The sequence below is a fragment of the Gossypium raimondii genome, chromosome 9, assembly GCF_025698545.1.
Source record: "Gossypium raimondii isolate GPD5lz chromosome 9, ASM2569854v1, whole genome shotgun sequence".
In the NCBI taxonomy this organism is placed as follows: Eukaryota; Viridiplantae; Streptophyta; class Magnoliopsida; order Malvales; family Malvaceae; genus Gossypium; species Gossypium raimondii.
Genome location: NC_068573.1, coordinates 35,644,644 through 35,704,725, shown reverse-complemented (window position 1 = coordinate 35,704,725; position 60,082 = coordinate 35,644,644). Strand labels below are relative to the sequence as shown.

General features: G+C 32.2%; 7 protein-coding genes and 1 long non-coding RNA gene across 20 annotated transcripts; 3 read left to right on the top strand and 5 right to left on the bottom strand.

The window, feature by feature from the left end:
* Nucleotides 1-1,258: 1,258 nt before the first annotated feature.
* On the bottom strand, nucleotides 1,259-9,876 carry LOC105799293 (ERAD-associated E3 ubiquitin-protein ligase HRD1B). 7 transcript variants are annotated; one of them, XM_052621017.1, is made up of 9 exons: nucleotides 9,708-9,876; nucleotides 8,515-9,057; nucleotides 7,774-7,950; nucleotides 6,309-6,458; nucleotides 5,980-6,188; nucleotides 5,165-5,315; nucleotides 4,271-4,550; nucleotides 3,757-3,890; nucleotides 1,259-1,479 (listed from the first exon to the last, which is right to left on the bottom strand). In XM_052621017.1, exons 2-8 carry the CDS (start codon nucleotides 9,045-9,047, stop codon nucleotides 3,762-3,764), a joined length of 1,629 nt encoding a protein of 542 aa, XP_052476977.1. In that variant the 5' UTR covers nucleotides 9,048-9,057; nucleotides 9,708-9,876; the 3' UTR covers nucleotides 1,259-1,479; nucleotides 3,757-3,761. The 7 variants fall into 7 exon arrangements, with proteins under 7 accessions (XP_052476977.1, XP_052476979.1, XP_052476980.1 ...); XM_052621019.1 differs by having other exon boundaries at nucleotides 1,259-1,476; XM_052621020.1 differs by lacking the exon at nucleotides 1,259-1,479 and adding an exon at nucleotides 2,308-2,643.
* Nucleotides 9,877-17,885: 8,009 nt separating this feature from the next.
* LOC105799289 (protein FAR1-RELATED SEQUENCE 11) lies at nucleotides 17,886-23,031 on the top strand. 7 transcript variants are annotated; one of them, XM_052620892.1, is made up of 5 exons: nucleotides 17,886-18,165; nucleotides 18,509-18,547; nucleotides 18,852-19,837; nucleotides 20,506-20,949; nucleotides 21,969-23,031. In XM_052620892.1, exons 3-5 carry the CDS (start codon nucleotides 18,857-18,859, stop codon nucleotides 22,605-22,607), a joined length of 2,064 nt encoding a protein of 687 aa, XP_052476852.1. In that variant the 5' UTR covers nucleotides 17,886-18,165; nucleotides 18,509-18,547; nucleotides 18,852-18,856; the 3' UTR covers nucleotides 22,608-23,031. The 7 variants fall into 7 exon arrangements, with proteins under 7 accessions (XP_052476852.1, XP_052476853.1, XP_012485207.1 ...); XM_052620893.1 differs by having other exon boundaries at nucleotides 18,848-19,837; XM_012629753.2 differs by having other exon boundaries at nucleotides 18,769-19,837.
* Nucleotides 23,032-25,728: 2,697 nt separating this feature from the next.
* Nucleotides 25,729-28,998, top strand: LOC105799291 (probable NADH dehydrogenase [ubiquinone] 1 alpha subcomplex subunit 12). The gene is made up of 5 exons (XM_012629757.2): nucleotides 25,729-25,875; nucleotides 26,003-26,029; nucleotides 28,017-28,108; nucleotides 28,427-28,536; nucleotides 28,621-28,998. Exons 1-5 carry the CDS (start codon nucleotides 25,784-25,786, stop codon nucleotides 28,777-28,779), a joined length of 480 nt encoding a protein of 159 aa, XP_012485211.1. The 5' UTR covers nucleotides 25,729-25,783; the 3' UTR covers nucleotides 28,780-28,998.
* Nucleotides 28,999-30,133: 1,135 nt separating this feature from the next.
* LOC105799292 (uncharacterized) lies at nucleotides 30,134-31,509 on the top strand. The gene is made up of 4 exons (XM_012629758.2): nucleotides 30,134-30,366; nucleotides 30,546-30,612; nucleotides 30,954-31,055; nucleotides 31,235-31,509. The coding sequence occupies exons 1-4, from the start codon at nucleotides 30,202-30,204 to the stop codon at nucleotides 31,300-31,302; spliced, it is 402 nt and encodes a 133-aa protein (XP_012485212.1). The 5' UTR covers nucleotides 30,134-30,201; the 3' UTR covers nucleotides 31,303-31,509.
* Nucleotides 31,510-32,760: 1,251 nt separating this feature from the next.
* On the bottom strand, nucleotides 32,761-37,489 carry LOC105799290 (tryptophan--tRNA ligase, cytoplasmic). Its single transcript, XM_012629756.2, has 11 exons — nucleotides 36,999-37,489; nucleotides 36,451-36,636; nucleotides 36,290-36,341; nucleotides 36,138-36,203; nucleotides 35,797-35,883; nucleotides 35,253-35,345; nucleotides 34,414-34,494; nucleotides 33,965-34,036; nucleotides 33,406-33,474; nucleotides 33,188-33,298; nucleotides 32,761-33,093 (listed from the first exon to the last, which is right to left on the bottom strand). The coding sequence occupies exons 1-11, from the start codon at nucleotides 37,334-37,336 to the stop codon at nucleotides 33,043-33,045; spliced, it is 1,206 nt and encodes a 401-aa protein (XP_012485210.1). The 5' UTR covers nucleotides 37,337-37,489; the 3' UTR covers nucleotides 32,761-33,042.
* Nucleotides 37,490-41,826: 4,337 nt separating this feature from the next.
* LOC128032433 (uncharacterized) lies at nucleotides 41,827-42,422 on the bottom strand. Its single transcript, XR_008188574.1, has 3 exons — nucleotides 42,330-42,422; nucleotides 41,975-42,066; nucleotides 41,827-41,891 (listed from the first exon to the last, which is right to left on the bottom strand). It is a non-coding gene; the product is annotated as an uncharacterized LOC128032433 (long non-coding RNA).
* A 1,536-nt stretch (nucleotides 42,423-43,958) lies between these two features.
* Nucleotides 43,959-44,714, bottom strand: LOC105797919 (integrin-linked protein kinase 1). Its single transcript, XM_052621242.1, has 3 exons — nucleotides 44,299-44,714; nucleotides 44,073-44,201; nucleotides 43,959-43,988 (listed from the first exon to the last, which is right to left on the bottom strand). Exons 1-3 carry the CDS (start codon nucleotides 44,557-44,559, stop codon nucleotides 43,959-43,961), a joined length of 420 nt encoding a protein of 139 aa, XP_052477202.1. The 5' UTR covers nucleotides 44,560-44,714.
* An 8,762-nt stretch (nucleotides 44,715-53,476) lies between these two features.
* LOC105799288 (calmodulin-7) lies at nucleotides 53,477-55,519 on the bottom strand. The gene is made up of 2 exons (XM_012629751.2): nucleotides 55,329-55,519; nucleotides 53,477-54,177 (listed from the first exon to the last, which is right to left on the bottom strand). Exons 1-2 carry the CDS (start codon nucleotides 55,402-55,404, stop codon nucleotides 53,804-53,806), a joined length of 450 nt encoding a protein of 149 aa, XP_012485205.1. The 5' UTR covers nucleotides 55,405-55,519; the 3' UTR covers nucleotides 53,477-53,803.
* Between the last annotated feature and the right edge of the window lie 4,563 nt (nucleotides 55,520-60,082).

The window sequence follows — 60,082 nt, the reverse complement described above, 5'->3', positions numbered from 1 at the left end:
CTCCCTTAAACTAATTTGTCAACTTGCAATTATCATCTAGTAAGACAACTGATATCCAATACTCACATGCCTCGTATTTCCATCACATCAAGTCACATCACTAACTTAAATGATGAAGAAATATTGTCAACTTGACACCCTCAAAGGGTATACCATGACGAGAGCCCTCCCCCAACACAAGCACGTATTGAAGCTTGAGAACACTAGAAACCAACATTACATATAACTATCATACCCTTCTTCAAGGGAAGCAAGAGTCTCTTAAATACTAATACTTTCTCTTCACTGTGTAAACTACCATCCTCTCCACTTTCTTCTAATTTACCTTAACACATAATAATAATTTATTCACAAATAATAGTAAATGATGAATGGAAACTAATAAAATTATAGTAAATATAATATAATGGTACATAATTGATAACATGAGAATAAACTAGTCATTACCTAATAAAATTTTAAGGTTTCGAAATTTAATTACACTTTAAGCTTTGTAATATAATATTTAATACATCAAGCTACATTTTAGTTTAAAAATTTATTAATATGTTAACTTATAATTAATTTTAGTGATTTTATATGTTGAAAATTTTATGAAATAAAATTAATAATGAAAAAGTTAGGTATGTAGTAAATGATTGATAACGTATTACTAAATATAATAATTTTAAAGAAAAATAATTAAAATGAATAGTATATGATATATAATATAGTAGTAATAAAAACATTTTCTAAACAATTAATAACATATAGGTAAACACAATAATAAATATTTTATAATAAACACGTAAAAATGTTATGGATAAAAGAATAATAAATAATATATAACATAAAAATACATAATTGAAAATAGAAGATAAAAATCAATTTTATAATTATAATTGTAAATATATATTAAAATTATAATTAAAAATTAACTGAAAAATAAATTACCAATTACATGTTTTAAATTTATTTCATAAAATTAATTAATAAAATTTTTATTATAAAATATTATGATATTCATATTTTAAATAATACACGTGTAAATACATGTAGAAAATTTGAAAAGAGAAAGATTGTATATTTATTTTCTATTGATTTTATGCTTCAATTTTTTTAGATTTAAAATTTATATTAATGTAATATAATGAAGCTTATTTTAATTATATTTTTATAATGTTGATTAGATTAGGTTTGAATATTAGATCAGACACACAAATCATATACTAAAAGAGATAGGCGGCAGTAGGATCCAACCTAGATCTTACAAATGAGATGTTCAAAACTAGTACTTAATTGATATATCATAATTATGGGATCACATAAACTACAAAGTTGTGAAGAGAAATGGAAAGACGTAGCAAAGTTAGAAATGGAATAGCCAATAAGGATATGAATGTCTGGCCTGCAAATTAAACTCACTTTGCTAACCTCACGGTTACTTTGATGCATGTAAAAAGAAGAGGCTGTCAACAAAGCCAAGAAGACTGCCTGCTGCTGCATGCAAACCACGGTTAATTTAAGTGTTAATCTTATATAACATTGAATTAATGTATCATGTCATTTAATTATGAAATGAAGGACAATCAACGGGCTAGTAATCAAACCGTTATGAATCAATAACATTTGTGATAATTTTATAATTTTTTCATAACTATTTAAATAAAATAAAATTTTACCGGTGACTAGAGAAAAATGACTTGATACCTATTTTTGTCACTATACTTAGGGGTGAGCGTGTGATCAAATCAAGTCAAATCGATATATATATATACATACAGGTTTACCCCAACATACATTTATCCATGCTGATTATGAAATTATTCTTTTAATAGTTTTGTACATTTCTTTTATAATTTCCAAAAACATAGCAATTTCGAAATTTAAAGACCTGACCATGCATGTGCTCAAGTTCATTCTAAATTCCATTTTTAATAAATTTATACATTCTTTTCATTTCTAAAATAATATTTTAAAAATCTCAATTTTTTGGATTTTTGAATTTTAAATACTTTTATAAAATAAAATTCTCACATTTTTAAAGCATTTGATCGGCCGGGACGTTTTTTAAGAGAAATAATAGATGGAATCATAAGATAGACGGAATGGTAGTACAAAGACTAATTTTTTAAGTACCAAACTGAGAATTCGTATATAATACAACGGTCAAAATAAGCATTAAGCCATAAGATAAAAAAAAAAAAAAAAGATATTTTAAGTTTGATGCTGTCTATTGCTACTATTAAGTTGTCCATTTCTATAAATTTACACTTTGTTTGCCAAGTTGTCTACTAATAACGATTCTTATGAACTCAGACCCTTGAATTTATTGGCAATGGAAGAATATGTTCCGACTTCATTTTTGTTTTTTTAAGGAAATTTGTTTGAAAACTTGTTCCATTTGACATGGCTAAGCACATCAGGTTTGTCAAAGACAGCGTTGATGCATACTCTTTAAGCATGTCTTCCAACAACTTCACGTCCTAAGAAGAGGGGTATTGGTCGATATCCATAAAAGAAAATAATTCCTTGTTAAAAGACTGATGGAATATTATTCGACATAATAAATTCCGTCGAAAAGGGCGTATGTTTTTCTTCTTCCCCTATTCTCTCTCTCTCCCTGCATTCGACGTTGAACCCTAATATTCCCTTTTCAAAAGCCTGTGAGTAGAGTCGATCATTTTAATTTGGTCTTTCTGCTTTCATAAAAAGTTTTCCATTCCATCAAGAGGAAGTTTTTGTCCAAATAAAAATATTATATTCAAGAAATGGGAGGAAAAAGAAGCAGTTGTCGAATTGATATGGAAGTGGGTCTCAGTATTCTTTTCATGTGTCATAATAGTTTGAGAATATATGGTGTCTTTATGTTATTGTAAACACTATAAAATACATACATACACATCGGTGTTTAAAAACAGCATATCATATTAAGTATCCTTACTCATAAAAGCCTTTCACATGAAGAAAGTAGCCTTGGTTTGATAGCCAAGGATGACTTGCCTACGGATTTGATTTCAAGAGATCATTATTGATGCTGTAAGTACGAATTAAGTACCGTCATTTCAGCGCTTTTTCTTCCATACCGGCACATATTCAAACATAGATATCGTAGAAATATTATCTTCTTCACCACACCCATATACAACATATTCATATCTAACACTCACTACAAGTTCTAGTAACAGCTACTGACTACGGTAAAACTCTCTGATCTGGAGCTAACAAGCTCCTTTCTCTAATGTTATATGCAATTACTACCTCAAATTATGCAATTCAATACCTGATCTGCTATTATATGCTAGAGTTAGTTACTGTTCATAGGAGGTAACTAAAAGTAAAGCGCTGCTGAAATTATGATAAATTTTTGTCACTAGTTTCCCTCTAAAACCTACTTACACAGACAAGCACACTTCGAAAACAAATTCCTTATATTTTGACAGGAACCTATGCCTGTACCAGCCACCAACAGATTATGGAGTCACTTTTTTTTCCGGGACTCCAATAAATTAAAAATTATTTTTCTTTTAAAATCTAACAGTTTTTTCCTTTACAATATTTGGTAAGTGATAATGACTGTCATAAAATGATTTTGTGATGTCAAAGAAAAGGTCAAGACGATGTGGTAAGCTCAAAAGATTTTCTTTTTTAAAGGAAATAGGTAACATGGCACTAAAAGTTATGAATAAAATTCTGAAGTATGTAATAATCTCTGTGTGTTAGGTTAAGAGCACTACATGAATTCAAATAAGCTAGAGTTGAGCAAGGACTATGTACCCTCTTTACTCTTCAGAAGAAGAAGATGCAACGCCCTTTCCTTTACTATCTGATGAGGTTGTGAGACCAATGTCCGAGCTTTCCTCAGTTTTTGGCTCGTGCATCTGCAAGAGTTGAAGTTGACGTTGCAGTACCTATGGAGTAAAATAGGTGATGAAAAACCGAAGTGATAAAGTGGAACAGTTTGAGTTCACTTGTAATTTTAGTGTTAAATGTTAAAATATTTTGATCAGAAAAGATGAAGCTCTATATGGGGGAAGAGACAAACAAATGGAAACTCTCAATTCTAGTGCAACTAGAAGGTGGCTGTCCCATGTAAGCCATTGCACTCCAAGTCTCTCACCTTGATCCAAAATTTATGGACGTATACATAGTCTACTAATGTCCCGAGCTAAGCCAAAGTGAGTAGACCCTTTGGTAGGACGCAAGAAATAAGAGAATGTTCTCCAAAATTTTTAACACACAATTACATAGAGAAAGCAAAAATAGTACTAGTACACTACAAAAATGATACCTCAATCTGCTGTTCAATAATCTTCTTCTGAGCCTCCAACTGGGAATCTGAAATATTCTGATTACTCCCTGATCCTCCTCCTCCTGAGTTTCCATTGGCACCAGGTAACTGGAAAGGAACAAAAACACAGTTTGGGAATTGTGGAAAGGGCAAGTTTGACTGTCCACCAGGAATGGCAAACTGTTGATGTCCAATGGATGGGCTTTCCCCACTATGTTCCACCTTCATGGTGTCGGCCAATGGCGCATAAGACCCTGGAAGTACAGGGTTTCCTGGAGACCTGCTTATACCATGCACAAAATTGTAACATGTAAATGGTAGTACCAGTTAGGATTAGCAAATCAATGCTATTGCACTCAGAACTAGATCTGATCATGTAAAAAAAATGCCTCATTATAAGAATTAGAAAGCAGCACATATGTGGGCATACAAGATCTAGGGAGGCCTCTAAACCAATGAAGTACTTATTAGCTTTTGAAAACTAGCACTCAAATTCAATATGCTCTGTAACCTGGATGTGTTTGAAGTATTCCCCCCCTTCTCTTGGTAGTAGACATTTCAGTTCCCAGTTTATGTAATAGGCCTCAATTCAAATGATTACATTTATGGTTTCATAATTAAGTTTGAATGTAACTAGAGAAGAGTGTTGCCACTTCAATAATGGTCAGACACATAGAAAACTTCTGTACAAACAAAAGCCAAGAAAATTAGGTCTCAATGGCACATTCCTAATTCATTTCTCTGGTCCTCGTATTTACAGTTCTTTTAAATTGCAATAATAGCATGTGATTAAAAATCAAAAGGAAAAAAGGGATGAGATCATAAAGGTGGCAAAATGGGGAAGCTGCCAATGTCATTGATAGGTGTGCAAAATTACAAGCATAAACTACCTACCAAACTAATGTGTTTGCAGAAGGATAGACGTAGGATTTCTCATATATTGATGCTGCAGCAGCAGCAGCCTGCAGCCTCGCCTGATGAGGGGTCAAATTATCAGTGGCCATCTCAACACCAGGACCTTGTGTAGCTGAACTCGTGCTGGACCCTGTTCCCACTATAAGCAATTAGCCCCTTTTTCAGACTATGAAGTCAGATTGATTAGCTGTAAATTTGTAAGAGAAGCAATACCACAGCCGAACAAAGTAATACTTACTGTCAACATTCCAAATTCTTTGCAAGCAAATCAGCTTACAAGCTTTTATATGGGATAAATCATGTGTATGAGTTTAATAACTGGGATGGGGAACGGGTTATCCCCAAAAATTTGAGACCAAAAAAACTAGGAAAGAACATTCAAGACAGGTTTGGGGATGAAAAGCCTTCAAGTAATACACCACACTAAGGTGCATGCCTTGAAGTATAGGTAACACCTATGGACATTTCACACATTATTTCAGGAGGATGATACCTTAGCTTGCTTAGCCACAGTACAACAAAGCATAAATAATGGCAACTAAAAAAACTGAATTTTGAACTAGTGATAATCGATTGAAAATTTTAAAGACCCAAAAGTTAGCTTTACCTGATACCTAGAAAAAAGCAACTAACTTTCAGAAAGTCGGGCAATTTATTCATGCATGATCCATATTATCTCAAAACCAAATAACAGAACAAACAGTTGGCATACACCAGTTTAGATTTGTGAAGAAAATAAAAATGCTCAAAAAAAAGAATTCATTTTATCATAGATGATGTTACAATAAGATTACCTTGTCGAGGAGCATCTGACCAAGTTCCATGTTGCCCTCCAGATGAACTTGCTCCGTTTTCAGGTGGTACAACAAGTGCTCTGCAGGTTGGACAGGTATGCTGCCTCTCCAGCCATGATCGAAGGCAGTGCACGTGAAAAAGATGTCCACAAATTAACTTCTTTGCTAAGGTCATCTCTTCACGACATATAATACATGTTGCATCACTTCTGTTCCTCCAATCATTAAGCAGTTAAGAAATAAAAATCAAGAATAAAAAAACAAAATGCAATTGAAAGATTCTATAAACAAAAAAAATGAAGTTCGTAAACAAATACTATCTGACTCACGCAGAGAGTTCTTCAGGGGTTGCATCCGGGAATCTATCATTCATATTTGAGGTGATCTTTCTATACCGCAAGTAATCAGCAACACGAATTTTAAAATTCCTAAATGTCTCATAAAGCTCCCGTATTAAGTGCAGAGGTACACCATAATTCCTGCACACACCAATTAAAATCAAAAACCATGCCATGAATTAATCTATAAGATATAACTAAGAGATTGGAGACATCGGTGAAGACAACAGGATCCCTCTTTTCCTTAAAGACCTTGCAGTGCCCTACAAAGCTTTCCATTAAACAATTGACAACTGCTAGGCATCTCAATACCTAAAGCTCAGTCTTGATTCTCACCACAACCACATTAGAAGTTTTAGGATCAGAAACCGATTTCTTTGTTATGACAGCCAAGTGCAATTAAAGCCAAACCAAGTTTTAGCACTACCCCATTCATATATCAAAAAGTTCATGATGGAAAAGCAGAAAAAAGAACTGGATATATTTGTACCAATTGGAGATTACCCAATTGCTTAAATTTAGGGATTGCAAAGCCCGAACCATCCAATAGATTTCAAATTGATCCGCTCTAATTGGAGAGGTTTTTTTTTCCTTTTATTAAGTGGAGGCTGGGTGGGGAGAGGCAGTTTTTTAAAGCGGGTAAGAAGCAGTTGCGGTATTTGCTTGCCCAGCCCAGCCTTGATATTTTAAAATTACTATTTTACCCTTACGCATTTAACTTTTAAAAGGATAAAAATGTAATGATGCATCATACAATGATCACTGAAGTATTTGAGATAGTCATAGATTATTCCTCCATGTTTATATGTCACAAACATATTGAATGTCTACAGTGGAACGGTGGTGGATTTGACAATATCCGCCCCCACCCAGCCCCACTGACATCCCTACAAGTTATATTCTACCTGACTCTCATCTCAAAGCAGCTATAGAACTTGGCCTGTAGTATGATGAATGTCTCATCTAAAGCAATTCTAGACACCATACAAAATCTAATGGGATAGAGATTGCTTTGTTTCTACAACCAACAGGGCAAGTTTAGAACCAGTAAATACAATCTCAAAAAATGTAATTCACTATCAGAATTTGAGCCTAGTTTGATGTCAAATCAGCCCAATGCATTTTTATATGTAGAGAAAACCACATGCCTAATGCCACCTTTCAAGTTCAAAACCTAATTATAAGATATCCACATAACTGAAGGGGATCTAAAGCACGAAAAAAACTCCTAAAACGAAGCGTAGATTCTATCTAAAAAAAACTGACTAGAAAATTTTAGAGCACTGCTTAAAATTGCTTCAACATGCACTAAGCCTTCCCTTCAAGTAAGCCAAAAAGTTTTAGAGAACCTCAAGCCTAGAACACTATCCAACTGTCAAAAAATTATATTTGCACAAGAATAATATAACCATCTATTTGATCAAGGCAGAAAGTAAAAAATAAATGGCTTACTTACATGAAAATCACAAGAAAGAAGCACAAGTACATAGACAAGTGAAGCAAGTCTCGGATGAGCTCCAAGTAGAAGGTATATACAGCTTTTTTCTCCCATTGCCCTTCCATAAGCATGTCACTCACATAGAAAACATATTTTACAAAAGTTGACACTGTTGTTGTTGCCAGTATCATGTACCTACAACCCAAAAAAGAAAATATGAGTCCAAGCAAAAACAGATAAACTAGAAAATATGACACACATACAGCACTTGAAAGAAATAAAGGGGAGGGTCAAACTAGTCTACTTTATGTAAATTGCAGTACAACAAAGAATAGCTGGATTTTTAACAAGCCTGCCTTTATTTATTCAAGGAACTTTAATAATTTGATCGGTGGTTGGACTTTTACACTGTCAACTTCATTTATCGTTTAATTTCTCACATAAATGACATATTTAAGGAGGCCCTTTCTTATCTCTTTATAGTCTGGCAAGTCCTTGCTAACATACAAGATTTTTTAATCCTTAATTGTGATCCTAAAAATCAAAGATCCCAAACCATAATTAAAATCACAAAAGAAAAACTACCACTTCAAGAACTAAGATCATCGTTGCCAATTCATTTTAATAATCTAAAATACTCAGGACAAGTTAAATACATTATCGTTTTGAGTGATGAACCATAAAACATGACAAGCGCAAATGAATTTAGCAAACTTCAACTGATAATCACAAAAACAAGAAAGGTGTTAAATAACTTACTCAAATGCAAAGAAGATGGAAACTGAAGCTTGTCGTGTTTGGATCAGAAACTTGATAGAACTGTATAAAAACAGAGAATCAAGCAGAAGAAGAAAACCCAGAAATGAAATGATCCGAACATGCGCTAACTTCGGAACGGAAGGGGTTGTTTCAATGTACTCAACCCTCTTCTGCGCCAACCAATGCAAAGCCTTGATTAACAATAGAGCAGTAACCATTGCAAGAAATGGAACAGAGAATTCCTGCCGAAAGATAGTGATTGCAAAGAGGATCTCCATGACCTCTCTCCATGATTGCTCATTCAACCGCTCAACCTCAGCTTCTCGAAGAGACCCAAGGAATAACCGTTTGGTTAATTGCCATAAGATACACATAACTACAAGGCCCATGTTGAGAAGCAACACTAAGCTGATCTTAGAGGTTGATAAATAAACCATAGCAGGATAAAACTGGCCTCTGCTGTTGAATGCATGATATATAACTGCTAGTGTCGTGACTAAACTGAGACCAGCATATGTTCGCAGCCTCATCATTTTGCTCTACCTGATTACCACACCACAATATCTTCTTAATCGAGTATCCTTACTCCTTTAGAGCATTGAATTGGTAATAAAACAGCAACTTAAGGCATAAGAACCAAGAACAAATTTACCATAAAAATTACATACTCTACCAAAAAAATGGAACTTTACTAGTTCAAACATAGTATCATGCTCAAAGATAATCCGTTTTTCAATAAAAACAAAACGAAGGGAAAAAAGTCAACTATTTCCCATGAAAATTCCTTCCTTCTGCGACCGAAGAACCGAATCCAGGAACTTCCGAAATCAATAATTTCTATCTAATAAGAGGTAAAGATAAAGCAAAGCATCTAATTTGTAATAAAACAAAAAATATAAGGCATAAGCAGTGAGATCAAGTGGGGCTATAAAAAGAAAATAAAATTTAAGTAAAATTGTCATAAAATTTATATACTCTGTATCCAAAAGAATAAAACTTTATTCATTCAAACATAGTGTCATGCTTTAAAAAATCCCTATTTTGAATCAAAACAAAAGAAAAAGAAATTCAAATGATTTTCCCTGAAATTCCTTTTTCCTCCCCAACCAAACAATCAAACCAGGAACTTCCAAAATCGATAATTACTATCTAATAAGAGGTGATATAAAAACAAAGGGAGTAAAAATCAGTACCGAGTTGAGATAAACTTCGCCAGGGATTTCGAAGGAACCGACAATGAGAAAAGAAGAGAAACCTTCTGGGTCTTCTTTTCTGGACGAGGAGAGATTAAACTATAAATTAATAATAAATTTTATCAGGACTTCAACAAAAATTGAGACTGCTTGTTTGTATGTTTATTTCATTTATTTATATCACTTGCAAATTGCTTCTTCTTCTTTTTCCCATCTTTTCCGTATTAGATTACATTTGCTTTGACGCAATGGTTGTCAGCTTTACCAATCACTCTACTCCACGTAGACTGTGGCCCCTCTTTTTTCCATTTTGATTGTGTTGGTAATATTATTATCTTAGAGTTCTTTTTAGAGTTTAATCTACATACGGATGTTTTACCTTTTTTGGGGATAATGATTTATTTTTAGGTCTCTAATTTTATTTTAAAAAAACTTTATTTTAATTTTTTATTAATTTTTATCTTTTTATTCTTAAATTTGTGCTTTGGAAAATCACCTAAAATATAAATGAAAGAATTAATGTTTTTTAATTTTGTTGATATTATATACACGTGAATGACATGTATGTATTTAATTAATTTTAAAAATTAAAAATTTATAATATATTTTAAAAAATTAAAATTTATTAAATTTATTAAAATTTACTTTTAAAATTTAAAATTTTATTAAATGCAAACGTGTCATTTATGTGGTAATCCATGTGGATGCCACATCAAGAAAGTTAACAAATGTTAATTTTTCTATAAATTTTAGGGTGATTTGAAAAAATGTAAATTCAATGGTCAAAAGAGAAGAAAATTGAATGAAGGGAATGATTTTTTTTGTAATATTGAGGGCCAAAAATGTTATTATGCCATTTTATGCATGAATAATTGTTTGTTAATAAAAATATGTTTTTTTAAATTTTATTGTGATTATTTAAGCAGTACAAAATTGTAAATATTAGAGGAGCAAGTAGTAGTTTCATTATGAAATCCAAATATTTCAATTATTTTAAAAAGTAATTGGGAGGAGTTATGGGTAATTCTAAGTGTTCTATTAAAAATAGATATGATAACAATATTTAATAAGATTAATGTTAAAAAAATTATACCAAATACATGAGAAAAGATAAAGGAAATAAGCAAAATAGAAAACGGTTTCATAACTAAAGGAAAATACTAATCAAAACTTGTATTCAATTTCATCAATTTTATTCTTTATATTATAATTCTGTTTCATTTGCATGTCTCATTTAATGTTTGCATCAACAAGCTTATTGCTATATTTGTTCATGTAGGTATTGTTTCTTTCTAAGTGTTATGTATACGTCAATTTCTTAATGTAACAAATCAATTGTTGCTTCACGATTGATTTTTATCTTTTTGAAAATATAGATATAATTTATTAGTTTTAAAGGAAATTTTTAAAATTTCGTTATATTTCGTTGTTTTTAAACTTTTTTTAACAGATTCACCTCATTGAGCTGAGCTCCATAGACGTAGGGAAATTGAACTGTATAATCAATTTGTTGTCTCCTGTGCGGCCTTAGGCGGTTTCTTCACTTTAAATGTGCTTAAGTTAATCTAACTCTCGCAAAGTGAGAATTCTCGCAAAATTTCTCTAAGGCACTAAAAATATAGCGGAAACAACTCAAAGACAAAAAAAAGCTCGAAAGAACAAAATAGCCACAAAAAAATGCAACGCCCATAAGGTGTTTGAGTAAATGCTTTCAATTAGTATTCACTACTAAAGAAAGGAATACAATGAATGATTACAAATGAGGGGGAGGCCCTCTATTTATAATTGAGCTCCCCCAAATCCAACAGTACAGCTAGCTGTACATCAACGAACGAGATCGAAGCATATCTACAATTAAGGGATTTACATAATCCCTATGATTACAAATTCAAAATCTTATCATATTACAAATAAGATTACTTTCCCTATTTACCAAGGTAGCCCTAATTTTTCGTAAGTACTTTGCTGGGCCGCCAAGGCTTCAAGTAGATAAGTTTCGTCACTTTGTTCTTCGAATTGGGCTAGTTCAAGCAGGTCAAATGAGCCTCATTTAATAGATTGACCTCCATAAGACGTTATTTGTACAATGGTCACGGGCTTTAAACCGCGACCCGTGACATTCTCCCCTACTTATTCTCGCAACACTCTCATTGCATCCTCATAATGGCACTTGTGTCACTCCCTGTTCCCTTTAAGTCTGAAAATTTTAAACAATTGGGGTTAAATTGAAAGAAATCAAAAGTTGGCAGCCTCTACAGAAAATTTAAAAATTTTAAGGGATGATTTGGACATGGTTGAGATCCAATTATGGTTCGGTTGGGTAAAAACCAACTAGTTCCTTAGTGAGAGACAAAATGATTATCAATGGATGGTTTTTATGCTATTGAAGATTGCGCGTGAATGGCTATAAATAGTTGAGAAGTGAAATACCAGGGTGAATTCCTCTCAATTTAGTTTCATTCTCTCCTCTTCTTTATCTTCTTCCTTGGTTGCTCTGAAGAAAAGATGGATATGGAAGATCTGTATGGGGCGATAATTAGGAGGTTTAAGTCAAAAAAGTAGATAATTCAGTGAATTGGTAAGGCTTTAAGTCCTCCAGTGCTCGTAAATATAATAAACAAGTTAAGACTTTTCAAGAACTTTTGAGTGTTTCTGCATGCTTCTAGAAACTGAGTTTTAAAGTTGAAATTTCTAAGTTTAACTTATTACCTTGGTTATCAATCTTAGCTGCCAGGAGAATGGAAGCTTTGGTGTTCGAAAAAGCTAAGTTAAGAGGACAAAGAGCATCAGGTGAGTTTCTGTACTCCATTCTTGAAATGATGTGTGGCTGGCATGATTCTGTGATAATGTATGAATTCTGCTAATTGTGAGTGCTAAGCATACATAAGATTGTTTTGATATATGGGTATCTGCCAATGTAGTTTAATATGCATGAAATAGTTAGGATTCCATGTTTAAAAGATAGTCTACTTCATACTAGTATATAAGTGAAATGCATGTATTGCGTGATTATAATGGTGGGGAAGTTATTAACAAGTTAGATAAAGCTAGGAATTGGGAAATGGAATTTTAGTATACCATCATACAGTTTTGTTGGGTGCAAACCGTGATGTGCGAAGCTCTAGGCCTTGTGGATGGGACACTACGGTGTTCGAGCATCAAGGTAGTTAAGGCGAACTGGAGGTATGAGTGGATGAATAAGGAAACAGAATTTCGTTAAGCTGACCATAGTTGTTAGTATTGTATTGTGTCTTCCTACATTAAGAGATAAGAAAAGTGAAAGAATGAGATAAAAGGTGGTGAGCTTGGAAGGGACACTTAGGGGCAAGAAAGGGAATAATCTCATGTGACTAACTATTTCTAGTGTTTGAACCGTTTTGAGTCATATATTCCTTTGAACTCGTATTGTCCTAAGCCTCAACACGTTACAAACCTAGAAGACCAATATGACTTATGCGTTCTCTGTGCATAACTTTCCGGAATTGCTAACAATTATACTTAATGAAAAAAGTTTATTCACATGATTGTGTCTGCTACATATATGCTTGATTTATGTTAATGGTGATATTGTTAAACATCTAGTCATGAGAATTACTTCTAAATTGTTTGGAATATAACTTTGTAAACCAATCCTAATTTATTTTAAAAAGTTTTTAAGGCATTGAACTATCAAATATTAAGTTACATGTGCGATAAAAAGCATTATACCTTTCATATTTGATAATCATGTTTGTAGTAGTAATAAAATCCAAGGGACGTCTTCTTTTTGCATGCTATATGTCTCGACATGGTTTGCTTGAGGACAAGTAAAAAGTTAAGTGTGGGAGAGTTCAAGTGTGAAGTGCGATCTTTCATGATTGAGGTTCTTCCATCTTCACTAACTCTAGGTTGTTTAAAGAAAGAAATCAAGTCATTTTTTTTCCCATATATGTGTTTTGGTTGCTTGAGGGCAAGCAACAAGTTAAGTGTGAGAGAGTGATCTGCCACGAATTATACTATTATTTACATCCCTCTTACACATAACTTTAGCTTGTTTAATACTTAAATCAAAGGTAGCTTAGTCACTTTAATAGTCTGAGTTTAGCCTATATAAAGGCCATTGTAATAAGATTAAACATACAATTTTAGGGAGACAAAAATTATTTTTAGGTTTTTATTTCGTTCTTAGTTTTTATTTAGTTTACGTTATACTTGTAATCGGAATATCTTATTCCAAAGTGAAACTTTCGCGAGTGGAGATTGTTTCGGAACCACACTTTCATCGATAAATTCATGAGTATCTATTCCCCTTGTTATATTATTTATATCTCTTTTATTAACTTGGATAATTGAATATTTGTGTAAATACTAGAATAATTTGTGTTTATTTATATCTTGCATGTTTTATTTGTATATGCCTAATTAATTAATTGGAAGGTGGAGTTTCTTAGAGGATTAGTTGGTTGGGATAGAAAAAACTTAAAACCCTAGGCTTGACGACTCTAGGAAGTTATATAGGTGGGAATGAACCCGAAATCAGTATTGCCTATTCGTGAAAACTTTACCCCAACCCAATCTAAACTGTAACATCGAAAGATAAGTAGTTCTTGCCAACTAATTAGTTAGTGGAAGGCTGAGAAGGCCCTACTAGGTTAATGACTAGCTGGTTGAATAGAGTCCTACATCAATAGTTAATTAAGTAAAGTAATTGGATCTAGATTAAAGGAACTCACGTAGTTGAACCAAGGAATAGAAAAAGTCGATATATTAATCTAGGATTAGATTTAGACTTAGTTTAATTTAATTAGTTTATTATTATTTTCATTTTGTTTTCAGTTTAATACTACTAATTCTTGACTCAAGTATATTAGTAATTATTTTCGGTAATTGGCTTAATAACAGTTTTCTCCAAACTACAATCCCTTGGGTACGACCATCGGAGTACTCTCAGTACTTCATTTTACTAATAAACTATATTACAATTTGACTCGTACACTTGAGGACACTGCCTAATTTCCTATATTTTGTAGCAATATACACACTCTTGATGTTAGCACGTCAAGAGGCAGTTAATAATTTCAGAAAAAGAATTAAGGACCACCATCTTAGGTTAAGAGAAATTGTCTCAAGACGATCAGGGAGTTAAATGTGTTTAATTTCTTTTTATTATTTTATTACTACCCTAGCAAGATTGAGGGCTATTTTATGTAGTGAAGTAAAGAAACTCACTAAGTTTTATTAAACTTACAGAAGTTTTGGACTTGTGTTTGCAGGGCTTGTTGGATAAGAAACTTAATGATGGACTAAGCCAAACTCTGTGAGACCAAGGGATATCAACGATTAGATGTCATGCACATAATAAGGGTACCTTTAGAGGCTTCATCTCAGGGCTAAACACATTGTAATTAAGAGTTTCCTTAAAGACTAAAATTTCAACGTAGTCAATTATGTTTGGGTTAAGGGGCTTATTGTAATAATTATTCAAAATAAATTAGTAAAGGGTTTCGGACAAATTTCTGACCTAAGCTTGGTGTTAGATAGATTCGGTTAGGTGGTGACACCTCATACTCGAATTCGGCGATCGGGTCGAGTAAGGGTGTTACAACTTGCCTCAGATTCCATTGTCTCCTAACTCAAACCTTTTCACTCTTCTTTGGTATATCTCGTTTGCAAGAGCCCACTACTTGTACTTCCCCATATTGTAACTTACCTCAATTAAGATCCTCTTAATCCTCACAAATAGGCTTTAACATGCCCACATTGAACATCGAGTTAACCTTGAGTATTCCCGCTAACTCTGGTTTGTAAGCCCCTCAGCTTACTCGCTTCAGAACTCTGAAAAGGCCCCTATGTCCTTGCCAAGCCAACAAGTCAAAATGAATAACACTACTAAAGTGTTTGAGACATATCTCACTCGTAACATTTACTCATCTCAACTACCTAGTTTGCATCCTCAAAGTCTGATGCACAACCCACCTCTCTCGTAGGTGGTAGCCTTATTGATGACTTAACAGGCTTCATATCAAATTTCTACCTTACTAGCATTTTCAAGAGTTTTCTTAACACTCTGATCTATCGAGTCAAGTTTTTGCCACCATGAACATTTTCGACTAGCTGGATTACCGACAATACCCTGGTCCTAACCCTAATGTCTAGATTTTACCAGCATAACACATCGTGGTTGCAAATCATCAAATATATTAATACATTCGGCAAAAGAAAAAAGACACGCCTTAATCTTGTCAAGGAAGTTAAAGCTAAGAACAAGGTTGTAATCATTTAAGTGGATTACTTCAAAATCTTCATTTCCCTTCCACTCGCTGATTTATAGCTCCACTCCTCGTACTACTCTCATAGTTGGAGCCTTTTTGGAATTTACCGTCTTGATCTTTTTAGTTAATTTTCTAATCGATATCATCTAAGTTTGATGCTCCTGTATCAACAAGAGTACTCCTTCTTTGACCTACGATGTTAATGTCCACAAACATCAACCCTACCTGCCTGTTATTCCTCTTTGCAATAGGGAGTGTTATTGACCCAAGCTTTGTAGCCTTACTCTCATCAAACTTATCTTTTTCTCCTTTACTGATTGCAAATAGCTTAAATCGCTCTGGACAGTTCTACAACCTATGCAGACCATAATACAAGAATCACTCCACTTGCTTTTTCTTCTTCTCCTTGACCCTATTGTCTTCAACACTACTCATAATTGAATCGAATTTTATGGGCACTTTTTTCGGTTTATCATCCCCTTCGATGGCTAAAGCATTGATCTCTTTGGACAATTCTTTACCAATGCGGACCGTTGCAAATGAAACATTTTATCACACTCCCCTTCTCCTTTGAGTTGTTGTTAGTTTTCCACTTCTTATTTTGTGGTTTCCCATTACCACCGTTGCCACTATTATCATTGTCATACTCGCAATGTCCTTCTTTATCTTCCCCACCATTGCTCTTCCCATTAGGCTTGGAAGACTCGAACTTGTCTTTCCTAGGAACAAGTTCAATTGAGGAGTCCGCTACCGTCATCGCTTTGGTAAGTTCTTGGACTCCTCAACGTTGCAACTCTTACTTCACCCATGGCTTCAACCCATCCATAAAAGAGAAAAATGCCTCTTTCTCACTCAAATTGAAAATTTGAAGCATAAGTTCGTTGAACTCTTGCACATACTCCCTAACTATGCCACATTGTGTAAGTTGATGCAACTTTGCTAATTTAAATTAACGTTCCGTGTTATTATTTAGTAGATAAAATTTAACAGAAGGGTTAATTTGCCTATTTTTCAGTAAAAGGGCAGAAATGCAATCCGCCCCTAAGTATAGAGGCTTCCCTGATACTTTAATCATAAAAACTATTATTTTAAAAAAGAAACTTATTTATTTAATGTTGATTTAGTAATTAAATGAACATTCAAGGATATTTTTATCGATTTAAAATTTTTTCCAAACTCATGCTTTTATATATGTTATATATATTTACCATAGATTATAAATTATTTGGAGTGTGTTTTATCTTTTTATATTTCATATAAATTCTATAAACATTAATTTAAATAAACATATGATAGGATCCATTATAGCTTTCACAGTCTCAACTTTATCAATTCAACTAAATTCTTATTAGCTTTTAGTATAATTTTTTATAAATATATTTCTTATATAATTTTTTCATATACATTATAGATGTGTTATAATATAATGCTATTTAATCATTTAACTTTGTAGTTTTAGCCAAAGTTAATCTATACTGCTTATAAATTTATTTACCGAATTGGTATCGACTCAACTTAGTAAGGAATTACCAAAAATTTTTTATTTGCAAAGTAAATTATATAATTATGTGAGTGTTTTTACTTTTATATTATTATAAAAATAAATAATTGTCTATAATGAATTTTGAACCAAAGATACAATAATATACAATTGTACTTATTTAGTATTTTTAATCTAATTTATTTTTATATTTAAATTTTATTTTACTCACAATTTAATTTATTTTTAATTTGATATTATACATATTTATATATAATTATTATTAATTAATTTTAAATTATACAAAAAAAATTTGGGTACAAACCGTTTGATAATTAAGGTATCAACAAAAGAGGCTTTAACCACGGATGAATTTTTAGTTTAATTTAATTTCTTTTGAATTTTTTAATTATTGATTTTAATTTCAACAACAGGCAGCGACGCTCTCATTTATCCTCACATAATTTTCCACTTCTGTTTTCTCGTCGACCCTCTTTCAGCCAAACGCCTTCTTCCTTTCTGCCTCTCCACTGCAGCAATTCCTCTCATTTTAGTTTCTTTCCTCCATTTCCTTTCCTTTCCCTTCTTTTCTCTCCTACTCTCATATTCTTCTTTCCCTGTTTTACTGTTAGTATCAATAATAATAATTTTTTATTTATATATATATTTCCTCTTTCTCAGCCTCTTCCTCTCAACTCCTGCAAACCCACACTTCTTGGTCAAATAGGTAAATTCCTTTTTTATTTCTTCGATTTTTAAGTTACTTTTGGATGACCCAGATTTTATTTCTCTCAACTTTTTTCACTACATGTTTCTGTTTCCTATTTTTACATGAATTTCAATTCATAGCTTATTGAACTTTATGATATTCATATAAGGCGTATAGTTTGGAATTATTGAGTCAACCTTTTGAGCCCATTGAAGATCTTCTTTAATGTTGCTTATTATTATTGGTTATTTGCACATATTACCCTTTTTTTTTTCATTGCATAACTTGATTAAATCTTTCATGAATTCTGAATTGATCGTCTAAATGGGTCATCAGCTTAATATAGATTTTTGTTGTTCAGGAAGTTGGAATTTTAGATGAGAGGGATTGGTTCGATAAGGTCAGTACTGATAGACACTCGAGAATATTCCATTTTGTGAAATGTGAAGTGCTAATGCTTGCGTTTGGGAAATTGGGCATCAAGTGGTCTGTGTTCATGCTTGATTTGGGATTTTAATGAAGTTGAATTGTGCTTTACTTTTATACCAATCAACATTCTTTGATAGTTTCAGTTTCTTTATATCATTTTAATTTTGATGTGTTATTAAAATGAATATACAGATTACATTGGTTTACGAAATTTCATTTTCTTCGTTTTCGTGCTGGATACATGATCTTGGTTTGACCTAAACTGGGTTAGTCAGGAAAAATGATGTCTGAAGATGCTGGACGGATGTTGGTCATGTATGATGATCCTTCGGATCAACGATCCTTGTCTTTAGATGAAACAAGTAGCACAGAGGAATCACCTGATGAAACCCGACTTTCTCTGGAAACCACCGCTGATTCCGTTCCATATATTGGGCAAAGATTTGCAACTCATGATGCCGCTTATGAATTTTATAGTGAATATGCAAAGCGATGTGGCTTTTCAATCCGTCGTCATCGTACAGAAGGAAAAGATGGGGTTGGAAAAGGACTTACAAGACGTTATTTTGTCTGTCACCGTGCTGGCAATACACCTGTTAAAACCTTAAATGATAGTAAACCACAAAGAAACAGAAAATCGTCCCGATGTGGATGTCAAGCTTACTTGCGGATAAGCAAAGTAACAGACTTAGGACCTGCAGAATGGCGTGTCACAGGTTTTGTGAACCACCACAATCATGAACTTTTGGAACCAAATCAAGTTCGGTTCCTTCCTGCATATCGAACTATCTCAGATGCAGATAAGAACCGAATCCTTATGTTTGCCAAAACTGGAATCTCGGTACAGCAAATGATGAGGCTGATGGAACTTGAGAAGTGTGTGGAGCCAGGATATCTGCCTTTCACTGAGAAGGATGTGAGAAATTTGCTTCAGTCGTTTAGGAAATCAGATCAAGAAGATGAAAGCATAGATTTATTAAGAATGTGTAGAAACAATAAGGATAAGGATCCCAACTTCAAATTTGAGTATACACTTGATTCAAACAACAGGTTAGACAACATTGCCTGGTCATATGCATCATCAGTCCAGTCATATGAAATCTATGGTGATGCTGTGGTGTTTGACACGACTCATCGTTTGACTGCATTTGACATGCCACTGGGGATATGGGTTGGAGTGAATAATTATGGGATGCCTTGCTTTTTTGGGTGTGTGCTTTTACGAGAAGAAAATTCAATGTCATTTTCATGGGCTTTAAAGGTAATATAGTATGATATAACATATTAATGTACTATTATATTATATAATGCAATGTAATATTATATAGCTTTTCTCAGTCTATCATATGTTATAGCTATGGCTGTCAATTTTGTGTCCTTTGTGCCTCTTGTGACATTGCTGAAAGCAAAGGCGGAAAAGAAATGAGGGAAGGAGGGAAAAAATAATTCATTCAAATGATGATTTAGTGTATGGGATGAACTAATAGGGAGCTGGTAGGTTTACACAAGATGAAGACCTTTTTAACAATCTTTGTAGTTGTGCAGGGTTCCTCGGTTGGGAGCATGGAAAAAGAATCTATGTATAAATGGTTTAGTGAGTTCATATGCTTTATCGAAACTGCAAAATGCTAGGCCAATTTTAGCATAAACCTATCTGATTTATAATATATGGTCAATTTCCGCTAAATCAGGATGGGGTGGTGAAAAAGAAGGATGCTGGAACATAATTTTGAATGGAAGGTTTCCCTTATACAGAAGATTAATACACACAGACACACACGCACACACTCTGTCTTTATCCTTATAATCTTGTGGATCTCAAATTTGCTACTGTTCATCTCTTTTCCCCCCTATTTCTCCCTTTCTTCTTTATGGTGTTTTAGGGGCTTGCTAAATCAGTGTCTTCTTATTTTTTCTCTTCTCCAAAAGGCTTTCTTAGGATTCATGAATGGCAAGGCACCGCAGACGATATTAACTGACCAAAATATGTGTCTGAAAGAAGCCATAGCCATTGAAATGCCTTCAACTAAACATGCACTCTGCATATGGATGATTGTGGCAAAGTTTCCATCCTGGTTTAATGCAGTTTTGGGGGAACGTTACAATGAGTGGAAAGCTGAGTTTTATCGACTCTACAATTTAGAGTCAATTGAGGATTTTGAATTGGGCTGGAGGGACATGGTCGACTTTTTCGGGTTACACACTAACAGGCATATTGCCAACTTGTTTGCACTACGTACACTATGGGCTTTGCCATACTTGAGAAGTCATTTCTTTGCAGGAATGACTACAACTGGCCACTCAAAGGCCATCAATTCTTTCATTCAAAGGTTTTTAAGTGCACAGACTCGGCTTGCGCAATTTGTGGAACAAGTATGTTCTCTCTATCTGTAATTTCCTTCAAACCCAATTGTGAGTTCCTTATTGAATCTCTTGACTCATGATTCCTGAAGCACATGCATCTGGAATTTTCATTTTCTGATCCTCATTCAAGGTATAAGAAAGAAATTGATTGTTTTAGGATTTCAGAATAAGAAGATTCTATGATAGTAAGTGCATAATTTAGGCTTGTACAAACTTTTGTTTGTCGAGTTGCCTGGCATTGCTTCTTTCATCAGCGTAGGAAGTTGGATTTTAATGCCCCTCCACTGTATATCCTGAATCCTGTACACTGAATTGTAGAACTGTTGCTCTTTGAAACATGGATAATGTCATTCATTCAATGTCTGCATTATCACCTGAAGCTTTGTTTAGTCCATTTTTATGGCTACTCAGTTTTAACCAAAGAATAAAAATTGTAGTAGAGGATTTTTCAAGATGTCTAGAAAGGCAATGAATTTTTTAGAGCACCTTTTGGAAGTTATACTTTCTTTATTGTTACAGTTCATCTACATGGTTAAACATTAATAATTCTACATCCTGATCTCTAGAGCCTCTATTAGATGCTACGGTTTGATCAACTTGCCTTATATCTGAAGTTATGCCTGATTCAGCAGTTAGGATTAAGATTTCTTTGTGCCAAAGCCTGACAAGTTTATTGAACCATGCTTTTATCAGTTGATGGGGGTCAAATCTTTCCAGTCTAATATTGGTTTTGGAACAATATCTGCCAATTAACATATAAACTTGAACCTCGTGCTGCTCAACTAAATTTCATTATCTTATGATCTCCACACCAGCATTTAATTATGGGGTTGGAAATTGGCTTCTATCTGGAATCTGCATTTATCTTGACAAGTATTTTTCTTTTGTTGATTGTTGTACTTGTTTTTGCTTGTAATGCATCAACAATGTGGTTCGCAAAAGTGATTTGGCAATTCTTCATTCTATGTATTATCAGCTATCATGTAGCATGATTTTGCTTCCCTTGTTGATATAACTTTATCAATTAGGTTGCTGTTGCTGTGGATTTTAAAGATCAAGCAGCAGAACAACAGACAATGCAACAAAATCTTCAAAATATTTGCCTAAAAACTGGAGCTCCTATGGAATCTCATGCTGCCTCTGTCCTCACTCCTTTTGCCTTCTCCAAGCTTCAAGAGCAACTAGTTTTAGCTGCTCACTATGCATCATTTCAGATGGATGATGCATCATTTCAGATGGATGATGGTTTCCTTGTAAGACATCATACAAAACTCGAAGGAGGCCGGAAAGTGTATTGGGTTCCACGAGAAGGCATTATAAGTTGCAGCTGCCATCAGTTTGAGTTCTCCGGAATTCTTTGCCGCCATGCCCTTCGAGTTCTCTCGACAGGAAATTGCTTTCAGATTCCAGACAGATATCTTCCCTTACGGTGGAGAAGGATCAGCACATCACCCGCAAAGCTTCTCCAAAGTACTTCAAGTGATCATACGGAGCGGATTCAACTGTTGCAGAGTATGGTATCAACCCTTGTAACTGAATCCGCCAAGTCAAAGGAGAGGTTGGATATTGCCACCGAGGAAGTCTCCATTCTTTTGTCTCGCATAAGAGAGCAGCCAGTTGCATCACAAGGTGCGCGGGATATTTCCCCTATTCATAGAAATCTTTGAAAATCTTAAGCAATTAGTGCAGAAGGCAATATAAGAAATTTGGAGGAGAGGAAAAAAAATCACTGTTGAGGTTAGAAATGCAAGAGTCGATGAAGGATTCGGCATTTGCATAGTAATTTTGTAGTTATGGAATCAAAGTACATGAGTTGCACTCCATAGGCATCGTTTTGTCCGTTCCTGTCAATGTTTGTTTTCAGTACCTAGACTTTGGTGGAGGGAAGGGGAGGGTATGTTCTTAATGATTTCTAAATGTAAAATATATAGACATAGAGTGCTTATTTTGTATTTTCTGATATTGATGTGAATTTTCTTTAGGAAAAAAAGAAAGCACAGGAAGAAATTGTTCTAAATGAACTTGTTTCTTTTCCGAGGCAGCTGATTAGCTCAATAGCTCTCTGTTTTATTATCATTATTATTTTGGTAATACTTGTCTCACACTTGGATACGAGATTTTCCACCAAATATCCACTTAAAAATTTGGAAAAAAATCATTTTCATTATTTTGATGAATTGCCGTCGGTTTAACTTCACAAAAAAAAAAAAACACTTAAAATAAAATTTAAATCTTTGGTTTCCATCTTTATAAATATGAATTTTTATTAATTTATCTCGTTATTCTATTTTAAGAAAAAGCTACAAAACACATTTTTAAAATTTTAAAATAGAAAATGAAAAATATTTTATAAAAATAAAAATAAAAATATTTTTGAAAAACAAATGAAGCTTAATTTCGGATACCCAAGTTTAATATTTTGGAAGTTGAGATAATAAAACAATATTAGGGCTCAACCAAAATCCACCAACTCAGGTTAGCTTGTTAATATGGGTTATCAATTTTATGAGAGTTCAAAGTGTAAATTTAAAATAACTTATTGAAATGTCTAAAGAATTTAATATTCAATTTATTATAATCTAAACAAAATTTACTATTATGGAAGATATATTTTACTCTTTCAATTTTAGTAAAACAATATTTTTTAAAATTTGTTAGCTCATAGTTAAAAGAGAAAAAGAGTAAATATTGATTTACATTTTATCTTAATTTATTTAATGAAATCTCAATTCACTAACTTAAATGGATATCTTTTAAAGATAATGTAGAGACTAGGCTCTTTATCTTTACAATAGCTAGTATACAAATTACTCTTGCTTTCCATATTCAACTAGCAACCTCGTCAATTACAATTGGTGTTTTTTGTATAAATAATGGATGTTTCCAACATATATGTACAAGGAAAGATGACAGAAATGAATGTTGTGTTGAATATTTTTGTAAATAATTTATATTCTTTATTGGATCATCATTACTTGCTTCTTTTAAGTGTTGTGTACTAAAAAAATGATGATAAGACATGAGGATTGATCCGCTACCCTTTCTCATGTTCAATTTCAACACGATGAGAGATTAGTGTTTAAGATCGATTTGAGATTAATTTTGATACGGTTAAAGATCCTTTAAAACAAGTCCCAAAACCATTCAAAATAGATTTTAACTAATTAAAAAATATTAAAAACATGTCCAATTATTTTAAGCAAACATTTCTTTTTTGAACATCTTTTATGAAATTTTCAATAAGTTTCCCATAAAACATGTTATAAATCAAACATCATAAAATTAAAGGGTTAAATTAGTAGAATTCGATGGTGGAGTTCAAGATTTAAGTGGGAATGATAGCTTAGGGTTTGTGCAAAAAATAAAAAAAAAGGAGGTGTATATAAGTTTAGGGTTAAGGTTTAGAGCAATTACGTTTAATTAGACTTCAATATTCATGGGTGTTGAGGTCCGATGTATTTAATTAAGTTTATGGACTTGGTTTCACCACGATATATATGAGTGTCAAATCTTTATATGATATCATTTTGTAATTTAAAGGGGCTAGGATTTAAAATGCATTTGATTTTTAAAATGATGCCATGTGTCCATGATAAAACATATTTTGATAAATAATTTGGATATCACCGGTTCGAATTTTGGAGACGATATTATTATGAGGGATAGTCATAAATTCTAAATATGAATCATAAAACGGACACGAAAAATACGAAAATAAAAATAAATTAAGATATCCCTATTCAAGAAAATTAGCATTATTTAAATAAAATGGTAAAATTAAGTGTTAAATAAACCTTTACATAGAATGGTAAAATTAAAATTTATTTTGCTTAGTTTCAAATATTACATTGTGCAAATTTTTATTGATTTTTTATATAAAATGACAAAAACACCACAATAACAATAATAATTTGCTTTGTATATAAAATGGTATTTTAGTTATTTTTAGTTGAGTTGATGTCCAGTTGATTTATGATTCCAATCTAATCATGAAGTTTAAATATATTATATGTGTTATTGATTTTCTATAAAATATTAAAAGACAAAAGCATCCTCATAATTATATAACTTAATTTGCATATAAAAGGTATTTTAATTTTTCTTCAATTGAATTGATACCGAAAAACTTGTGACACCAACTCAGTCAAGAATTTAAATATAATAATATAGACAAAACATGCTTATTATTATATATATATATATATATATTAGTTTTATGTAAAAGGTATTTTAGTCACATTTAATGAAATTGATATGCAATTTAACTTGTTTTACCGACTTAAGTAAGAAGCTTAAATATAATATAGATATATATTTTATAAAACGTATTGATTTGTATATGAAAAAAAAACATTTTAAAAGGGTTACCATTTGGTACTTAGTTTGGTTTTAATATTCAATTTATACCTAAATTTTTTGTCTTAATTTGGTACCTAAGTTTGGTTTTGATGTTTAATTTAATACCCATACTAAATGACATCATGTTGCCAATAAGTATTTGATATGCGTGCTCTAGTAAGAAAAAACATGGGTACCTAGTCAGGATTAAGAAAAAACCTCAAATATTAAATTGAATATTGAAGCCAAAGTCGAGAACTTAATTAGGAAAAAACCTTGAGTATCAAATTGGAAAACCTTAAGTACCAAATTGAAGGCGAAATTAATATATCAAATTGAGACAAAAAAGATTAAGTACCAAATTGAATATTAAAGCCAAAATCAGGTGCCAAATCCTATATTAACCCTTAAAAAAATAAAAAAAAAATATCATATAAACCTGAAGTCCATAAGAAAAAAAAAAAGGCTCATTGTTGGAGATACGAAAGACAAGAGAGGTCTGGCGATGGCGACGACGGTGGTGAAGAGCGCGTTGCAGGCGATCCGTGAGAGGGGTCTCCGCAGTTTCTTAAGGGAGCTCAAGGATGATGGCTTCACGTCCGTAGTTCCACTCTCTTCCTTTCTTTTGTTTTTTCGATTTCTTCTAATTTCTATTGTTTCTTCGATTCAAAAATTGGATAACCCACCTTATTTACTGATTTTTTTTCCCTTTCCTTTCCTTCAGGAAATGCTTCTTCGATGGAAACCTTCTGTACGTCTAATTCTCTCTCTTAATAATTTCCAGCTCCTTTTTTCTTAATTGGAAATTTATCATTTCTTTAAAAAATGGAATTAGGAGGTTACTGAAATTGAAATTTCAATAAATTTTAATTAGAATCAATAGAATCCGACTGGAATATCTATTGGATTTAGCAATATGATTATTTTTATTTTACTTTATTTTCACGAGATTTGGATAAATAGAAAGAGAGAAACTGTAACTATCCTTTAAATTTAAGCTAACCGAGAAGAACTAGAGACTTGGATGTAAATCCGCTTGCTTTGGGGAGAAATAATGGAAGCTAGGAATATTATCCAGCTTCAGTGAGATGTTTCTGATTTAAAGATTCTAAATCTACAGCTTGCATAGATATTCAATGGCTGCTGGGAAAGGAAAAGGGGGAAGTGATTTTATAATTAGAAACTGATTCACTGATAAACCATGTGAATAATTTTCTTTTAGCTCCTAAGTATTTAGAAACATTAGGATTTAAACCCCAACTTTCATGGGTCTAATCCATGTTACTTGCATCACATATTATGGGATGAAATGAATTTTTCTGAAGAAGTTTTGAACGCTGACGAGTGGTATGGGCATTTTTAGTGAATCTTTTTGCGATGGCATGAAAGAATGTTTTTTTGCTGGCTTTGAACTATGATGCACCGTTTCATCAGTTATGAGTAAATGCTATCAAGTCCAGACTCTTAAAAGTGATAATGCCCCTTGGCATTTCAGAACCTTGTGAGAATGATAAAAATGTTTGCAGCACTTTCCAGTGTCAGCTCTTGAACCTTCTGTACTTTGTCTGACTTCAGATTTAAGGAAATGATGTTTTCATCCCGTAAAGCCTCAAGAAATTAGATCAATTCCAACTTTCCACCTCAAATACATGAGCTGAAACTCTTTTGTTCTTCTGAGCTTGGTATGTTGCATTTAGAGACATTTGCTTTGGTGGTCTTTCATTGAAACTAACATCTTAGGTTGCCTTTGCATACGCATATGACATTTATGTTGGGCAAATTGACTTGTTCATCTTTCTTCATATAAACCTTACTATACTTAATATGACTTGAAAGAAAAGTTGCTTTCATCCATCCCATGAAGCCTCAAGAAATTAGATCAATTCTGCTTCTCCCACCACAAAGATATGAACCATAACTCTTGGGCTCTTCTATTGAGTTAGACATGCTGTATTTAGTAACATCTTGCCATTGTCTTTCCTTGAAAGTGACATCTTATGTTGCCTTTGCACAACTACGTTTATGTTGGCCATGTCTATATTGGCATTGTAACTAGCATTATTCTTCTTCTGTTGGAGTTTCATTATCCTTAAGTTGGACATATTGTCTTGTTCCTTGTTCTTCACATCAATGCCTCACTTTTTTCTGTCTAGACTCTAGAGTCATCTTAAGAATGAATTATTGAAATAGGCATGGCATTTTTGTAAAAAGCTCATAGAATTCTAATTAATCTCTTTGATTTTCTGGTCTCATAAGACATGTTTGTTTGCTGCAATGCAAGTCAAGAAGCATTGCTTGTGAGTTGTAACCGGTGGGGTATGAATGGCATATGCAATTTTGTTGCCTGTGAATCCTTTCTGACAATTTCTTTCTTAAACCTTTATGGTAGCAAATGATTATCTCAATTTACAATTGTAAGGGAAGGCTATCTAGTCTAGATATCTTCCATTGTTTCCAGGAAGTTGTCAAGCTGGAGTAAATAGGAGCCTTCATTCGCTTATAAAAATCATCTTTCCTGTAGATTAGTTGCTCTTTTTCTTTTCCAGGTTTTCAATTTTACCATTTATATATTTACAATAGAAGGATATCTTTTATATGTCCAGTTCTTCAAGCCCCAGGAGTGTTGTATATATCTTTTTTTTTTATCTAAGTATCCATGAGTCTGAAATTATTTTGGGTATGCTCTCATCATTATTATTTATTTCATCTTTTGATGGCAATTTGATTGGTTGGTCCAGGCAAACCAAAATCCACAATATAGGGGCAACAGTTGTGGGTGTTGATAAATTCGGGAATAAGTATTATGAGAAACTCGGAGACACACAAGCTGGTTAGATTCCTCTCTGTTTTATATGAAGTACATGTTGAAAATGCTAGAAGGAAAATTGGATGATTTAAAATCTGCATTCTTGAGCCTTTAAATACTTGAAATCTACAAGATGGTCCTTTCAGCTGTATTCTCGAGATTATTTTGGTTTTCATATTTCCTTGTCTTGTCTTGCATGCTTGCATTGCATATGGATGTATTTGCTTATAATGATCAACTATATGCAAGCAATAAACACCATCTCTATGAATGTATGTAACGAGATGTCATCGTCTCTAATTTATGTTTATTACCGATGCATACCATTTATGGCATTTGTAGGAAGACACAGGTGGGTTGAATATGCAAAAAAGGATCGTTATGATGCTTCTCAGGTACCACCAGAATGGCATGGTTGGCTTCACTTCATAACTGACCATACCGGTGATGAGGCAAGTCTCGCTTTGACTAAGTTTGCGTTACAGAATGCAAGACTGAGCATGTGCTTAAAACATTTACATATTTTGGTATTGCAGCTTTTGATGCTAAAACCCAAGAGGTACGGGGTGGAGCACAAGGAGAACTTATCTGGTAAGGGGAATGAGTTTATCTACCATTCCAAAGGACATGCACTTAATCCGGGTCAGAGAGACTGGACAAGGTACCAATCATGGCAACCAACCAAGGCTGAGTAGTAATCTTTTGACTTTGCAAGCTGTGGGACGGATGTTTGAATTTTGTTTTTGATGAATAAATATGGGTTGTATTCGTCTCAAAGGATAGCTTTTGGGCATATTTTTTAAATGCAAGAAACTGGAAACTATCAACTTGATATTTGGATGTTGCCAAATAAGTTTGAAATCATCATCTGATATTGTTCAAAATTTTAATCTACATTTTGATGCTTTAATTTATATTCCGGAGTGTAAACTGCATAGGAAATGATAGTCCAGCATATGATCCAATCCAAATAAAATGGGAATAAAGTCCTCTGATCGAATGGTTATAGTATTAGGCCGTATAGTATAGTATTCAGTGTCAGTGGGGTTTAAATGCCGAGTATTAGCATATAGACTATACTAATCATGATTTTCTTAGACTCCTGAGTTAAGAATAGGAATAATTTATATTAATTATAATTTCTTGGCGGAATTTGGTATCCCCAGCCAATTCAGTGATATAACAAAAGAGAACTATGATTCAATATTAAAACAAAAGAATCCTATAAATACCTTTTTGAAAAGGGTAATTTACACCTTAGGTCATTAAACTATTAGTTAATTTATGTTTTGGTCACTTAGTTTCAAAAAGTTATAAAATATTTATTGAATTATTTGAAAGTCCTCATTTAATTAGTTGAATTATTTGAAAGTTTTTATTTAAGTCACTAGATTGGATTGTTTTGTTTTTATTTTAAAAAGTCGTCTAACGAGCTCCAAGTGATGATTTGACGATCGATATGGTAGATCAATACCCACTGACAAGTAAAAGAGCATATCTTAGATCCAAGTCAATTTGATAGCTAGAGACAGGGATTGGAGAAGAAAGCTATTTGGATTTGGTTTGCAAATTTGTAACGTTCAATGCTATTTCATGAAAAAATTAAACTGTAAAGGAGAAGGGGGAGAGACCTTTCGACTAGTGCATGTGGTGCAAATAAAGAAGGCAATACAACAACAATTTTAATAGCCTAGTGATTTAAATGAAAACTTTTTGAATGGTTTAGTGACAATTTTGTAACTTTTTGAAGTTAAGTGACTAAAATGTAAACTTACTAATAATTTAGTGATATTGGGTGGAATTTGCCCTTCTGAAAACTACTATCTTAAAAAAAGAAAAGAATTATCCATTTTGTAGTATAACCTTAAACCGACTGATTCGCTGAATAACTTTTTTTTCACCTTCACCTACAATTTTTGGACAAGTTTAGTGCTAAGACTTGTGAGGAAGGGGTGGGCCTAAGAGCCCAAACCAAGACAATTCACAAAATATATAGGAGTGGGCCTAACATAAAGCTTACTACAATCCCCTTTAAATAAATTTATTAAACTTGGATAAATCATAGAAGAAGAACCGAGTTTTAGGGTTTTGGTAGACAAGGAAAAAAGAAGAGAAGAATGGCAAAGTGTTTCAACGTGGTTCAGAAGCAGAAGAGAGCGCAAATAGCGGAGAGAAAAAGATTAATTCATGGTGACCCTGCAACTAAGAAGCTAAAGAACAAATCCCAATCACTCTCCGTCTCTGGAAAACGCAAACGCAAGCTTCTCAAAAAATGGCGCAGGGTATGATTGCTTTATTTTAATGTCTTCCCATCGAAAATCACTTTTTTTTTGTTCTTTTGCTATATTTGATGGGATATTTGTTTAATGGATTATTTGGGTTTTTCTTTAAAAATAAATATTTGGTTTATTATTGTTGTTTATTATTATTATTATTATTATTATTTTGTTATGAATGATAGGAGCAAAAGGAGGTTATAGAGAAGGGTTTGGTGACTATGGAAGATGTGGAAATGGTGGCTGCTGAAGGTTTGGAATTTTACAAATTTGGGTTAGCTGTTAGGTGCTGAATGCTGATTGATAAACTCAAAACCAAATTAAATTTATAAGCTTATAAGCTATATTATAAAAGCTGTTTGATATACTAATATAAGTTTTAAGTATACCCTGCAATTACCATGTAGTGAATCCCTCACAATTCTGATCCTCAAAAACATGGATCCTTACATAATTTTTGTGTTTTGATTGTATAATTGTAGTAAAAGTAATTGCAAGTTAAACAACATTCATTCTATGTTAAGGCTAGTTAAATAGATTGGTTGATTATATTTGGTTTACATTATAATTATAATGTGATCCTAAAAAAACAGGTACAACTGAAGATGGAGGCACATCCCAAGATGCCACCATCAAAGTGCCAACAAAGTTCCCCATGAAGAAGAATTTGAAGCTCAAACGCATTAATCGAAAAGGTAACCCAATCCTCTCTCATGCACCATTCTCACTTGTTATGTTACCTGGACTCGAGGCATGTGTTGGCCATGTTTGTGGAACATGAATAGCCTAGTCACTGTCAATGCATTATTCTTTGGTTTATGATGTTAGTTTTGGGTTGAGTTTTTGTTTGTTTTTCAACCTCATTATACAACAGGGAAAAAGAAGGGTGGTAGTTCAAAGGCTGGGATTGAAGCTGCTTCAGTGGATTCCATGGTAGAATAAGTTTTCGAGGACTCAGTAGTGCTGTACCATTTTGTGTAGAAATCAACTTGGTAATGATATTTGGTAGCTAATGCAATTTTTATTTTATTTTATTCCATTAGTAGCATCTATGCTTTGCACACAATTGTTCTTACCTTAACAGTCATGAGCAAAAGATGTTTGGATGTTAAAAAGTCGTGAGAAATTGGATCGATATTTTTCTTTTTACATCATTATATTTTCTTTTTAAATTTGTTGCTTTTAATTTTAAAATGTAAGAACTGTGAATTTAGATCATCCATAGCATATTTTCCCATGTTCGGTTTACCGATGATGTTTGATTTTGTGATTGTCTTTTTCAATCAACAATTTCATCTTTTAAGGTTCAAATTTATCTTCTTTCCTTGGGAACGCAATGTGTTGAACTATTAGTTTATATTTTTTAAGAAAACAATTAGTTGTAATTTTGTCTCAAATGTTTTCGAGAACATTTGATTCATCCGGTATATTTTTAAATTTTAAAATTCAAGTTTAATTATTGAATCTATTAAATTTGTTGGTGTAATAGTAAAAAAAACTAAGTAGTTATATAACAAGCAACTAATATTGTACTTTTAATGGAATTAAATGTTGATTTATTTTTAAATTCAATAAATAAATATTTAATTTCTTGAAATAAAAATAGGAATCAAATTTCAAACATGGATTAAAGGGTTAATAAATAGTTTGTTCTCTTTTAACTTATTTATTTATATTTAGTTGATATTTAAATTTTTAAAAAATTAACTGATACTTAAATATGAAAATTTTCACACTTTGATGCTTTGGTTGGAACCATTAGAATGCAATGTTGTAGCATGACATGTGACAAATATTAATAAAAAATATTTCACAAGAGTAGACTTGAATGAATAGTTTCTAGATTTAGATGAATCTAGAAATTAATTTGTTTAGGATCATTTTAAACATAATTTATTTTTAATTTTTCGTTTTTGTATTTATACGATATTTTTTTGCACTGTTCTGGATAAATTTTCATCTTCAACGGTCATCAACTTTGCTTTACTTTTGTTCAAATATCTATTTTTATCCCTCACTTTTATCCACTATATAAGTGAACCATGGAAAACCCAACAAAGTTTATTTATACATTATTTTGGTAAAATATTGGTCTATAAAATATATAAAATTATTAAAAGATAGATCCGAAATAAATTTGACCCTATATATAATGAGTAATGACTCAACTCAGCTTGTGAAAGTACCAAGTAGAAATTGTCTCTTTAACGTAACCATAAATTCATCAATCTCCGAATATTCAAACTTATGAGCTCATACCAATTACTTTAATATATATATATATATACGCACTTTTAATGATTTAAAAGCTAAAATAGATAACCAAAAGGCAATGTTCGATAAATTTGCACCCACAAGTATGATAAAATGAAATAGTTCCAAAAAAATAACTCCTTGAAATTATTAAAAGTAACGTATTAAATTCATAATCCATATCCAAAAGCATAACTCTTAGTCCAAGATGAAATTTGCAGTAAGCAACTGAATCAAAATTGTACACTCACTTCACTATATTTCTAGAGTTGAGAAATTGCACCACAAAATACATTTTCCCTAAAGCAAAACTCAGTAATTTAGAGAATTCTAGCAAGGGAATACAAATAAAATATAACCAAATGTTGTGTTCTTCCTCGATAATTTGGAAAACATCTCACCAAGTTCTTTTCATTACCTGGTATTAATTCAATCAAACATATTGGGAAGTGGTCTCACAGCCATAAATGCATCCACCATCTGGAATAACATAACAAAGGAGACCCCTATCAGTTCTTGACCTTGATGATCAGACAATACATGATATATCGATGGAGTATTTCAAGAACCTCACCTCATCCGTTACTGCTGCTCGAGCCCTTCGATGTCTTTCTACTATTTCAGTCAAAACTTCTATCAGTCGCTTTTTCACCTCACCTGTAAGCATGCGTCCTGCACCGTACTCCTAGCAGATGACAAGTAGAATGTAAAGAACCAAGAAACAACAACAAAGAACCTGGCAGTTAAAGCAACGATTGGACACAATGAAAACACTGACAGCAGCACGCTTACCTTCTTTATGTGCTCAAGTTCAGCATCATCCTCAAGGAAGAAGTTAAGATATTTAATTGGTATATCTACCTGAAGCCCACTCAATCAAAATAAAGTTTTATCATTTAGTATTTAGCAACATACTAGGCAAAAAGCAAATAAGAAAAGAAAATAAAAAACAAAGGAAACTAAAATGTTAACATCTTCTGCAAAGAAATATCCTAAGTGAGCTTCTGAATAGATGCTTAAATCTCTCCCTAACATGCAGACAAACGAACACACAACCATTAATCCTAGCCCAGAAGAAAAAAGGAAACCAGAATACCAACAACTTCTGCAAAGCTAAACAACAACCTGTGTTTGTGTGGAAGCATGTGCATTTGGATTGATATGTGTCTGTGTGAGCATTTTCTAGGCAGCTAATATACATCTAATGAGGAAGCCAAATCACCATCCTTGGATGGTAACAAAATTATAAAGAGAAACCTTCCTCATAACATGCAATACCTAAAAGCTGAAGCACAAACTAGCAAGAAAATTTTATCTGATACCTTTAACAAGGGATCAACAAATCCATTACCTCAAGATTTGCCCCATATTGTCTGTGTTTTTCTATGGTTTCTTGTCCTCCAGTAAATGCATGCTTGTTTACCTAAAGACAAATGCCAATTACAGCATGTTGAGAGATCAGTCGGAGCAAGTAATTAATAGTAATCTATTTTATCTTTCTCATTGCTGTAAGCTTTCCTTGTAATTGACTCCTTCAGTCATAAAATATTTGCAACAAGAACAGCCTATATAGTTATCACTTATCATATGAGATAACAGTGCTAGAAAATGAATCAAGAAAAAGGTGATATGCAGAATTTGCAATAACACAGCAAACTAAAGCAAGAAAGTGAGAGGAACAAGAAAAGCAGATTTAATCTGAAGGACTAATAGATCCAATCCAACATGCTATTCCGAAAGCAGTACTAGAGAAAGTCAGAAAGTAGCCAAGCAGAATGACAAGGAATTTCATGAACAAACCTTGTATTTAATGTCCTTCGCAGAATCAGTCACATAAATTGCAGAATTTGGATCACTAGCTGACATTTTCCCCGTTTCACCCTGCAGTTATGTGTACAAAATGACTTGGCTGTTGTTTTAACTAGATAAGAATTACAAGTAAATGAATCTATAGAGGCAAATGTAGCACATTTCAGAAAGAACGTGGCTTCACATTCAATATTCTGATGCCTAACTTCATGTCTGGGTTATCTCATATAAAGGCCATTTGAAGACAACAGAATGGTAATCAAAATACTTGATGACCATGTCCAGACGCATATTCCACGAAGAGCCTCCTAGTAATAAAACCCTCTACCATAAGCTTACGGAATTTGAAACATAAATTTTTTTACAGCAAATGCAATGCCATAATGTAGACAATATGCATTTTTTAAGCTTCCAGTCTCAAATGAAACATCAAGAAAAATACCTAATCAAATGAAGGAGCTCAAAGTAATACAAGTCAAGATTGCTTTATGCATAAAAAGAAGCTATAGCAAATACTTCTTTGCCTAAAAGTTAAAATTGTGAAATAACTGCACAAGCCATTAAAAACTTTTATGTACAATCAAAAGACAGAAAAAAAGGCAAAAGAAAGCGATACAAAACAAAATAGATGGGTACAATATCAAACTTTGGCCACATACAAACAATAGACTTTGTATTGCAAAGTCATAGGCCATAATATAACGTGAAAACATTGTTACAGGAAATAACCCATTCGTCAATAATCGATCTTTATCCAGCAACTACAAACTTATGATGAATTCATCTGTATATAATTATCTTAGTAATGTTTCTATGCCTACAAAGAATACCTGGAGAGCGGGGAAGAATAATGATTCAATCAATGCAGGCTTGTGATACCCTATCCGAGGGGCAACATCTCTTGTCATTCTAAAATATGGATCCTGTGCACCAGCAATAAAAAAAGGAAAAAAAATGAAAAATATACCTGCACACAAACACAGCTAGAAAAAAAAAATTCAAAGGGAAAGGAATGACGAGATGATCATTTAAAATAACTAAGATAGTCATTAGTTTTCACCAATTGTCAACAAACAATTAAATAATGAATTTTGATAAATTTCAGAATTACTTTGACTTAAGGCTTTCTTTAAGGCCAAAAGACCCAACATCTGATTTGCACCAATTGTCACTGTTTCACAAATGAAAGGAACTATAAAAGGCTATTGTGAGCCCATAACAAAGTGCATGGAGCAATACATAAAACTAAGAACTAAAATTCAGAAACCACGGTTATCATATCCACAACCATATACTGTTAACTAGATTCAAGTAAGAGTTAATATGCTGTACTTGTATAATTAAACATAGAAGAATCTAAACAAAGCACTGAACCTGATCAATTGCACATGGAATCAGACAACGTAGATCATCCTTGCCAGAGAATAGATGTGGGAATGAAGAGGGAAATGATGGGACAGCCTGCACCAATAGAATGTAAGCATAATCATCAACACAGGCATATATTTGACAGAAATAGGTTAAAAAAGACCGAAACAGCAGCTAGAGTTCCTTGTAAGTGGCCAGTAGCCAAATTTTAAAGAATATATAATGACGAACAGCATCTGAAGCTCGCACTAAAGCAAAAGCAGCAGTAAAAAAGCTTAAAAATTAAAGATTTCATCACTGCAGCGCAGTCATCACAAACTGGTGAATGCTGGAACAAAGAAACATACCTGCACAGGTGGAAAGCTAACTTTTCCAATATGATCCTCTCCCGTGAATCCAAATATGCCAACAACCTAAATATAACCAGAAAGGAATATAGTTACTCAAACAATGAGGTCAATGGCTCTTCCAGTCACAAAGAAAAGAATACAAATAACACCTTGTTGTATGTGACACACTTGGCAACCTTGACCATGTTTTTATAGAAGGCACTGCCAAATCAAAAGAAAGAGAAACCTATAATTATAATTAGCCTCCAAACGCTAGTCCAAGAAAAGGTTGGAAAGAAATGCTTAACAAATACTCTGGTGTTTTTCATACCCCCCAACATAATCAAAGTCTGAGAATATGAATGTCTTTGATATATCAAAACCACAAGCAATGATGTCTTTAGCATTCTCACGGGCGAGTCGTTGGCTCTCCTCCACAGAAAGATTTTTCCACATGCACTTCTCGTCATCAGTCAGTTGTATAACAAGAGGGACCTTGAAAGCATCTTGCAGGTATCTGCAAGAAACATCAAGCATTGACCAAAATTAACAAAATTATGCATATGACCAATCTCAGAAACATAAAACAAAATTTATTTTCCTTCTAATTCTCTGTAAGACCACAAAAGCAATTAAACCCCAATCATTTAGGAGCAATTACTAGAACCTGTGAGTAAGCTTCCCACTGATTTATCTCCTTTTAAGATAAATTCAGAAAAATAACTACTTACTAATAATGAAATACTTCTACGTACATATTCAAATGAATCATAGTTCGATTGAGCCTTCAGTTAATAAAAATTACACCTAATTGCACAATTTCAGTTCCTTTTTCGTTTATAGGAAATGAGCAATTAAGAAGATGGAAAAAGAAGTTACTTGGTAAACATGAAAGGAATCAAATGGCCCAAATGCAGAGCTTCAGAAGAAGGTCCTCGACCAGTATACAAATAAAACTTCTGCCCTCGCTCGTAGGCATCCAAAATATCATTGAAATCGCGATGGGCAAAGAAAACGCCACGGCGGAGGAAGACGTGAGGGGGACGAGAAGTGAGGCGTTGGACGCGGTCAACAAAGGATTGATCCAGCCTTTGGCAGCCGAATTTGTCAATGAGCTTATCGTAATCGATCTTACCGCCGTCTTTGGCCGATACTTCCCATGGATTCACAACTTGGTCTTCTTCTTGCTGGGGATTCTGGTCCTCTACCTTCTCCATTGTGGCTTCGCAATCGTCACTGAGAAATAAAAGGAACTGATTGGATGTATTTTGCTATATACTAGGTTACGGCGACGGCTATATGAAACTGTCCACTGTCCTATCGCACCCGACACCAAATTTTTAGAATTCGGGTTTCATCCGATCCGCTCTGCTCCGGTTTTTTTATTTTTTAAAATTTTAAAGAAAGATCAAAGATAAATTATATTCAAAGCTTATCTATACGTCACATTTTGATTTTCTTTTTTCAATTTAATCATTTTAATTAATATAATTGTTGAAATCAGTCACTATCATTAAAAGTCTAGTGCTCAACACATGTTTACTTGTCACTAAAATTAGTTCGAAGCAAATTTTTTTATTTTTCTTCTCTTTATAGTTAAGAAATTAGAATTTGTTTCTCAATAAATCGTAATATTATTGACCTTTTGGAGGATCCCTTCATTAGGTATTTCTGTAACAACGACTTTTATAGTTCTCAACCAGCACATGAGAATCAAAGTGATCCCATTCCAATCATTGCAATTGTTTCCCGTCACTGAGAAAAATCATTCATTCATTCATTAATTTATTTCATGCTAATAACTCTAATTTATCGATACATTCTATTTGAGAAAGTTTTTCCCATTTATAATTGAAGGTTTTGATGTTACAAAACTTGAGATTCGCGGAAGACTGAGGATGATCTGTCATGCTATTCTTACCGTTGAACCAAGTTGTACTACCCTAGGCCTTCAATATCAAATGTTTGAGTAAGTTTTCGTATACTTTTTCCCCCCTCTCCTTTCTTCTTTCTCAGTTCTTTAATTATTTAATTACAAGACTTTTGGTTATGAATGTAAAGCTCATTTTGATGCACTTCCCGATAGTTTCTGTAAAAAAGCATAGATGATGTGAAGTAGGCTATGGTTTCTCCTTTTCTGAGGCACGGAGGGAAGAGAAAAAAAAAAGTGATTGGACTAATTATAAAGAAGTCCCTATCTTTAGTTAAAAGCTAAAAGAAATGTTGCTACAGTCACTCAATGGGCTAATGTGTTATGTCAGCAATTCATTAATGAAAATTTTAATGGCAATAACTAATTTGAATAATATCTTAATTAGTGTGACTAAATTGAGAAAAAAATTTATAGTGACCAAAATAAGATAAACCTATTTTAGAGTGACTTTAGGTGTAGTTTATCCCGAACTCAAAGTTCCGATGACTAAGATTGGAACTTCTAACAAATTTCTTTACTTTCGAATTTGATTTTATTGGTAAAAATATTTCTCTAGTCCCTCTCAATTTTGATATTGAGCAAATTGGTGCTTCTAAAAAAATCAAAGTAATTTAATATTTGTCAATTTTGAAAGTGAGCAACTAAGGACAATTAATTATAATGTTAATATTTTTCCATTAATTTTACATAAATTTAACTGGTATAACAATAAATTTAGCTTTCATAACTTACACTTTCTATTAATTTGGTCAATATTTAACAAATTTAGCTTGCAATATTTTTGTAAATGTGTAAATATTGAAGCTAAATTTGTTGATTTTCTTATTTAAATTCAAGACCAAATTAACAGAATATATAAAGTTCGAGCTAAATTTTTATTATTTCAATCAAAATTATACACAATTGATGAAAGATATTAATGCCATAATTAATTGTCCTTAATCACTCACTTCTAAATTTGACAGGAGTTCAATTGCTCCAATATTTTTTTTAAAGAAACTAATTTACTCATTTTCAAAATTAATAGGGACCGGAGGGGTTTTTATTTTTTTTATTCCTAAACAATTTTACAGTAATAAATAACTCCAAATTTGAAAAGTCGATTCGGAAAAAGTTAAGGCCAAACTCGTTCCAATTTAATCAGAAGGTCGAAATTCCAACTCCAAATAGTTTGAGATTGAGATGATTGAATTTAAACAACCCTCAACTTTAAAAAGTGAAGCTTGAAATAACCTAAACTCTAACTGAAACTTAATAGTAAAAATAAATAAATGAAATTGGTGATTATATATTTTAATAAAACTTTAATTATTAATTTATTCTAATTGTATATATTTTAAAATAAAACTTTAATTTACTAATATTTTAATAAATTAAGTATATATTTGTATAGGATAAAATAGTACTGTTTGAGAAAGTAAAATTACAATTATTGTAATAAGAACTCCATAAATTATGGTATACTCATGATGTGAGTGAAAATTTTATATAAAAAATTGATACAAAATCAAATATAGCTTTAGTTAAAAATGATAAACTTGGTTGTAAAAATCATTATACTATATGGGTTCAGTTCTCATCATTCCCATAGTGTGTATGTAATCTTTCAACTAAGTTGAAACTTGATTGATAGGTGACGTCAACTGTTATTAGCATCTAATTTTTAAGTTCCTCCTCAATTTTTGCGAATGTGAAATTCATGTCTACTAAAGTCAAAGGCAAAGTAAAAGTCACACTAAAGAAAAGGCAAGAAACAAAGTATTCTTACCTAAAGAGTGTGATCGAGTAGATGATCCCAACTATTACAAATATTAATGCTTGATTAGCCACCCTTTTAAAAAGTGCTTCGTGATGAAAGAGAAGATCATGCAACACTATGAATAGGGAAAATCGAGTTTGAAGAATAAGCAACACCCTCAAAATCAATCACTATGGTTTCTCAATCTAATATGATGGAGAAAACCATAACATTTGGCTCTTTCAATCCTACTACATTAGCTTCAAGCTCAAGCAAGATGGTGGATTTCTTAAGAACTAAGGCAATTGTTCGTTCCCAATATTCTGAATGATCATTGTTGGACTCCAATCACATGGTTTCTCAATCTAATATGATGGAGAAAATCATAACATTTGGCTCTTTCAATCCTATTACATTAGCTTTGAGCTCAAGCAAGACGATGGATTTTTTTTGTTCCCAATATATCCAAATGATCATGGTTGGATTCTACTCACATATGAAAGAGGCTAATATAACATGTTTAGAATGAACCAAGTTGAGCTTTTTGGAATTTTTTAGGGTTAAGTATAATTAAAGTTTGTTCTTTTAGAGTGTTCTGAACAGAATAGACTCAATAGGTGACAAATCACATCTAGCCTAAAAAAGTTAGTGGTGGTTCACATGTTTAGAACGAATCAAGTTTTAGCTTTTTGAAATATTTTTGGCACGTCATGAAAATGTCTATCAATCATCTTATACATAAAAGATCTTTAAAAAAATTCTACATGGGTAAAGCACATGCATTAAGTATTCCAATGGTATACGATCACTAGATGTGAATAAAGATAAATTTCGTCCTTGTGAAAATGATGAAGAACTTCTTGGTCCTGAAGTACCATAAATAGTTCCATTGGAGCATCAATGTATTTGAAAATAACACATGAGCTAATATAGCATTTGGTAAGTTTGCTAGTAAGATTTAGTTCGTCTCCAACATGTAGATATTGAAATTGACTTAAACATATTTTAAGATAGCTTAGAGGAATAGTTGATATGAAGTTATTCCATTCAAATGAAAATCTCAATTAGTTAACTTTGTAGATGATGTATATTAATTAAATCCACAAAAAGGTAGATCTCAAACAAAATACTTATTTGCATGTCGAGGTACAACCATATCATGATGTTCAAAAAACATTAGCTTCTGCCTCTTGAAATTATGAAGAAATAATTGCAACGCATGAGGCTAGCCAAGCCTTAACATATCAAAAGATATGTAGCTTATCTCTAAAGGAAAATAGCATCTTATACAAAGATGATGTAACATTTACAGCTCATTTAAAAGGAGTATTCATCAAAAGAGATAGAACAAAACATATTTCACTAAAATTATTCTTCACTCATGATCTTGAGGAGAAGAACGATATAAAAGTTCAACAAATTCATTCTAATGATAATTTGATAGATTTGTTTACTAAGACATTACGGATTGAAACATTTGAAAAGCTAGTATAAAGAGTGGGAATGCATCGACTGAAATATGCTAAGTAATATATATATACATGAAAGGTAAAGAAAATGTTTGTTTCGAAGCAAGTAATTAAACATTTAATGGTTTAGACACAATATTGTCCAATAATACACGTTTTTCTCATACTTGTTGAAACATCTTCTAAAGTTCCAATGACTGCAGTAAACTGGGGCGGATCATTACTTGTGCATTTTTGTATAAGCCTACAAATTACAACACCAATATATTATTAACAATTAGAAATAATTAAAAAAGGAATTAAGATAATTTAACTTAAAATATTAATAATAACTTACTCTTGAATTCCTTTTGGGCATCTGCTTGTTGGAAACTTAATTTCGAAATCAACAAAATTCAAATTTATATAGTCAAAGTTGATGTCCTGTCTTCCTTCTAACATCTGTGCCACACTCATATTTTCAATCATTTATACATACACAAAGTATATTGGTTTAAACAAATAATAGTTATTGATTCTTAATTTATGTTGTAATTTAATATTATTTTAAGATAATTGAGAACAGACCTGGTAAAGTATGAAGCCAAATGCACGAACATCTTTTTTGGTGTCACAAATTTCATTTATTTGAGCTGTGAAAAAGAGAGAAATGAATTAAATTATTAAAAACATGATATAAAGCTATGGAACTGAAGATGCGAAGTTGGGGACATACAGGCGTCTTGATTTGGTTGTATTTGTTCATACAGCATTTGAACCCAATACTCCCCAATTTTTAAGTGCCCACTTTCATCTTGCAATAAATTTCTACAAGACCATAATTAGTTGTTTATAATCCAGTAAAATATAATCTAAAATACATTAGAATAAAATGATGTTTTGTTAATAATCTGTGAAGTTTGGATCAAATTAAAATTTCATATATACAACTACACATTAAACCAATGTTCATATATAGTTTCGAGATATATCTGAAATTATTAATTAATATAATAATATAATTACACTTTTAACCTTTTAACAATTTATGATTAATTACTTATAGAATATAAATAGGGGGTAATACATACCTGGGATCCAAATTGTTATGCACTATTGGCTTGGGCTTGTGCTTGTGAAGATAATTCATTCCCCTATACAACATTTAAATAATTAAAGCAGGCCATTGACAACATTTAAATAATATGGGAACTTTTTTTTCTTTTCATATTTCAATATTAAGATAATATAAAATAAATAAATTATACTATCCATGTTAAGCAGTATTTAAAAAAAAAATCACGAATAGATATAAGTAAAAATAAAGTTACCTAGCAATATCAAGTGCATAACGCAAAGCAGTGGGGAAATCAAGACGACCTTTCTTTTTCAATATAAGATCCAAATTATCCTAGGTTTACCATTAAAAGAAACGAAATTGGATTGGATATAGATATATTTGTTTGAAGAAATAACTTTTATGTAAACCTAACAATAGCAATAACAATATATAATTATTAATTTTTAATGTTAATATATAAATAAAAAATTTTAATCTAGATATACAACGACCTCCGGACAGTAACATTTCCAAGTGTGAGAATGGAGTGAAGTGGAGTTCGATATTACTAAATCCATCATCGTTCCACTATTAATATGTTTTGTCTTGATTCTCGTACTATTTCATTGTGGATATTAAAACTTAAATACTATTATCACCTCTATCAATGTTAAAATATCTATAATTACTCCACCTCATCTTCTCAATTTGATATTTATTAATTGCTAGTATGATTCCCACACTTACATTAGAGTAAAATTTTGAAGATTAAAATGTGCTTTAAGTCTCTATACACATTTGGAATTTAGTCCCTACTTTCATTTTTAGGAATTTAATCCTCTACTTTTTTAATTTAAAAATTTAGGGCAAGTTGATATCACTATTAAAATTCTTATAAAATAAATTTACTAGAGTGACATTTTAAGATTAAATATATATTCACTTGATAATCATACATTAATAGAAGTAACGTGGAAAATGCTAATTAGAATTTTTATCTTAAAATGCTCGTTTGAACTCGTCATGATAATTTTTGTTGTTGTAATGTTCTTAAGAAAATTGACGTCAACATTTGATTAAAACAATTAACAATATTAACTATTTAAACTAACTAATGATGTTATAAAGAAAGAGTAGTTAATTAAAAATAAAATAAAAGCAGGGAAATTAATGTTAAAGTGAAAGGTATTACTTTGGGTAGATATTCAGTAATCAAAATCATTTCCTCTCCTTGCACAATTGAACCCAGGAACTGTAAGATATTGGGATGTCGAAGTTCTTGCAACAGTGTATTATCCTTGGAAGACAATATCCTGACCAAACCCAACTTTAAAACATTACATGCTTCAATTTCTGAAATTCTTCACAGACATACATACATGCATGTCTAAATTAAAGTAAAATTAAACTTAATCATAATATACATTCATACATACATTTTCACTGGGTGTTGGATCTGGCTTTTTATCACTGTTTTAACAACCCATGTTCCTCGCCATTTTACCTTCTCGGATTCACCGTACACACCCTAACATCACCATCCACTTTTCATCCATATTACCTCATCAAAAAAATAAAGCAAAACACAAATTTCTTATTATTTAAGTAACCTGTGGATTAATTACTGAAGACTTGTCTGTATTCAGTTCTGAGATATCAATTACTTCATTTGAATCAGGTTCATGTCGAACTGTCTGCAATAACAATCAACAAAACACATATATCAATAGAATCCAAAGCATTGTATTTTTGAAATAATTATTAATATTATTACCATGGGAGCTTGATCATTCAATGTTGGCTGATCATTGATGAATTCTTTATCATCCATGTCTTTGCCTCCATTTACTTCTAGGATTCTGCATATATCTCGATGTCCATAAAGTCTTGCATCTGTTAATGGCTTCACAAATGAAAACCAAAGACATTAAAACCCTAAATTTGTACTTGCTCTCAGGTTTTACGATGTAGCAAAGAAGGTGATGGAGTTGGGTGCATACAGTACGGTTCCATCGGTCAATGAGGTTAACATTGGCCTTATAAAGGAGAAGTAGCTCAACAATAGGGGCATGACCTTCACTGGCGGCGAGATGCAAGGCAGTTCTCCGATCATAGTCTTGGACGTCCGGTGAAATTCCACCCCTTAGCATCTGGTTCAGCCCAACCCTATCTCCCCTCGATGCAAAGCTCAAAAAATTTCCGATCAATTGCATATCAAATCCACTTGAAACATCGTAATCATGGTTTTGCCGTTGACCCATTTTGTGTTTTTATCTTAATTACTCGAATCTGGTTACCAGTTTGGAGTGGCTTAGTTTCTTGGGGAAAATAATGTTGAAGAAATGGGTGAGGTGAGTGTTAAGAGAATATCCCAAATTAATGGCAAAGACAAGAGTTGGCCATTGGTTTATGAGAGTTTCAAAGACAGGCGATGATGTCTAGGACAAGGTCAGAAAAGGGTTTGGTTTTAACGTCAACTTAAATGTTTATTGATTAGGTTACTGAAAAATATGGAATTAATGAGATTTTTTTAATTTTAACTTTTCATCCTTTTACCTCAATTAAAATAATTTTATAGTTGGAGAAAACATAATAGAAAAAATATTTTTTTTCTTTTAAAGAAATCTCGACCTGGTGGAAGCTTAAAATAATATTGCATTGAAAATTTCAAGAGATAGGTGTCTTTTGTGCCATTGAAATTATAAGCAACCTGGGAAGCATTTTGACTTTTCCATTTGTAACTCCTTACCTCATCCACCAACCTCAATTTTCTTTTCTTTTTTTCTACTACTATTATTATTCCATCACGATTTGTAGATAATGGCCGATAAGAAAAAGTATACTTGTTTTAGTTATTTAATTTTAAAAAAAATTATAAAATAGTCATTGAATTATTCATAAACTTTTATTTAAATCATTCGGTTATTACATTTTTTTAAAGTTCGATGACGAGCTCCAAATAATGATTTGACAAATAGTACAATGGAACAATATTTATTAATGAGTAAATGAACATACCTTAGATTTAAGTTGATTTGACAGTTAATGTCAAAAATTGAAGAAGAAAGTTGCTCGAATTTTGGTTCGTAAATTCATGACGTTCAAAGTTGTTTTATGAAAACAAAAACAAAATTGTTGAAGACGAGGGAAGTGAGAGCTTTTGATTGGTGCTGGCGGTGCAAATAGGGAAGGCGATACAACAGTGATTTTAACAGCCCAATGACTTAAATGAAAACTTTCGAATAGTTCAATGATCATTTTATAAGTTTTTAAAGTTGAATGACCAAAACTTAATTACTAATAGTTTTGTAATCTTAGGTGTAGTTTACCAAAAAAAAAAAACTTGAAATGAGGAAACTTCTTTGGTTTTTTCAAAAGTTACAATTATAATTATAATCTTTCCTATTTAATACCTAGATTAAGGTTGTACCATGAGTTAATCAGGTATCTGTTTGGTTAGAAAAAGATTTAAAAGTTTCAATTCTACTACAAATGCATGTACTCTATGTAAGATGTGGATTTAGTCCCTACTTTAAATTGAACAAATTTAGTCTTTGTACTTTTTGAACTAGTCAATTTTAGTCTTTGTACTTTTTGAATTTTGAAATTTCAGTCCTAACCCAAACAGCAACAGTTAAATTATTCTATTAGCTCGTACTAAGCATAAAGTTTTAGATTTAATCTATGTTCTCCAATTGGATTATTCTTAGTCCCTATACTTTTTTGAATTTTGAAATTTCAATTTTGATGCAAATAACCATCGTTAAATCCATTAGCTAGTTTTTTTTGTGAGTAATATTTAGCAAGCTAACATGGCATTGCACATGTAATTATATGACTCTCACATTAGATTTTGAAATTAGTGAAATTTAATTTAATGAATTTACCAACTACTATTTGGTCAAGATCAAGATTCTAAAATTCAAAAAAGTATAATGACTAAAAATGACCAAATTAAAGTATAAGGGCTAAATCAACAATTTATGCATAATACAGGAACTAACGACATAATTTAACCGACTTAAAAATATACAAAAGTACCGAATGCAATTATGGGGTGAATTACCCAAAAATGTTTATTTTTAACCATAATTACCGGATTAGGTCGATTTTGAAAGAATGCGTCCTGCTGGACGCCCTTTTTAGCTTGGGCCAGATGGCTAAATGTTAGTATTTTATCCTTATGTCTTGGGTTCGATTCCCCTCCTACTCACATTTGTATTTTTAATTTCATGTTGCTTTAAGCTTTTTAAGTTTTTAATTATTGTTTTAACATATTAGTTCTTTGGTTAGATGGTTAGATAATTGTAATCACATCCTTGAGTCTCGAGTTTGATTCCTCTTTTACTCATATTTGTATTTTTTATTTCATGTTGCTTCAAGCTTTTAAAATTTTAATTAATATTTTTAGTATTTATAGTTTTTTCGTTAGATGGTTAGATAATTGTAATTACATCCTTGAGTTTGAGTTCGATTCTTCTACTACTCCCATTTGTATATTTTTATTTCATGTTGCTTCAAATTTTTAATTAATATTTTTAATATATTAGCTCCTTTAGTTAGATGGTTAAATAATTGCGATTTTATCATTGAGTCTGAGGTTTCATTATTTTTATAAGTAAATTAATGTATTTTTTATTTAATATTATTTCAAGCTTTTATTTTCTTTAGAAGGTTCAAGCAGTGCAACACCACTTAATGATCTCATGCCTAATCCTATACCGACTCAACTTTTTGCTAACACATGTATAAGCAACAACAAGTGTACTAGAGATATGCTAAAATTCGAGATGACTCAATCGGGCTGCATTCCAAATTTTTTTTTAGGTATTTTGGCTCTTTACCTGAGTTTCCAGATTTCGTCTTTGAGCCATGGGACCCGACTCGCAGAATTAAACCTGAGGATTCTACTACACCTAGGCAGGATGTAGATAACATGGATGAAGAGAAAGAATCAGATAGTGATGGGTCAACAAATAAGGGGTGTTTTCTTGTTCTTTTTCTTTTATTTCTTTAATATTTTTAGATACTTTTGAACTTAATTATCTTTTTATTTTCTACATAATAAATTTTTAAGTTGCAATTATAAATAAATTTGAGCGAATTTGCAAATTATTCTTTTTTAAAAATGAGAAGTGTGGTAATATGAATGCACATGTCTAGGATAAGATTTGGCAAGGAAAGACTTGATATTTAAGTAGTCGAATGAGACTCACCTCCCTTTCCCGGGAGCCTACCTGGTGCATAGTTCGCATTCACTTCTTTGATATTGTCCCTTTTGCTATATACTTTTAGGCAATGAGAACATTGCTTCTCTTTAGTAGGGGGACCGTACTATAATTTCTTTGAAATTATAATTTTGCTGATGCTTTTTGAAAATCGATTCTTCCATAAAGGTGTGTTTAAGCGAATTTTTGCATAAATATGTTAACTCTGGTATGCATGAAATCCTTTTATTTTAAGTATTTCTATGTTAACTAAGTTATGATGAAAATGCAAATATTAGTAATTGTGTATAATGTCAACCATGAAACTTTTAATTCCTTAGGAAAACTAAGCATGCATGAAGGTTTAAGTCTTTAGAATTGACTTAGGAATTTCCTTGAGGTGAAATCATAAGGGCATAATAGTTTAAAAATGATTTAGGCAAATTTTTGTTTGGATTGATTGAGCCTTTCAAGCCTATCGTATTAAAACTAACTCTTGAAACCAACTTTTGAGTTGATTAACCTATTCTTTTTGAAACCTTGCATTAGCTAGCTATCCTTTACTTACACTACTCATCTTTATTTTCTCACCAAATCTTAGACTCAACTTGTTTGAAGGCATTTTTATATTTAAGTTTGGGGGAGTTAGATAGAGGTATTGGGTGCCTACTTTAATGCTTGGAGTGTTTTTGAGCTTGAAAAATTATACTATGTTAATGCTAAAAAATAGTCGTTTTTACGAAGAAAAAGGTACTAGTGAGCACATACTTTTGAAAGTGAAAAGGAAGAATTGGGTACTTTAGGGGGTAAATTGTATTCTAGAGGTTCGGAGTAAGCTGAGTTTGAGGTTGTCTAGCCTAAAAATAACTCTCTTTCCATACTTTGGACCAAGCCTCAATACAACCTTACTAAAGACCTATTGATTTAAAATTTTATACTTGTTACATTAGTGGAGAGAAATTTCTAAGTTATGAAAACATAATTTAACCGTTAGGATTGTTGCTTAGCTTAGTCACGGAAAACAAAAATTGCTTGGAAAGAACTTAGTGTACAATCATTAAGAGAAGGAATTTAATTCATAATTAGAGTTAGAACTTTAATACTTGAGAAAAATCAGATTATATATGTACTTAAGTTACATGTTTGCAACTTTTATCTTTGAGCATAAAATTTTCTAAAGCATGGAAAATGGAGAATTAATTACGTTGAGGATGGTTGAATTTGGATGTTTTAGCATTTTTACAAAGGACATTACACGGGACGAGTAATGAATTAAGTTTGGGGGTGTGATAACTCTAAAATATAGAGTTATTTTCAACATTTTTTCGTATTTAATTTATGTAAATTCCGAGTAATTGACAACACTTTTTATAATTTTTATTTGTAATTTTTTATATTAAATTTTATTATGGAAGTGTGTCAATTTAATTATTTTATGTTAAATTCAGTTTTTTTTAATATATTTTTTAGGACTTAATATGAAATTTTCAGTTTTTTAGGATATCTCAGTCCAACTTCCTTAGGTTTCAAAAAGGCAATTCAACCTAGTAGAACGTAAACGTAACTTAGCAGATGTAAAGGCCCAACAAGCCTACATGAAATTCTCGGATCAAAGTATGAAATTTATTCAAACTACAGTATGAAATTATAAAATTTATTACGTACCTAATATAAAATTTTAAATCCTTACATAAATATTATATAATTTAAGATTTCAAAAACTAATCTTGGCTTCTAATCAGTGATCTAACAATAGCCGGATATCTTCGAGCTCGTCCAGTATACCCACATGACTCGCCTTATTATTCCACCTATTCAAGTAATATGTTATTTCAAAAATATAATAGTGAAAAAAATATTATGATAACTATATTATCAAATGAATTTTACCTTATTACGAGTGAGAATACATAAAGGGCGTTTACTCTGAGAAGTAAAAATGGTAGCTGGTACCATGGCCATGACTGAAGAAGGAATATTAATATGCAATCATCGATTTTAATTTTTTGTGGTTTTGTTGCCCGACACATCTCTCGGTACAATGTCGCCAACACAACTGATCCCCAACTGAGTCGCTTCGCTTCTTTCAAGTCAACTAGTTGTAGTAGCCACATTAAATGTACCAAAATTTGAGATTTATTTGGCATTAGAATATCCTCGATTAACTTTAGGATGAATGCTCACGCGTATTGTCCTCTTTCAACGGTACTTGCGGAGTTGTCGATATAATTGAAATTGTCTTCTAACCATTTCATCTCTATCTGGCTACCACTAAATTTGTTTGGCACCTTGCCTAATAGTTCCTCACAAATTGCACTCCAATCGCCAAAGCTCGCTACTCCCATAACGATTGCCCCATTCACCGGTAAACCGAGTTGTAAAACAATGTTCTCGATTTTAATTATACACTCATCGCACAAAAGATGGAATGTGTGTGTCCCAGGTCTCCATCTTTCCACCAAAGCGCTGATAAGTGCAAGATCCAATTTAGTCCCTCCGAGCATACGAGACACGTGCAAGAATCCAGCTTCTTGCAAGTGTTGGTTCAATAACACGTGGTGCACTCACACTAAATTGTGTATGTTTTTCTCTATAATTTGATCTTCAGTCTGATTATATAAACATAAAAATTTATAAAATTAATAATGTTAACAACTTAATAATTAAATTAATTAAAATTAAAAAAAATAATAATAATTTCTTATCATTTGCAATTGAACGTTAGAAATGTGTTTGTCATCCAAACGAATAAGCGACATTGACATTTTTAAAATTATAAAAATCAAATAAAATCAAAGAAATTACGAAATATAAAATTAAAACAACAAGAATTTGAGAGAAATTGAATGAAAAAAAAATGAGAACTAAATAATTGAGAGAATTGAGAAAATAGATTAATAGAATTGAGAGAATTAAAATAATAGGATTTAAATGCAAAAGAAAAAAAATGATTTGGATTTATATGGTAAATAAACTAGCCGTTAGGAAAAAAAAGTAGCCGTATCAAAAAATTTACTGTTGGGAAAAGTTACCGTTGAAAGAAAATGAGTCCAGCAGGATGTGTTTTCAGCTAAGGTGGCAGCATGGACACTGAAAGCGCATCCTGCTAGACGCGTTTTTTTATTTTTCTCTCCAAAATCGATTTATTTCTCTAAATTTGAAAAAGAATGACCTACTTTACTAAATATTTTTTAAAACTGACATTTTTAACTAATTTACCCGATAAATATGACTCACGTTTGATTTTTTTTTTAAAGGATAATTTATCACGTTGGCATATATGTTGAGGAATCCTATCCACTTCTTATTATGATTTGATCCACATCATATATGACATGTGCTTAACAATTAAACTAACGATTTTGGTAACATAAGGACTTGGTTGATATAATACCAATAGTTTTGATATATAATTAAAATATTTTAAAGTTTTGGGACTAATTCAAAATTAGAGCCATAGTTTAGGGACGTCTGGTGCAATTAACCTTTAAATTGTTTTCTTCTTCAATATGTTTTTAGGGGTAAAAGCACTCCACTATACCTTAAATTACATTTTAGTCCCTCTATTGAAAAAATAAGCAAATTAGTACATGTACGCTAGATGAATGAGCAAAACAATCCCTTTGTTAAAATGTGGTGTTTATATATAAGGTAAAATAACAAATTTAGCCCTTAACCTTCAAACATTTAGTCAATTTGACCCCTACTCTTTTATTAGAAGTACATTAGAAAATTTTGAAACTAATAAGGCTAAAGAGTCAAAAGGCCTTAGTAACAAATTTTAAAAAATCAATTAAGCTAATTTAAAATTTAAAATTATTAAAAACATAAAAACTATAAACAAAATTTATAAAAAATTTTAAAATTAAATTTTATTAAAAATTACAATAGCAACACAATAACAAAAATAGGGTCAAAATTTTTAAAATCTTATAGTGATTAGATTTTAATAGATTGTTATTTTTTTAATAAAAATTATAATTTTAAAACTGTTACTTCTTTGAAATGGGGGAGTGCTGTGAAGCGATTTTGATAATCTTGGCTGTGTGCCTTAATAACATTGCAGAAGATTCAATCTCTCTAACTTTTAGTTTGGTTTTCATTCAAATGGGGAAAAATCATGGAAACCGCTAATAATATTTGGGATTTTTGTTGAAATAAATCGCTATACATATCCATTGTTCCTCAAGGCCGTGATTATGAAGCTAAGTCTCCTCTTAAAGTTGTCCTATTTTACCATCATCTACAATTTTTAGAATTAGCTTATAATAGGAGTGCCGATACCGAAAACTCCCCATGGAGTATCATAATGAAAAATTTGACAAGGAATAATTGGTAAACCAGTATTCATGTATAGAGCTGCAGAGAGGGGTGTGAGATCATGGCTCCTTACTCGGAATGAAGATGAAGACGACCCTGGAATTGTTTCATCTCCAAATGTACCCAAAGACTATATTTAGGAATCTGTGTATGTAAACTAGAACAAAAGATGAAAGAAATTTGTGGATGTAATCAGATGCTTAAACGATAGTGCTACTTTCGTTGGCAAACATTTGAATCTCATATATTCCATTTTAATGGGTGAAACATATTCCCAGTATTAACACCCCAACAAGTGTCGATGGCAGACCATTGGTAGGAGGTGGTCTTAGAAAATTTTGATGTCTAGCTTTAAATTTATTCGGATGTGAATTTTATCTAATTTTTTTATAAGTCAATAATTATACTCTAATTATATCTTTTAGTATTGTTATAGTTGGTAATTTCATTCTTCTCTAATCTAAAATAATAAAAAAATATTTAACCAAACTTATACGATATCTCATCTTTGAGCTCAAACCTTATGCGATATTTGTCTCTTATTGCAATTGAACATCTTATATAATTATCTTTTTAATTAGTAACTTATCTCACTCTTTTTTTTTTTTTTTTTGTAGACATCAAGAAAACATAAACATTATTTTAGTGCATTTAGAGGCTGCCGCTCTTCATGCAAGGTGATTAAACTTCCGGCTGAGAGGATGTTGATGTGTTTGCATCAGTATACAGGTTCCCTGTTGGGGTGTCCCAATATCTGCCCTGGCAAGTTCTACCTTCCAATGTACAGCTATTTGGCCCCGAAAAAGCTTCATTTTATTTTCTGGTGGCATAACCAGTAGATTGTTATGCAGAGTGTCGTGAGTTTCCACAGTATTTGCTTTGGCGAAGAGGAATTTGCTGTGAGGTTTGGAAGGTCTTGTGTAAAATGTGGTTAGGAGCAAAGGCGGAGGGGAGTACCCTACAGTTGCCGCAGCTGCTCCAAATAGTATGGATGGATTTCTGTCGTGACCGAGAAGGGCGAATATTTAGTAGGTATTATGGTTGAGCTGAGGTTCCTTCCCGGTTTTTGCAGAGACTGCCCTCGTGTGTCCACGTTTTGGTATCTGGATGTAGATTCGCGCAACATATCTCTGATAATCTTGTTGGTATGCATGAATGTTTTTGATGATTAGGAGTTTGCCTATTAAAGCATATTTCATTCCTGTGTTCCCAAATATACCACAGGACTAATATCCATCCATTATAGATGGATTTTTTTATTATTGAAATTGATCCAATCATTAATATCAGAGGTTCTGGGTTCTACTCTTACAATCCAAACCAAATGATTTTGGCAAGAGAGTATGTCCGAGATAGGATATACAGCGTCTTTCTCGCACAGAGGGTAATGGAGATCCGTGATTATATTACCATCGGAGAGAGACGTTATGACAAATCTTCCAAAGAAATATCAAGACCTTAACTTCACTTACCAATACCCTAAATAATTATCCAAATAGATAGATAACCTTGTAGAACCATCATCGGTCATCCGGTTAGTTGAAAAAGTAACCTTAAACCTCGGGGTGGTTGTGTGGTCAAACTCAATGACCACCCAAATTATAACCGGTTAGAAGGATCAGCTTTACCATCACAGAAATTCCTCGACAAATTTCCTAAAAAATTAGTCAATCATAAAAAGCAAAAATAACATCGAATCTTCCAGTTTGTTCGAAAGAAAGCACAAAGCATAAAAATATTGACGTTAACAACCCAGCACTACTGAACAAAAAAGCAGAGCAAACAAGCATAATACTAAGGTTCGGTCCACCAAATAATGCAAACATGAAACGAAGAACCATCCAACAAAAGCTTGTAACATAAAAACATAGATGTCCTATTCATTAATAGATATCTTAGCAAACTTATCTGCCCTGTTCCTTTCTTCCTTTTTTTTTAAACCCCAATTTTAAATCCTGGTTATAGTTGGAGAGGTCCTTTACTTGGCCATCATGACTTTGACGAACTCCTCGTAGTTGATCTGCCCATCACCATCAACATCAGCTTCGCGGATCATCTCGTCGACTTCCTCATCTGTAAGCTTTTCACCAAGGTTTGTCATGACATGGCGCAGCTCGGCTGCAGATATGAACCCATTCTGATCCTTGTCAAACACCCTGAATGCCTCTTTAAGCTCCTCCTCAGAGTCTGTATCCTTCATTTTTCTTGCCATCAGGTTAAGGAATTCAGGAAAATCAATGGTCCCATTTCCATCAGCATCGACTTCATTAATCATATCTTGCAGTTCTGCCTCAGTGGGGTTCTGCCCAAGTGATCGCATCACAGTTCCCAACTCCTTGGTAGTAATGCAACCTGCAGCACCGATAAGAATAAATACAAAAAAGTAAGAATGCAATATTGGTTATGAAAAATCAACATAACTATATACATCCCACAGGAAAACCTGCAGGCAAAATGATAGTTCCAAGTTTAAGAAGTTAAGTCATGATTTTCAGACTCTTGGTCAGCAATGCATTCAGTCTAACCTTGCAGCGCTACAACAATATAGCCATTAAAAAGTTTCAGAACAAATACACATCTATAAATTTGTTCATGGATCAGCTCATAAATACCAGACATGTAATTGACAAAAAAACAATAGGGCAAGCTTATCAGTCACTTACTACTTCGATAAACTTCAAACTAATACTTATCAAACAAAATAGTTTTTACTGAGGACTACATATCACAAAATTAACCAATTGAATCATCCATAGAAACTCTGGAATTCTCATGACATGTCAAATCCGTGGACATTGTGATTCTAGATTTATAACTATCATGCCAACTTAGTACAACTAAAAAAAGCTTATTCAGGATGAAACAACCAGTCAACGACTTTACCAGAGATACGCAAATCCAGTAAAAAAAACAGTAATAATGATCCTATATTTCATTGTAGGTTAAGAATGCAGGTTTAATCGAGGGGAATGTCATCCAAAATCCATGGGAGCTTCACTAATCAGATAAAAACTCGAACAAAGGAAATGCGATATTAATCATGATTAAATAACAAATAAAATAAAATCAGTAAATCATAATCCAAATCTCAAACATAAATTATACAGCAAATCACCACATAAAATGACAACTAGCCGGGTTACGCTTGCCCTTAAAAGATCTAACAGTAATCAGTCATACAATGAAACGAATGAGACGACCTAGAAAGGTCAACAGTAATAGGAAAGAAAAGAATTGAAGTCATAAAATCAAGAGCCGCAACAATCAAAGCAAAAGAAATGAAATACACGATCACACTCGACCATAAATTCACAAATCAAAACCCTAGATCCGTCACATCATTACAACCAAACTTAAAAAACAACGCAAAAATTAAACAGAAAAAAACAAAACAACGTTTAGATCTACGAATCCAAGTGAACCGAATGAAGAAAATTATAAAAACATAATTCATAATTAAAAACATCAAGAAGAAAATAAGAGAGGGAGATGAGAGAAAGGACCATCTCCGTCCTTGTCGAACAGGCTAAAGGCCTCCTTGAATTCAGAGATCTGATCGTCGGTAAGCTGATCGGCCATTTTCTTGTTCGCTCAAGCTTTTTCTTTTTCCTGGGAAATATGTGTTTGGGTTGAGAGAAGGTAGCGGAAGGAAACTGATGAGAGCGTGCGAGGTTGAATGTGGAAAATATAGAAGGAGATGGCAGGGCTATATATAGGGCCCAAAGTTGGGCCAACACAAATTAAGGCATCTAATTTTCTCTCATCCGCAAGCATTGCTCGCTTTTTCTTTTCCAATTTTTTTTAAAATTTAAAAATTTTATTTTACTAAACAAAATATTTTCTTTTAAAAATGTACATCTTTGAATGCCTTTTCTTTTGCCCACTCTCCCTTCGAAGAGTTCATGCATCTACCTCATGTTCAAATAATTTTATTGTTTAAGCTAGGCTGAGTTGGAAACATTTTTAATTTTAAGATATTCTAAAATATAAATATATATTAATGGGTTGAATCAGTAAATTTCTTTTAGATTTATTTTGATTTAAATCTGAACATATTTTAATTGTTAATTCGATTGTACTTTGTAATAGCTGGATTACAATAATATTTATTTGAATGTACTTATACCTCATTTATAATTAAAATCATAAAAGTTGAATCCGACTTTTAATTTGAGGTTTGAAAAGTAACAATAAAATCGAATGAAAATGAACTACAATTAATATAATCAAGATTTAAATCACACAAATTTAATCTCTCACATATCCCTTTCGTATCCTCCAATAATTAATATAATATTTCTTTATAAGCTTAGACATCACTACTTCAAAATATATGATGCAATTTTATCAGGAAGTTTATAAATTATTATATCTTTTAGGTGTATTTATGTTTTTAACCCATTTTACTATGTTAAAATTACTTTTAAAACGATTTTATTAAATTAAAACTACTAACAGCATTTATTGCTCGTTGAACAACTTTAAACATTTTATTGTCAAATTACCCATAAAAACTCTAATTTAAAAAGGATATGGAGTGATGTGGAAAAGTTTTTTGAAATTGGATATTTTTACTACTTTGCATCTTCCTGGTGCATTTATTTCTATTTTCTGCTCATGAGGATTTGAGTAGTTAGTAATAAAAATAGAGAGATTAAATCTTAAATTTTAGTATAATATAGGGATTAAAATCAGAATTAAACCCGTTAGTTAATATCCTTTTGACTTTTTGTTAAATCTTTAAATGAAAGTGTGTTAAAAGCGTGTGTGTTTTGGTTTTTAATTGTTTATGTTGGACGCGTAGGGATGGGCGGTCCATGAACTAAATCGTGTGGCTAAGACGGTTGATGGAAAGAACAAGTAAACCATAGGGACCAATGAGGCAAGTTTTAGTTTATTTGGTTATGTCATTTGTACCCTCTGAATTTCAGACAAATGAAGATATTATTATTTGGTAAATTGATGTGATGTGGCTTTTTTTTTTCAGTGGTGTATATGTGATTTCATAAAAAGAAAATTTTTAAATTTTAAATTATAATAGTTTATGTATTTTTTCAACTAGTGTGGATACTTTTTTAATGGAATTCGACGTTTATAAATGTTGAGATATTTGGAAAAATTTTAAATATACAAATTATAATTTAAAACCATTCTTTAATAGGAGAAGATTTAAAAATTTAAATTAATTTCGTCACCTATAAATGATAAGATCTTAATAGAACTCCTAATCGTTTGTGAAAAATAATAGCTTGTTTGAATCTTCTTTATCACTATCTAATCCTCCAATGGGCACACCCATCAATACCCAGTTTGAAAGGAAAAAAACATTTCCCTCTTTCGAGTATATAATAAACTGACTTTTAATATAAACATTGTTCAACGTCTTTTACTATTTTTTTTTCCAGTAGCTATATCAAGTGTTCGTCAATATATATAAAAGGTTAAACAAACAAGAAGCAAGCCTATAAATAAAAAAAGGCTAACATAATCAAAAGTTGGATAGTTAAGGGCTATGCAATTTGAGTTTTCCTCTGTATGCTTGCCTAGACATTGCTCATACTCTTTTGGAATCATCATGCTCTTGTTTGATGAGAAAAATAACAGGATTAACTGCTTAAGCTACTAGTGGTATCTTTAAAGACTGGTTGAATGGGGTGGTAAAGATTTCATCATGTCACTGAGGCTAATATTTTAGGATGTTATTGCTTTCCAGATACCAGACAAGAGTAGATTTCTTGTGATAAAAATGTTAACAAAATCTTTCAAGGTCTTGAGCTTGGTCATCACCTTATCCTTAACTTTGTCTTGTTCAATATAAACAGATGCTCCACATTCACTTTTGCTGGAAGTCAATTTCTAATGATTTTCTACGGAAGCAAGACCACCTTGTAAGGTAAATTAACTCTTCACGAGTTCCTCCTAAAGGTCTTGTTGGAGGGATTTGAGCTTTTACTTGTATCATACTCACCACTAGCAAAACTATAAGTAGATCAAGTGGTGAAGATCCCAAAGAAGGTAAACTTCCACATTATATTATCCTCTTCTTCACAATTAGCAAGTACTTTCCTCTTAATCTGTTACGTATTATGTTGTTTAGTTGAAATAAAACTAGCCTCTTCCTTATTCTATTTGCCTTGAACATGGTTGAAATTAACCTTCACTAGAGTAGTTACAAGTTCTGCCAGAGAAGGGACCCACAATTGGGATATCACCATCTATAATGAAAGCCTTTAGCATAGACAGTTTCCTTGAAGAAGGCTCTTTTAAACTCAAAAGTCATTTGGTTTTGGTTTGAGCTTTAAGAAATCCTTTTTTTTTCTTCTGGCATTATTTCCTCCTGCTATCATTCTCTAAGTTTGCTTGGCTAAGTGACTCAATTTCATGCATGTATTTTCGTTGAATCTAAGAACCCCTTGTGAGATAGGGAGACACACCTGTGAAGAAACGGTAGTACATGAATGGCAAGAATCTTTTCCACTGAAAATAGATTCAATCTCATTTAAGCCCATCCTACCTATCTAGTATCCCTCAAATTTGCACCCATTTATTACTTTTGTACCTAATTTTTTTTTCTATCAGTTTAATACCTGAAATTTCCAATCCGTTATTAATTTATCCCAACTGCTAATGCTGTTAAGAAAGGGTGACATGGCGATCAGTAGCCTCATTCTGATCACGGCTTTGGTTGGAACATAAATAGATGAACCCACCAACTTCGTACAGGCGATGCTCAGCCCAATAAACATTGTCACTGGGCCGCCATTTACGCCCTCTACTATGGATATATACATATCATTAGCCCTAATGAAGTTAAGCTTCCGAATGCCCAAGTTGTGCCCAGCAGCACCTTATTCCACAAACAGTCGCCATGAAAATAGCTTATAGCGTAGGGTTCATACTTCACAACTAATGGGAAGATTACAGTTACATCCCTAAAAGATTATATATTCTTTAATGTGCAAATATCTACTGATGTACGTATTGTGCCAGCTAACATGCTTGGTTTCAGTTTAAAAAGCAAACAAACCTAAATGTTTTATGTTTTATTGCATTATTTTGGTTATGGGCATCAATTTATTGCATTATTTTGTCTTACGTCTAATTATATCCGTTTTCACACCTTATTATTTAAATTTTTTGTCTTATTTTTACTTAAATTATTTTTCATCATAATTTTGGTCAAAATATTTAACAATATTAAAAAGTAAGTCGCACACCCAAATCTTGTGTTTGGCTTTTCATTTGTCATCGATGATATAATCATTAACCTATGATTGACCTATGATATGATTGTTGAATTATGATGAGAATTGACCAAAATGAATTTTGGACAAATGATAATTTAAGTTCTTATATTATTATAAAATTTTTAAAAGTTGTAAAATTATTAAAATTTATAAAATATATAAAATCTTAAAAGTAATTAAAATTATTAAATTCATAAATTTTTAATGAACATAAAAAAAAGGACGCTTATGTATATTTGAATCTGGATAATTATTTGTCCAAAGTCTTTCTTAACGTAGTTTAGAATATTCTAACAATTATTAAAAAGTTGTAAATAATTATAAAATTATTTACACATTAGAAACAAGTTGGGACACACGCCCGATGGCCAGGCCGTGTGGCTTACACGGTCAAGAGACACGCCCATGTCTCAGGCCATGTGGGTATTCGAAATAGGGGCACACGGTCGTGTCCCAACCTGTGTCCAAACTTGTGAGCTCTCTGACTTGGGTCACACGACCAAGCCACATGCCCGTGTGCTAGGCCGTGTAGTATATTGACTTGCATTCTTAAAAAGATACAAGGGACGCACGACCATGTCACCTGGCCGTGTGTCATACACGGCTGAGACACACACCCGTGTCTTTGCTCATGTGGACGATAATAGGCCATTTTACAAGCCATATTTATCACCCAATTTGGTGTTAGCCTACAATCAACATTATGTATATCAACAAGCCAAAATTAGGCACTAAAATAAACCAAAATCAAGCTTTTCACATACAATATCTTCACATACAACCAATATGTTTTTAAGCACCTCAGATGACAGATTATAACATGTGTACTCATGTATTCAATATATTCATATGTATAACTAACTTATATGCATATTTGTACCCAAGGTTTACCAAACTAATTTGCATTATTTCAAACCAAGTCACTTACCTACCAAAACATACCATTTGATGCCAAAATTTATTTTAAATACTAGCATATTTAGTTATATTTACCTTACATATCAAGGTAC

What these genes read in the sequence shown, in the direction of transcription:
- LOC105799293 (XM_052621017.1), bottom strand. Translation starts at nt 9,047, where the DNA reads ATGATGAGGCTGCGAACATATGCTGGTCTCAGTTTAGTCACGACACTA. An exon ending in GTCAGATGCTCCTCGACAAG is followed by an intron (nt 5,316 to 5,979) that starts GTAATCTTATTG and finishes TAGTGGGAACAG; the next exon opens with GGTCCAGCACGAGTTCAGCT. An exon ending in TTATTGAACAGCAGATTGAG is followed by an intron (nt 3,891 to 4,270) that starts GTATCATTTTTG and finishes TTTACTCCATAG; the next exon opens with GTACTGCAACGTCAACTTCA.
- LOC105799289 (XM_012629755.2), top strand. Translation starts at nt 18,857, where the DNA reads ATGATGTCTGAAGATGCTGGACGGATGTTGGTCATGTATGATGATCCT. An exon ending in CATTTTCATGGGCTTTAAAG is followed by an intron (nt 19,838 to 20,505) that starts GTAATATAGTAT and finishes CTTCTCCAAAAG; the next exon opens with GCTTTCTTAGGATTCATGAA. An exon ending in TTGCGCAATTTGTGGAACAA is followed by an intron (nt 20,950 to 21,968) that starts GTATGTTCTCTC and finishes TTTATCAATTAG; the next exon opens with GTTGCTGTTGCTGTGGATTT.
- LOC105799291 (XM_012629757.2), top strand. Translation starts at nt 25,784, where the DNA reads ATGGCGACGACGGTGGTGAAGAGCGCGTTGCAGGCGATCCGTGAGAGG. An exon ending in ACTCGGAGACACACAAGCTG is followed by an intron (nt 28,109 to 28,426) that starts GTTAGATTCCTC and finishes TGGCATTTGTAG; the next exon opens with GAAGACACAGGTGGGTTGAA. An exon ending in CTGACCATACCGGTGATGAG is followed by an intron (nt 28,537 to 28,620) that starts GCAAGTCTCGCT and finishes TTGGTATTGCAG; the next exon opens with CTTTTGATGCTAAAACCCAA.
- LOC105799292 (XM_012629758.2), top strand. Translation starts at nt 30,202, where the DNA reads ATGGCAAAGTGTTTCAACGTGGTTCAGAAGCAGAAGAGAGCGCAAATA. An exon ending in TTCTCAAAAAATGGCGCAGG is followed by an intron (nt 30,367 to 30,545) that starts GTATGATTGCTT and finishes TATGAATGATAG; the next exon opens with GAGCAAAAGGAGGTTATAGA. An exon ending in GGAAATGGTGGCTGCTGAAG is followed by an intron (nt 30,613 to 30,953) that starts GTTTGGAATTTT and finishes CTAAAAAAACAG; the next exon opens with GTACAACTGAAGATGGAGGC.
- LOC105799290 (XM_012629756.2), bottom strand. Translation starts at nt 37,336, where the DNA reads ATGGAGAAGGTAGAGGACCAGAATCCCCAGCAAGAAGAAGACCAAGTT. An exon ending in AGTGTGTCACATACAACAAG is followed by an intron (nt 36,204 to 36,289) that starts GTGTTATTTGTA and finishes GGTTATATTTAG; the next exon opens with GTTGTTGGCATATTTGGATT. An exon ending in TTAGCTTTCCACCTGTGCAG is followed by an intron (nt 35,884 to 36,137) that starts GTATGTTTCTTT and finishes CTATTGGTGCAG; the next exon opens with GCTGTCCCATCATTTCCCTC.
- LOC105797919 (XM_052621242.1), bottom strand. Translation starts at nt 44,559, where the DNA reads ATGGGTCAACGGCAAAACCATGATTACGATGTTTCAAGTGGATTTGAT. An exon ending in TTGACCGATGGAACCGTACT is followed by an intron (nt 44,202 to 44,298) that starts GTATGCACCCAA and finishes TCATTTGTGAAG; the next exon opens with CCATTAACAGATGCAAGACT. An exon ending in TGAATGATCAAGCTCCCATG is followed by an intron (nt 43,989 to 44,072) that starts GTAATAATATTA and finishes TATTGCAGACAG; the next exon opens with TTCGACATGAACCTGATTCA.
- LOC105799288 (XM_012629751.2), bottom strand. Translation starts at nt 55,404, where the DNA reads ATGGCCGATCAGCTTACCGACGATCAGATCTCTGAATTCAAGGAGGCC. An exon ending in GTTCGACAAGGACGGAGATG is followed by an intron (nt 54,178 to 55,328) that starts GTCCTTTCTCTC and finishes TCGGTGCTGCAG; the next exon opens with GTTGCATTACTACCAAGGAG.